This window comes from Arachis hypogaea, chromosome 12 (genome assembly GCF_003086295.3).
Source record: "Arachis hypogaea cultivar Tifrunner chromosome 12, arahy.Tifrunner.gnm2.J5K5, whole genome shotgun sequence".
Taxonomy (NCBI): Eukaryota; Viridiplantae; Streptophyta; class Magnoliopsida; order Fabales; family Fabaceae; genus Arachis; species Arachis hypogaea.
The window spans coordinates 45,906,708-45,978,796 of record NC_092047.1 but is presented as its reverse complement, the minus strand read 5'-3'; the positions used below and the strand labels follow the sequence as shown (position 1 = coordinate 45,978,796).

Sequence of the window (72,089 nt, the reverse complement as noted above, 5' to 3'; positions counted from 1 at the left end):
CCAAATACAATATGCACACCCAAACAATATCACATAGATGCAAATGATGAATGCCTGTCCTACTGGCTATGATATCACATTGTCGGTTCAATTGCCAACCCGACACATTCCCATGGGAATGTTGCCCTTCGGTCACGTATAAACGGGAACCCTCTGGGATAACGTGCCCGCCACACGGTCCAGGATGTCAGTGCCTGCACACTCCTGTGATCCGAAAGGATGTGAGCGGGATACTTTGCCTCCGACCTCACATCTACACGTAAGCGGGATTAACCACCATCCTTACGCGGGCGCCGCAACCTCGACAAGCGGGATTAACCACCGTCCTTGCCAGGCACAAGCGACCTATCAACAATCTCGTCAATTATCAAATCTCTCAGCATAAGCGGGACGAACCCGGGCCTTACGCCTACCAACCAATAACTCATCAATCTTGATGATATCCACAATCAATCAGGCTCAATAACTGATTTCAAATTCATTCTTGGCCCATTTTCTTTTAAATAACAAACTTATTCAATTCATATCTTGCCAAGAATCACTTTTCAAAATGGAGTCACTTCCCACCTCTTTCCAACACTTCCAAACAATCATGAAACCAGGCCAAACTCAAAATCTCTTTTGAAAGACTCAAAATCATTCATTTCTAAATTAAGATTTGGTCATAAAATTCCTCAGCAGAGTCTCAAGACTTTAGGGGAGATTAACCTAACTCATTCCCTAAATTCATTGAAAACTTCCGAAACTTTAACTTCTTGTTTTAACTAAATAAAATTGAATTTAAACCAAAACCAAGTCATGTGTCTAAATATTCCGAACCAATTTCAAAACCAATTTACTTAAACCAAAACCAAATCATTTAAACCGAAAACCAATTTCAGTTTCATTCTTAAATCCTTTTCCAAAGGCTCGGAAATTGTTTCAGTTTTACTAAGTCAAAGTTTCCTAAAATACTTCAAACTTTTCTTAAAACGTCGTAAAGTGAAATTGGTTAATCAAAATCCAAGTTCCTTTTAAATCCATTAAAACTTCTTCAAATTTACTTATTTAATCAACTTCCAAAATATAATTATTTTCATCTTCAAATTGACTTTAAAACCTAATCCTTTTCAAAAATAGTTTACATTCAAAGTATAAAGATTTTCTTAATAAAAGACTTCAAACATATTTCATATATCCGTAATTCAAGTCAAAGCATAATTCATTCTCTTTTTAAAAATTCGTTTTAAATAGAGTATCTGATTTTATAGAAATTTCGGCAGCATCTCCCCTAAAATTTGGACTTTGCCACCCTTTCCGGGTCCCAACAAAACCAATCATCAACTCTTTCCAATAGGTTCAAGACCAAATCAGTTTCCAATAAAACAAAAACTCAACTTTCGGATTGTCAAAATCATTCAAATCAACCAATCCAGAAATCTCCAATTTATCAAAACCAGACATTGTTTCAATCAAACAAGCAACCATATTCATTCAAGATAAAATCAGACAATTCATAAGACTCACATAACAACCAGAAATACATTTCGTACCACATATCCATTTATAACAATTTCTAATTTAAAATAAATCAGTTTGTATCGAAAGCCCATACCTCAAGACGCAAAACCATATCCCAAACGCCTCACTGAGTCCTTTTCAACTCAACTCGAAATCAACAGCAATCCACAATCTCAACCCCTGATCACTTTCGCAGCACTCACAGCAACTTAAAAGCGATATTCAACATACAGAACTCAAACCTACGTTACCAAACCTCGGAGTTTATAACCAAACATACTAGAATACTAACGCAAGACATTCCAAAACATAAATACTTACTGAACTGGCGAAACGAAGCAGTCGCGAACTCCGAGCACATGACTTAAGCAATCAATACACAACCCTACGAATGATAACGCCACAACACCTCAGCCTAAATTATCAGAACAATAATCTAAAGGGCTTTCAAATGGAAAACGCTTACCGAACGAAGAAGGAACGTCTGAACCAAAACAGCGGCAGTCTCCGAACCCGTTCGGCGGCAGCACCCGGTAACCACCTCGAGTGGCGGCGGCGACCAGACCTCCGACGATGATAACTGAAACTAATCATACAACAATGAAGCTTCCATAAACCCAAAGGAAATGAAGATCAACTTGAACCCTTACTGGCAGGATTTTCCGGCGACGGCGGTGAGGTTTTCTAGCGGCCAAAACTCCGGCGACGTAGCTCCCTTCTCCGGCAGCGACAACAGAAGCTCCAGCTAGGCACCGCAGAGCAGCAGATCGGCAGTACCGTCGCCAAGGTGCGGTGGTGGAGACGCCCTCAACCGCGGTGAAACATGGTGGCTATGGAAGCTCGACGGCGGCTGGATCCGTGACGAGGACAACGGCGACGCAGTGAGGGCGACGGCGGTGAACTCCTTCCCGTGGTGATTCCCTCACGAGTCCTCTCTCTCTCTTTGCCCGATCTCTCTCTCTCTCTCTTTCTCTCTCGCCGGCGAGCTCATGGCAGGCGCGACAGCGGCACAGGAACGGCGGCAGCAGCGCGGCCTCCTCTCTTGCCTGAGTCCTGACCCGCGGTGGCGTCGGCTTCACGGGTAGCAGCGGAAGCAAGGCTTCCTCCATGCCTATGAGGATGACGACGGCGAGGCGCTGACACGATGGTGGCGAGTGGCGAGCAGCTCGGCGGCGACGGCGAGGCCCACCGGCGCTGGCTCGGGCCTCTCTCTCGGATCCCCCTCTGCTCTCATCCCTTTCCTTATTTCCATTTCTTCTTCCTTTGAGTGTGTGCGTTGTGTTGTTGAAGGGGAAGGGGGGAAGAAGGGAACCGGGTCATGGGTTAGGGTTTTCAGGGTTAGGGTTGTGTGTGTTGAGTTTTAGGATTATGGTAAAATTAGGTACAAGGGTAATTTTGTAATTTCAAATAAAAGTAGAAATATTAAAGAAATTGAGACCCAATTTAAATCCAACACTAATGGTATATAGAAAATACTATTTGCTCATCAATTTTCCAATTTTTTTCAATAAAATGTCCAAATCAAATAATTAGAGATAATATACTTATTTTCTTCATTTTCCAAGATAGCAGTATTAATATTTAAAATATTATTTATTTATCCAAATCATATAAAATTTTTATTATTTCACAAATACCAACTCTATAATTTAAATATAGAAAATAATTCAATAATCATAAATTAGATGAAATTCTGATTTAAATAGCCAAATCTCATTATTTTCGAATTTCTAAAACTTTAAATTGTAAATAGTAAAATAATCCATAATTATAGAGTTGGGATAAAAATCTTAATTTATCTCAAATCTAATTAATCAAAACTGCCTTTAATTATTTTCAATAAAATAATTTCTTGAAAATAAAACTGTAAATAATGTATGATTTGAGATTAGTTTAAAATAGGACTTTTCAAAAGTCTTGGGTCTTACAACAACCCTCTTGGCAACAACCTCCACCAACTTACTATGAGGAACAACCATTCCATGATGCGTACCAAGACAATAGATATGGTGAACTCCCTTGTAGTTACTAACAAGCCCCACCATATACCTACAGAGCCCCTCCTCAATATAGCTTTGAACCACCATACTCACAAGCCACCTACAACCATTCACCTCCATGTAACCCTAACCCTTATCCCCCATACCAACCACCATATGAACCATATGAACCATACATAGAACCACCCCAATTCCAACACAATTACCCCCAAGAACCACCACCTCAATATACACCATCTCCATATCCTTATCAAGAAGAACTACCTTGGTATTATGAGCCCTTTCTCCCAACAAATAAACCCTCCTTTCCACCCCAAGCTCCCATAGATTATACCTTTAGTGTTATTCACCAAGGGTAACGAGAGCTTCAAACCACACTTACCTCTACTCTTACTGGTCTTACCTCTACTCTCCAAGCTCTTATACCCTATGTGGATCTACATTCTAACCCTAATACTCAATCCTCGAGCTCTAGTGCACTTCTTTTTCATCCGTATCCATCAATCCAAGAGCAATACGATCCTAATTATGCTGGTAACATGGAACAAGAGAGAAGGGATCGTCTTAGGGACTTAATGGATCGGATTCATGCATCCATACTTCAAGAGAAGCAAGAGGAAGCCCAAAAAGTGGAAGTAAGAGAGATCATTGAAGATGAAGGAATAGTTGAAGAATTAGGGGAGGTTGAACAAGAGGGATGTTCCATCATTGAAGACATCAAGGATGAGTTTGATTTTGTACTAGAGAAAGTGGAAAAGACCGAAATTATTGAAGAAGAGGAAGTGGTTGAAGATTTAGGAGATGCGAAACCTCCATGGGAATCTCAAGTCATAGAGCCTCCTTCTAAGATGTTTGAATTTGATGTTGAGGAGGGTGTGCAACCTGGTACAGAATTTGTAACCCACAAACTAACCGGCAAGTGCACCGAGTCGTACCAAGTAATACCTCAGGTGAGTAAGGGTCGATCCCACGAGGATTGAAGGACTAAGCAACCATGGTTAATTGATTTACTTAGTTAGGCAAACAGAAAATAGTGTTGAGAGTTCTTAAACAATAGCAAGAATATTAAAGAAAGGCAAGTAATAAGTTGGGAATAAAATTTGGAGAAACAGTTAAGGCTTCAGAGTTATCTATTTTCTGGATTGACTTTTCTTATTAATTTATTTTAATCATGTAAGATTTAATTCATGGCAACTATATGTAATTAGACCCTAATTCCTTAGACCTTTCTAGTCTCCTCTAAAATTCATCAACAGCCAATTCCTTGATCAATTAATTCCAATTAGGGGTTGAAGTTCAATTCTAGTTATATGCCGCAAAAATCCTAATTACCCAAATATAAAAGAATTATATGTCACGTATCCCATTAAATTCAGATAAACTAGAAATTTAGGAGAAGTTGTTTTCAAGCTGTTGTTCAAGTAAAGAGCTTTTCCAAGTTATACAAGAACTCAATTAGAAAAAGGGTCATACTTCCGTTCCACCCAAATTCATAAAATAAAGAATGAAAACAATTCTTAAATATAAATCAAGACATGAATTAAAATAGAAAAACAATAAAATCAATCCATACAATAGACAGAGCTCCTAACCTTAACAGTAGAGGTTTAGTTGCTCATGGTTCAGAGAGAAAAATAAGGATTCTGATAAAATATATTTTGGTAGTTTGAATGGAATAATGTTGTGTTGGAATCACCCTATTGAAATCCCCTTTTATATCTAATCCTAATTAATTTAAATTCTATCTTCTAAACCCAAAAATAATATCTTTTCCTATTTTTAAATAAAATAAAGTTTTAAATCAGAATTAATTAAAGCAATCAACATGTCTTCAATTGATGGATGGGGACCACTTACTTCATAGGGTCCACGCCTAACTTAGAGTGGGCATAATCATTCTTGTGTGAATCTCCCTTGAATCTCTGCTATCCCCTGGCTCTAGTCTGTGTTTCTGGGCAAAAAACTGGGTCAAAACTCGGCCTGAAATCGCCCCCAGCATTTTCTGCGAATTCTGCATGTTGCGCATGTCATGCGTACGCGTCAGTCACGCGTACGCATCGATGGTCTTTTTCGCGTGTCATGCGTACGCGTCAGGTACGCACACGCGTCGCTAAGCAACTTCGTTTTTCACGCGTACGCATCAATCACGCGCACGCGTCGCCATGGAAAGCTCCGAATCCCGTGTACGCGTCAGGCACGCGCACGCATCGCTCCTCGTCGGTCAGCTCCTTGGTTTCTTCTCTTTCTCTGCAGAAACTCCATCAACTCCATCCGAATGCTACCTAAAATAAACAGAAATGCACAAGACTCAAAGTAGCATCCATAGTGGCTAAAAGATAATTAATTCTTTATTAAACTCAACAATTTAAATGCAAATTCACTAGGAAAATATAGGAAAAATGCTCACGCATCACAACACCAAACTTGAATTGTTGCTTCTCCTCAAGCAACCAAAACTAATATAAGCTTAGAATGTGAATTTGTATGAGAGTGAGAGTTCAATTAAGCTCATGTCTCTTCTTATAGTGGGGTTTACAAATGCAATCCTGAATAGTTTTGGCATCTCACTCTCCTTTGAATCAGAAGGATGTCAGTGTCATTCGGAATTAGAATCCGGATAATATTATGAATTCTCTGATCTTTTGTAACTCAATTTAACCCTTGAACATAGCAATTTTTTCTTTTTTTTTCTTTAGTGCTTTGCACCTTGAGCCTAGCCGTGACTTAAAATATTTTGTCTCAAGCTTTACTTGACACAGAAACACCACAAGCACTTAACTGGAAAACTCTTTTTGGAGTTTTGATTTTTCTTTCAGCTACTCTCATACAGTGGTGCTCAAAGCCTTTGGCATACTCTTCTAATTGCAATTGATCTCGACTCTAAATGTTTTGTCTCAAAGCTTACTTGACACAAGAACACCACAAGCATATAACTAGGGAAACAACTCTTTGAGCTTTTAATCATGTCTGATCTCCCTAGTCATTAATGCTCAGAGCCTTGGACCTTGCTTCTCTTTTTTTTTTTCAATGCTGTTTCTTTTGCTTCAAGGATTAAATTTTTGTTTATTTCAGAGAAATCATAATAATTCTCTAAATTCCTATTCCTTGTACATCAACATTCTTTGATTCAAATTTAAATATGCACTGTTCATGTCATGCATTCAGAATCACATAAAATACCACCACATTTAAGTAAATAAGACTACTCTTCAATATAAACTCAATTTATCATGCAATATATCACTTCTTTTTTTTTTCTTTTTAGATTCAAGTTCATTGAGCGGTACATGAGACAACTAACAGAATGAAACTAATTCTAAGAACTAAAAATACTAATGATCATGCAGGCAAAACAACAAAAAACAGAAAACAACAAAATAAGAATGGAAGAGAAATAGAATGAAAGGAACTCAACCACCTTAGTTGTGCTGGTGGCCATCCCATTCCTCCATGAAGAATATTCATCTTCCTTTGGTGCTATTAAAGTAAATAGAGAAGCCATAAGCTAGCGACAACACCAAACTTAAAGGTTTGCTTATCCTCAAGCAAAGAAGAACTGAGAACAAAAATAAATAGTAAGATGAAAGAATAATAAAAGGATAAAAGAACGAGAGAGAATTAGGATTGGGGGGTGGATGATTTGAATTTAGGTGCTGAGGGGTTTAATTTGGGCGTCGCATGCGACCCGTACGCGTAAGGCACGCGTACGCACGGATCGCGCTAATTTCAAGTGACGCGTACACGTCGGGGACGTGTACGTGTGGATTTGGTTTGTGTGAATCGCACGAAGGCAGCCGTGCACACGCATAACTCTCTGTTCGCGTGTCTTGTGAATCAAAATTTTCATATGACGCGTGCGCGTCATGCACGCGCACGCGTGGATGGCCAATTGGGTAAAGGACGCGCACGCATTAGGGACGCGTACGCGTGATCAACTTTGTGCCTCTAGCACACTTCCAGCCCCAAGCTATCACAACTCTCTGCCCAAACACTCATTGACGCCAATTTTTAGGGTCACGCGTACGCGTCAGGGACGCACACGCGTGGGTGGCCATTTGCGCAAACGACGCGCACGCATCAGGGACGCGTATGCGTGATGCGACTTATGCACCCAGCATGGTTCCAACCCCACTCCTGCTCAACTCTCTGGCTAATTTTATTTTTCACGCATACACACATGATGCGTACGCGTCGTGTTCTCCTTTTTTTGTGTCGCCTGAAGTTTTCGGTTCCTGTTATAAAATAGCTGCATGATCAGAAAAACAGTAAAAACTCCACAAAAAATCAAATAAATAAGAAAACTGCTACTACGAGAAATAACTAAGGATACGAAATTATCGGGTTGCCTCCCGACAAGCACTTCTTTATCGTCACTAGCTTGACGGTCAGCTCCTCTAAGGAGGAGGATCATAGGGGCTCAGCTCTTCACCCTTTACTTTGAACTTCTTTCTTGTGTCTCCATAAATCATCTCAATATGCTCCAAAGAGAGGATTTTATTTACTGTATAAATCCACACTGGCTTGCTAGTCAACACCACTTTCATTCCCCGGGAGAAACCTTCAGTGGGTATCTTTTTGTTTCTCCATCCTCTGGGTACTTTCTTCGTTTTGGGAACCTCCTCCTTGGTGGATGATGCATTCCCAACACCAAACTTAGGTTTGATGTCAAGGGAAAGTTTGTTGACTTTCACCAAGGGAGGTTTGAGCTGCAAATTCTGCTGTGCGTCATCAGAGGGTTCTTGAAGGGTTGGATCAATAAGCTCAATCTGCATACAGCTCTCTTCTTTACCTGCTGAATGTATATCTTTGAAGACATGAAAGACCGGTTGCTCATTATGCACTCTGAGCACTAATTCACCCACTTCTACATCAATTAGAGCTCTCCCAGTGGCTAGGAAAGCTCTTCCTAGGATTATAGAGGCGTTCTCATCCTCCCCTGTGTCAAGAATCACAAAATCTGCTGGGAGGAAGAACTTACCCACTTTAACCAAGATATTCTTCACTAATCTGTGTGCAGGCTTCATAGATTTTTCTGGCATCTGTAATGCTATCTTTGTGGGTTGTGCCTCTTGGATTTTCAGCTTCTTCATCACAGATAAGGGCATTAGATTTATGCTTGCCCCCAGATCACATAGGGCTTTCTCAAAAATTGTGCTCCCAATGGTGCATGGAATTTGAAAGCTCCCTGGGTCTGGCATCTTCTTTGGTAAGTTATTCTGAATGATAGCACTGCATTCTTTAGTCAGGACCACTGTCTCATCTCCCCTTAAAGGCTTTTTCTTTGATAACAGCTCCTTCATGAACTTGACATAGATAGGCATTTGCTCCAAAACCTCAGCAAAAGGAATATTGATTTGCAACTTTCTGAAGATTTCCAAGAACTTTAAAAACTGCTTGTCCTTGGTCTCTTTTTGAAGTCTCTGAGGATATGGCATTTTAGGCTTGTACTCAGGAGCCTTTGGCAATGTAGGATAAGTGTCAAGAGAGTCAGGGAACGGGTTGTCTACACGCTTTAGAGGGACGTGCTCTACTTCTTCCTTCTTCTCTTCTGGAGCTTCTTTTTCAACTAACTCTTCATTGACCTTGGTCTCAGAGCCAGCTACTTTACCACTTCTCAATTGAATAACCTTGCAATCTTCTTTTTCAACTGGCTCCTCATCAACTTGTTCTTTAATACTTGTCACTTGTCCACTTATCAAAGTGATAGACTTGCATTCCTCTCTTGGATTTGGAATTGTGTTACTAGGAAGGATATTAGTGGTCCTCTGATCAATTTCATTAAATCTTGTGGCTATTTGATCCATCTGAATCTCCAAATTCTTGATTGATGCTCTAGTTTCCTTCATATAACTCCTCATCATCTCCCAATTAGAATCTTCTTGGGATTTAGAGTTTGCCTGCTGAGGTGGTTGTTGCTGCTGAGACTAAAATTGGCAGTTATTGTAGTTATTTTGTTGGAAGCCGCCCTGAGAATTATTGTTGAAATTCTGAGCTCTCTGAGATTGGTCCCTCCACCCAAAATTTGGGTGATGTCTCCACCCCTGATTGTAGGTATGAGAATAGAGATCATTATTGGGATTTTTAGGAGCACTCCCCATGTAATTGACTTGTCCAGAAGAGGATTGAGCATAATCATAATTATCATTTTGCACAAAATTACCTGTCATGTCATAAGGGACCGCTTGAGGTGGATTTTGGGTGTTGATAGCTGAGACTTGTATGCCACCAATCTGTTGAGTAAGTAGACTTATTTGCTGAGACATAAGCTTGTTCTGAGCAAGAATAGCATTAAGAGCTTCTACTTCCATAACACCCATCTTCTGAGGAGCCTCAGAGTTCACAGGATTCCTGTTAGATGAGTATAAATATTGGTTGTTAGTAACCAATTCAATAAGCTCAATAGCGTCCTTCATAAAAGATATCTAGTTGGGTCCATTTGGAGAACATGTCCGGAGCGCATTGCCTAGTCAGTAGCTTGTACCTCTCCCAAGCTTCATAAAGAGTTTCACCATCCTTTTGCCTGAAGGTCTGAACCTTCACCCTAAGCTTAGTCAGCTTCTTTGGTGGGAAAACTTAGTAAGAACTCAGTAACAACCTTGTCCCAAGTATCCAAACTCTCCTTGGGTTGAGAATCTAGCCATAGCTTTGCTCCATTCCTCAGAACAAACGGGAAGAGCATGAGTTTATACACCTCTAGGTTCACTCCATTTGTCTTCACAGTATCACAAATCTGCAGAAAATTAGAAATAAATTGATTTGGGTCTTCGTGGGAAAGACCATGATACTGGCAGTTTTGTTGCACCAGGGTGACCAATTGTGGCTTCAACTCAAAGTTGTTCGCAGTTATAGGAGGCACCACAATGCTTTTTCCATAAAGATCTACAGTAGGAGCAGAGTAAGAGCCAAGCACTCTCCTTTGTTGATCATTCCCATTCGGATTTACCACATTGGCATTAACAGCATTATTATGATCCATAGTGGATTCTGTAGCCTTGTAAAGTCTTGCTTGTTGTAAACGTCGCCTGAAAGTCTTTTCAGGTTCAGGATCAAAGTCTATGAGAGGTTTTTTGTCCCTGTTCCTGCGCATACACAGACAAAAGACAAGAAAAGATGGGATTCTCTATGTTAGAGTGTAGAGAATTCCCAGTGAGGTGTCCTGTGTAAAGAAATAAAATAAAAATACTAATCAATTAAAACAGAAAAATTTCAAAAATTAACAAGGAAAATAAAAAAAATTAAAATAAAATTAACTAGGTAACACCAAACTTAATTTCAGAAATTAAGAAAAAATATTAGTGCTATTTATTTATTTAAAATTTTTTTTAAAAATTAAAGAAAAAAATAAAACAAAACCAATAGAATATAAAAAAAAATAATAGAAGGAAACAAAAATGAAAATAAAAGAAAATGAAAATAAAATAAAAAAATAAAATAAAACAAAATAGAATAACAAGAATTAAAAACAGACGAGAGTTTTTAAAAAAAATAATAAAAGGAAGTAAAAAAAAAAGAAAACAGGGGACATGGGAATTTGAACGAAAAACAAGAAAAAAATTAAGGAAAAAAATGAAAAATAAAAATTAATAATACTAAGATAAAACTAATTAAAAAAATATCTAATTTAAGCAATCAAACAACGAGTAGTTGTCAATCACAATCAATCCCCGACAACGGCGCCAAAAACTTAGTGCAGAATTTATAACCCACAAATTAACTGGCAAGTGCACCGGGTCATACCAAGTAATACCTCAGGTGAGTGAGGGTCGATTCCACGAGGATTGAAGGACTAAGCAACAATGGTTAATTGATTTACTTAGTTAGGCAAACAGAAAATATTGTTGAGAGTTCAAAGACATTAAACAATAGCAAGAATATCAAAGAAAGGCAAGTAAATAAGTTGGAAATAAAATTTGGAGAAACAGTTAAGGCTTCAGAGTTATCTATTTTCCAGATTGACTTTTCTTATTAATTTATTTTAATCATGTAAGATTTAATTCATGGAAACTATATGTGACTAGACCCTAATTCCTTAGACCTTTCTAGTCTCCTCTAAAATTCATCAACAGTCAATTCCTTGGTCAATTAATTCTAATTAGGGGTTGAAGTTCAATTCTAGTTATATGCCACAGAAATCCTAATTACCCAAATATAAAAGAATTATATGTCACGTATCCCGTTAAATTCAGATAAACTAGAAATTTAGGAGAAGTTGTTTTCAAGCTGTTGTTCAAGTAAAGAGCTTTTCCAAGTTATCCAAGAACTCAATTAGAAAAAGGGTCATACTTCCGTTCCACCCAAATTCATAAAATAAAAAACGAAAACAATTCTTAAATATAAATTAAGACATGAATTAAAATAGAAAAACAATAAAATCAATCCATACAATAGACAGAGCTCCTAACCTTAACAGTGGAGGTTTAGTTGCTCATGGTTCAGAGAGAAAAATAAGGATTCTGATAAAATGTATTTTGGTAGTTTGAATGGAATAATGTTATGTTGGAATCACCCTATTGAAATTCTCTTTTATATCTAATCCTAATTAATTTAAATTCTATCTTCTAAACCCAAAAATAATATCTTTTCCTATTTTAAATAAAATAAAGTTTTAAATCAGAATTAATTAAAGCAATCAACATGTCTTCAATTGATGGATGGGGACCACTTGCTTCGTAGAGTCCATACCTAACTTGGAGTGGGCATAATCATTCTTGTGTGAATCTTCCTTGAATCTCTACTATCCCCTGGCTCTAGTCTGTGTTTCTGGGCCAAAAACTGGTCGAAACTCGGCCTGAAATCGCCCCCAGCGTTTTTTGTAAATTCTGCATGTCGTGCATGTCGCGCGTACGCGTCAGTCACGCGTACGCATCGATGGTCTTTTTCGCGTGTCACGCGTACGCGTCAGGTACGCACACGCATCGGTGAGCAACTTCGCTTTTCACGCGTACGCATCAGGCACGCGCACGCGTCGCTCCTCGCTGGTCGGCTCCTTGGTTTCTTCTCTTTCTCTGCAGAAACTCCATCAACTCCATCCGAATGCTACCTAAAATAAACAGAAATGCACAAGACTCAAAGTAGCATCCATAGTGGCTAAAAGATAATTAATTTTTTATTAACTCAACAATTTAAATACAAATTCACTAGAAAAAGATAGGAAAGATGCTCACGCATCACAACCTCCAAGGCATATCATGGTTGAAGACTTTGAGGAGGTTGATCATGAGATGGATTCAATAATTGATTAGTTTTTATCTATAATTGAATCCTCTCCCACTTGACTTGAAGAAGAGGTTAATGTTGAAGAAGCTTGTCAAGAGGTAGAGATCATCAAAGAGGAGCCCAATTGAGTGAAGCATACATTGGCAGGGCCGCCATTGGAGACACCTCTCCCGAAGCCATCACCATCCGTCCTTTCATTCAAGTGGGTAAATCTCTTCCCCTTAAGCTTTAATTTCTCTCTTGCATATGGTTTGCTTGAGACGGATGGACAACTTAGAGCTATTTGTGGTTTTAAGAGTAAAAGGGGGATGGTTAGTGGTTGGCAACACAATCCTAGGTTCGTTATGATTAGATGTTCAAGGTCTAAGTGCAATTGTTGGTATAGTTCTCAATTGATTGGGTCTAGAAAGTTGTTGGGATGCCTCATTGAGAATTCGCATTGCTTGCCACCTAGTCGGAACAATGATGATCAACTTAAAGACAGGTGTAAAAACAAGATTTGGGATCCCGGCATACAAGAGGATCAACTTTGGGAGCTCAAAGCTTGTAAGAAACTTCATCAAGGCTTGGTGAATGTGTTTGGAAATGTTGGAGATTATTGGAAGTCCAAGCATTGGTGGAAGTTTCAAGATGAGTTCAAGCACAAGCCACCATGACAAGGAGCTCACCAAATGTTTAACTTAAGGACTTTAACTAAAAGTGCTAGGTAGGAGACACCCCACCATGGTAAATTCTTTCTAATTTTCCTTTTGTTTAGATTAGTAATAAGTTATATTTTCATTTTTAGTTATGTTTATTTCGTTTAATTTATAGTTTAGTTGTTTATTAATTTCTGGAGTTGCTAAAAAAAGTGGCTGTCACGCGTGCGCGTGATCGACGCGTACGCTTCAACGCCCAAAAATGGACCATGCGAAAATAGTGCTGGGACGATGCGAGGGCGCGACCTGGACAGAGAGTTGTGCCAGGGCCGCGCTGGTGAGGTGCTAGGTGCATAGCCAACCCCACGCGTGCGTGTCACTGATGCGTACGCGTCACTTGCGTTTTTCACCAATCACGCGTAGGCGTCGACAACGCGCGCGCGTCTATTCAAAATTATGATTGTCCAGTAATTCAAACAGAGAGTTGTGCTGGAGGTTTGCCACAACAGTGCGTCTAGCACGCGAGTAGTCACGCGTCAGTTTTCGTTTTGGGGGCATCCATGCGTACGCGTGGACGACGCTCACGCGTCACCTGCCTGTTTCTGTTCTCATGCGTACACGTGACCTACGCGCGCGCGTCGCATTCGCGCCTTGTTTATGCCTTTCTTCTTCTTTCTTTCTCCTTTCTTCTTCTTTCTTCTTCCTTTCTTACATTCTTCTTCTCTCACTTTTCAAAAGTTTACTTATCATTTCTCCTATCCTTCATTCCCTTTTACAAATTGCATTTGCATACTATCATTCATTTCATTTTCACTTTGTGTATGTTTTTATTTTCTTTTCTAAGTTTGCTAATTTTCCATTGGTGTTAACTTTTCTTACTCAACTGTTGCATATTTCTTGCATTGTTTTGGGTGCTTCTCAACTTGTTTGCTATTTAGTTGACATGCCCCATATTATTTTCTCACTTTCATGTTGTAGCTACCATATAGTTGAAAACCTCATTATTCTTTGGCATTAGCCTACCCATATTTTATTTGTTTACATATCTTTGTTTTTGGGTTATTCTTCTTCCTTTTTCTCTTCTTTCAGGATGGCCACCAAGAAGGGGAATGGAAAACTTCTTATGGGTTGGACAAACAAGTTCCTAAGCACAATCTTTTGAGAAAGCGCATCAGTTGTAGCAACCTGTCCACTTGCACATCTCTGCATGTACCGAGGACGGTGAAAACTTTAAGTGTGGGGAGGTCGATACCGACTTTCGTGGGTTAGTTACTTTCTTTTCAATACCAATTCTTAGTTTTCTTTGTAGTTAGTTGTTGCATTGCATAATAGATTGCATGTGTAGTTAGTTGCTTGCATGTATGTACTGCTTGGTTGAAATGATGAATTATTTCCCAAGAAACTATTTTATAGCATTTCACTAATTTGAATTAAAATTTTTGTTAAACTTGCTTGAAGAAATTTATTTTGGAACATGGTCTTAGAGCTCGAACACACAAAACCAGTGAGCTTTTTGAACCTATTTGATTGGTTGCATTTTATCAACCAATACTTTGTTTTGGTGTGTGTTGTTCTCTCTAAAATTGTGATCTTTGTCTTGCTTGATTCTATATTTTCATTGTTTGATGTATGCTTGCACCTACGTGATTGAGGCCTTTGTTTCACTATAGCTTACATACCCATATGGCCTTATCATTTTCATTATCCTTTGCAAACCAATGTTGAGCCCTTTTAACCCCAATTGTTCTTTACTTTAGCTCATCACTAACTCTAAGTGAAAAACAATAATGTCCTTCATTTGAATCATTGGTTAGCTTAGACTAGTGAGTGTGCTCATGATCTAAGTGTGGAGAAATTGGTTTGGCAATATGTGGTTTGGGAATTGAGTATGTTAGACTTTTTTTGTGAAAATGTGAAAAGCATGTTGAGGGCATGTTCATGCATTCAATACCTTAATCATATGCATTGGAAAAAAAAACAAAAGAGGAAAATAAAAAAAAAGAAGAGAAAAAGAAAAGAAAAAAAAAGAGAGCAAATAATAAAAAGGGGACAAATGCCCCAAAGTAAATGGTGATAGCAATGCATATGTACTATACTCAGAATTGGGATGCATGAATATGTGGCAAAACATGGTTAATGGATAGTTAGGTTTTTGTATTTTGATGACATGGATTGTCTTAGGTTAGGTGGGAAGTTTGGGTTAATCAAGGATTCAGATTTTAGTCCACTGACCAAATACATTCCTACCTTGACCCTAACCCCATTACAATCCTTAAAAGATCTCTTGATATGTGTATTTGTGCATTAAATTTTTGTTGATTGGTAGAAGAAGAGCAAGCCTTAGAAAGCAAGGTTAGTAGAAAATTGAGAGAGTCGAACATTAAACACTTGAGTGATTAGAGTGTATACACTTCTAGTGAGGGTTCGATGCTCGATTCTTTATTCTCCGCTTTCACGAGCTTTCTTCTTACAAGTCTATTTGTATTTCTTTTTATGATTTGAATTAGTGAGATCCAGTTCATATTTGTTCTTGAAAGGTTTATTTATTTTTAGCCAAGTAGGTAAAAGTATTTTGCATTTAGTTGCATTCATATAGATAGGTTGCATTTAATAATTTCTACCATTCATCTTCACTCTTTTGGTTCTCTTGAGCTTAGCATGAGGACATGCTAATGTTTAAGTGTGGGGAGATTGATAAACCGCTATTTTACGGTTTATTTTGTATTGAATTGAGTGGATTTTATCCATTATTCTCACACTTATTGGTGCACGAAATTGTGATCTCCAGGCTCGAACAAATCCTGGTAATGGCTCCAAAGCTTGGTGCTCTGATCTTAATTCATAATTGTCACAACTTCGATACAACTAACCAGCAAGTGCACTGGGTCGTCCAAGTAATACCTTACGTGAGTAAGGGTCGAATCCCACGGAGATTGTTGGTATGAAGCAAGCTATGGTCACCTTGCAAATCTCAGTTAGGCAGATATAAATGGATAATGGTGTTTTCGAATTTAATATAATAAAATAGGGATAGAGATACTTATGTAAATCATTGGTAGGAATTTCAGATAAGCGAATGGAGATGCTTTTCGTTCCTTTGAACCTCTGCTTTCCTGCTATCTTCATCCAATCAGTCTTACTCCTTTCCATGGCTGGCTTTATGCAAGGGCATCACCGTTGTCAGTGGCTACATCCCCTCCTCTCAGTGAATAATATGCTCACGCACCCTGTCACGGCACGGCTATTCATCTGTCGGTTCTCGATCATGCTGGAATAGGATTCACCCTCCTTTTGCGTCTGTCACTAACGCGCAACAATCGCGAGTTTGAAGCTCGTCACAGTCATTCAATCATTGAATCCTACTCGAAATACCACAGACAAGGTTTAGACTTTCCGGATTCTCTTGAATGCCGCCATCATTCTAGCTTACGCCACGAAGATTCTGGTTAGGAGATCTAAGAGATATTCATTCTAGCTTATTTCATGTAGAACGGAAGTGTTTGTCAGGCACGCGTTCATAAGGGAGAAGGATGATGAGCGTCACACATAATCATCACCTTCATCACGTTCTTGGGTGCGAATGGATATCTTAGAAGTGAAATAAGAAGAATTGAATAGAAAACAGTAGTACTTTGCATTAATCTTTGAGGAACAGCAGAGCTCCACACCTTAATCTATGGAGTGTAGAAACTCTACCGTATGAAAATACATAAGTGAAGGTCCAGGCATGGCCGAGATGGCCAGCCCCCAAAACATGATCAAAGGATCATAAGGTAATCCAAAGATGCCTAATACAATAGTAAGAGGTCCTATTTATAATAAACTAGCTACTAGGGTTTACATGAGTAAGTATTTGATGTATAAATCCACTTCCGGGGCCCACTTGGTGTGTGTTTGGGCTGAGCTTAAGTGTTGCACGTGCAGAGGCCATTTGTGGAGTTGAACGCCAGTTTCTGTGCCAGTTTGGGCGTTCAACTCTGGTTTTGGATCCTTTTCTGGCGCTGGACGCCAGATTTGGGCAGAAGGCTGGCGTTGAACGCCAGTTTACGTCGTCAATTCTGGGCCAAAGTATAGACTATTATATATTGCTGGAAAGCCCTGGATGTCTAATTTCCAACGCAATTAGAAGCGCACCATTTCGAGTTCTGTAGCTCCAAAAAATCCACTTTGAGTGCAGGGAGGTCAGAATCCAACATCATCAGCAATCCTTCTTCAACCTCTGAATCTGATTTTTGCTCAAGTCCCTCAATTTCAGCCAGAAAATACCTGAAATCACAGAAAAACACACAAACTCATAGTAAAGTCCAGAAATGTGAATTTAACACAAAATCTATTAAAAACATCCCTAAAAGTAACTAGATCCTACTAAAAACATACTAAAAACAATGTCAAAAAGCGTATAAATTATCCGCTCATCACAACACCAAACTTAAATTGTTGCTTGTCCCCAAGCAACTGAAAATCAAAATAGGATAAAAAGAATAGAATATACTATAAATTCCAAACTATCAATGAAACAGAGCTTCAATCATATGAGCGGGACTTATAGCTTTTTGCCTCTTGAATAGTTTTGGCATCTCACTTTATCCATTGAGGTTCAGAATGATTGGCATCTATAAGAACTCAGAGTTCAGATAGTGTTATTGATTCTCCTAGTTCAGTATGATGATTCTTGAACACAGCTATTTTATGAGTCTTGGCCGTGACCCTAAGCACTTTGTTTTCCAGTATTACCACCGGATACATAAATGCCACAGACACATAATTGGGTGAACCTTTTCAGATTGTGACTCAACTTCGCTAAAGTCCCCAATTAGAGGTGTCCAGGGTTCTTAAGCACACTCTTTTTTTTTTTTTTTGCTTTGGACCTTGACTTTAACCGCTCAGTCTCAAGTTTTCACTTGACACCTACACGCCACAAGCACATGGTTAGGGACAGCTTGGTTTAGCCGCTTAGACCAGGATTTTATTCCTTTAGGCCCTCCTATCCACTGATGCTCAAAGCCTTGGGATCCTTTTTATTTGCCCTTGCCTTTTGGTTTTAAGGGTTATTGGCTTTTTGCTCTTGCCTCTTGGTTTTAAGAGCTTTGGCTTTTTCTGCTTGCTTTTTCTTTTTCTTTCTATATATTTTTTTTTTCGCCATTTTTTTTTCTGCAAGCTTTGTTCTTTGCTGCTTTTTCTTGCTTCAAGAATCATTTTTATGATTTTTCAGATTATCAAATAACATGTCTCCTAGTCATCATTCTTTCAAGAGCCAACATATTTAACATTCTTAAACAACAACTTCAAAAGACATATGCACTGTTCAAGCATACATTCAGAAAACAAGAAGCATTGTCACCACATCAATATAATTAAACTAAGTTCAAGGATAAATTCGAAACTCATGTACTTCTTGTTCTTTTGAATTAAAATATTTTTCATTTAAGAGAGGTGATGGATTCATAGGACATTTATAACTTTAAGACATAGTTACTAACTACTAATGATCATGTAATGAAGACACAAACACAGATAAGCACATAACATAGAAAACGAAAAACAGAAGAAATAAGAACAAGGAATGAATCCACCTTAGTAATGGTGGCGTTTCCTTCTTGAGGAACCAATGATGTCCTTGAGCTCTTCTATGTCTCTTCCTTGTCTTTGTTGCTCCTCCTTCATTGCTTTTAGATCTTCTCTGATTTCATGAAGGATGATGGAGTGCTCTTGATGTTCCACCCTTAGTTGCTTCCAATAATTGTGTGGAAGAAAATGTATCCCCTGAGGTATCTCAGGGATCTCTTGATTTGCAGTCAAATGTTCTACCACTGAGCTATAGACCCTTGATGGAAGCTTTTGTCTTCCCTTTCCTCTTTCTAGAGGTTTCTCTGGCCTTAGGTGCCATCAATGGTTATGGAAAAAATAAAAAAGCTATGCTTTTACCACACCAAACTTAGAATGTTGCTCGCCCTCGAGCAAAAGAAGAAAGAATAGAAGAATAAGAAGAAGATATGGAGGAGATGGAGGGAGATGTGTATTCGACCATATGGGTGGGATTGGGTGGGAAAGAGATGTTGAATTTTGAAGGAAAGTGGGTGTTTGGATGTGAGTGGTAAAGAGTTAATAGGGAAGAGTGTTTATTGGGAATAGAGGATGATTGAGAAGAGAGAAGAGAGTGAGTGGAGGTAGTGGGGATCCTGTGGGGTCCACAGATCCTGAGGTGATTCTGTGAGGTCCACAGATCTTGAGGTGTCAAGGCATTTACATCCCTGCACCAAGTTAGGCATGCAAAATGCCCTTGCACACAACTCTGGGCGTTCAGCGCCAGGTTGGTGCCCATTTTGGGCGTTCAATGCCCATTTGCTGCCATTTCTGGCGTTGAACGCCAGAACCATGCTTGTTCTGGGCGTTCAGCGCCAGAACTATGCTCTGTTCTGGCGTTTGAACGCCAGACAGATGCTCCTCCAGGGTGTGATTTTTCTTCTGCTGTTTTTGATTCCGTTTTTGAATTTTTTGTTTATTTTGTGACTCCACATGATCATGAACCTAAGAAAACATGAAAAACAATAAAAATAAGAATTAGATAAACATTGGGTTGCCTCCCAACAAGCGCTTCTTTAATGTCAATAGCTTGACAGTGGGCTCTCATGGAGCCTCACAGATGTGCAGAGCATTGTTGAAACTCTCCAACACCAAACTTAGAGTTTGGATATGGGAGTTCAACACCAAACTTAGAGTTTGGTTGTGGCCTCCCAACACCAAACTTAGAGTTTGACTATGGGGGCTCTGGTTGACTCTGCTTGGAGAGAAGCTTTTTCTGCTTCCTCCCCATGGTTGCAGAGGGAGATCCTTGAGTTTTAAACACAAGGGAGTTCTCATTCCATTGAAGGAATATTTCACCTCTGTCAACATCAATCACAGCTCTTGCTGTGGCCAGGAAAGGTCTTCCTAGGATGATGGATTCATCCTCTTCCTTTCCAGTATCCAGGACTATGAAATCAACAGGGATGTAAAGGCCTTCAACCTTTACTAACACGTCCTCTACTTGTCCATAAGCCTGTTTTCTAGAGCTGTCTGCCATCTCTAATGAGAATTTAGCAGCTTGCACCCCATAGATTCCCAGTTTCTCTATTATAGAGAGGGGTATGAGGTTTATTCCTGAACCAAGGTCACACAGAGCCTTAAAGATCATGGTGCCTATGGTACAGGGTATTATGAACTTTCCAGGATCCTGTCTCTTCTAAGGCAATGTCAGTTGATCCAGATCACTTAGTTCATTGATGAACAAGGGAGGTTCAACTTCCCAAGCATCAATGCCAAATAATTTGGCATTCAGCTTCATGATTGCACCAAGAAACTTGGCAGTTTGCTCTTCAGTGACATCCTCATTCTCTTCAGAAGAGGAATACTCATCAGAGCTCATGAAGGGTATAAGGAGGTTCAATGGAATCTCTATGGTCTCTAGATGAGCCTCAGAGTCCTTTGGTTCCTCAGAGGGAAGCTCCTTATTGATCACTGGATGTCCCAGGAGGTCTTCCTCCTTGGGATTCACGTCCTCTCCTCTCCTCACAGGTTCGGCCATGGTGCTTATGTCAATGGCCTTGCACTCTCCTTTTGGGTTCTCTTCTGTATTGCTTGGGAGAGTACTAGGAGGGATTTCAGTGATCCTTTTACTCAGCTGGCCCACTTGTGCTTCCAGATTTCTAATGGAAGACCTTGTTTCATTCATGAAACTTACAGTGGCCTTAGATAGATCAGAGACTAGATTTGCTAAATTAGAAGCATTTTGTTCAGAGTTCTCTGTCTGTTGCTGAGTTGATGATGGAAAAGGTTTGCTATTGCTAAACCTGTTTCTTCCACCATTATTAAAGCCTTGTTGGGGCTTTTGATCCTTCCATGAGAAATTTGGATGATTTCTCCATGTTGAGTTATAGGTGTTTCTATAAGGTTCACCTAAGTAGTTCACCTCTGCTATTGCAGGGTTCTCAGGATCATAGGCTTCTTCTTCAGAAGATGCCTCTTGAGTACTGTTGGATGCAGCTTGCATTCCATGCAGACTCTGAGAAATCATATTGACTTGCTGAGTCAATATTTTGTTCTGAGCCAATATGGCATTCAGAGTATCAACTTCAAGAACTCCCTTCTTCATAGGCGTCCCATTGCTTACAGGATTCCTTTCAGAAGTGTACATGAACTGGTTATTAGCAACCATGTCAATGAGTTCTTGAGCTTCTGCAGGCGTTTTCTTTAGGTGAATGGATCCACCTGCAGAGGTATCCAATGACATCTTAGATAACTCAGACAGACCATCATAGAATATATCCAGGACGGTCCATTCTGAGAGCATGTCAGAAGGACACTTTTTGGTCAACTGTTTGTATCTTTCCCAAGCTTCATAGAGGGATTCACCTTCTTTCTGTCTGAAAGTTTGAACATCAGCTCTAAGCTTGCTCAGCTTTTGAGGAGGAAAGTACTTGGCTAAGAAAGCCGTGACCAGCTTATCCCAAGAGTTCAGGCTGTCTTTGGGTTGAGAATCCAACCATAATCTAGCTCTGTCTCTTACAGCAAAAGGGAAAAGCATGAGCCTGTAGACTTCAGGATCTACTCCATTAGTCTTAACAGTATCACATATCTGCAAGAATTCAGTTAAGAACTGAAAAGGATCTTCAGATGGAAGTCCATGAAACTTGCAGTTCTGCTGCATCAGAGAAACTAATTGAGGTTTTAACTCAAAGTTGTTTGCTCCAATGGCAGGAATGGAGATGCTTCTTCCATGTAAATTGGAATTAGGTGCAGTAAAGTCACCAAGCATCTTCCTTACATTATTATTATTTTCGGCTGCCATCTCTTCTGCCTGTTCGAAAATTTCTGAAAGGTTATCTCTGGATTGTTGTATTTTAGCTTCTCTTAATTTTCTCTTCAGAGTCCTTTCAGGTTCTGGATCTGCTTCCACAAGAATGTTCTTATCCTTGCTCCTGCTCATATGACAAAGAAGAAGGCACAGAAAAATAATAATAATAATGGAGATCCTTTATACCACAGTATAGGGATTCCTGTGTGAGTGGAAGAAGAGGGGGAGACAAAGAATGTAATGTAATGGAAGAAACACATCTGTGAGGAGGGTTGAGATGCGAGATAAGATGTTAGGATATGAATGAATAAATAGAATAAGATGGGAGAGAGAGAATTTTCGAAAATATTTTTGAAAAAGAGTTAGTGATTTTCGAAAATAGTTTTTGAAAAATGTTAGTAATTTTCGAAAATTTTTGAAATCAAAAATAAAAAATAAAAATAATTAGTTAATTAAAAAGAAATTTTTGAAAAAGAGGGAGATATTTTCGAAAATTAGAGAGAGAGAGTTAGTTAGGTAGTTTTGAAAAAGTTAAGAAACAAACAAAAAGTTAGTTAGTTAGTTGAAACAAATTTTGAAAAGATAAGAAGATAGGAAGTTAGAGAGGATATTTTGAAACCAACTTTTTGAAAAAGATAAGATAAGAAGATATTTTTGAAAAGATATGATAGAAATTAGTTTTGAAAAAGATTTGATTTTTAAAATCACAATTAATGACTTGATTCACAAGAAATCATAAGATATGATTCTAGAACTTAAAGTTTGAATCTTTCTTAACAAGCAAGTAACAAACTTGAAATTTTTGAATCAAAACATTAATTGTTATTGTTATTTTCGAAAATTTGGTATAAAAATAAGAAAAAGATTTTTGAAAAATATTTTTGAAATTTTCGAAAATAACTAAGAATTTTGAAAAAGATTTGATTTTTGAAAAAGATTTTGAAAAAGATAAGATTTTCAAATTGAAAATTTGATTTGACTCATGAGAAACAACTTGATTTTAAAAATTTTTTAAAAAGTCAACTCAAATTTTCGAATTTGATGAGAGAAAAAGGGAAAGATATTTTTTTTATTTTTTGAATTTTTATGAAAACATGAAAAATATGCAATGCATGAAATTTTTAGATCAAAACAATGAATGCATGCAAGAATGCTATGAATGTCAAGATAAACACCAAGAACACTTTGAATGTCATGATGAACATCAAGAACATATTTTTGAAAAATTTTTAATGCAAAGAAAACATGCAAGACACCAAACTTAGAATTCTTTAATGCTTAGACACTAAGAATTCAAGAATGCATATGATAAACATGAAAAGACACAAAACAAAAATTCATCAAGATCAAACAAGAAGACTTACCAAGAATAACTTGAAGATCATGAAGAACTCTATGAATGCATGATATTTTCGAAAAAATGCAAGATGCATATGCAAGTGACACCAAACTTATAACATGACTCAAGACTCAAACAAGAAACACAAAAATATTTTTTATTTTTATGATTTTCTAATTTTTTTGGATTTTTATTTTATATTTTTCGAAAAAATCTTTTGAAAAAGAAAATAAGGATTCCAAAATTTTTAATATGAATTCCAGGAATCTTGCCATGTTAGTCTTAAAGCTCCAATCAAAGGGTCTGGCATGGCTTAACAGCCAGCCAAGCTTTAGCATATAATTACATGGGCTGGAGTGATTAGTTGAATACCAATCCCAAAGTAGTTTGGGTATGGCTTTACAGCCAGATATGATTCAACATATTTCATGAAACACTAGAATTCATTCTTAAAAATTTTGAAGCCATAGAATAATTTATTTTTGAAAACATTTTAATTTTTTTTTCGAAAACAGATGAGAAGTTTTTAGAAATATTTTTGAAAAATTTTTGGAAATAAAATAAAAAGAAAATTACCTAATCTGAGCAACAAGATAAACCGTTAGTTGTCCAAACTCGAACAATCCCCGGCAACGGCGCCAAAAACTTGGTGCACGAAATTGTGATCTCCAGGCTCGAACAAATCCTGGTAATGGCTCCAAAGCTTGGTGCTCTGATCTTAATTCATAATTGTCACAACTTCGATACAACTAACCAGCAAGTGCACTGGGTCGTCCAAGTAATACCTTACGTGAGTAAGGGTCGAATCCCACGGAGATTGTTGGTATGAAGCAAGCTATGGTCACCTTGCAAATCTCAGTTAGGCAGATATAAATGGATAATGGTGTTTTCGAATTTAATATAATAAAATAGGGATAGAGATACTTATGTAAATCATTGGTAGGAATTTCAGATAAGCGAATGGAGATGTTTTTCGTTCCTCTGAACCTCTGCTTTCCTACTATCTTCATCCAATCAGTCTTACTCCTTTCCATGGCTGGCTTTATGCAAGGGCATCACCGTTGTCAGTGGCTACATCCCCTCCTCTCAGTGAATAATATGCTCACGCACCCTGTCACGGCACGGCTATTCATCTGTCGGTTCTCGATCATGCTGGAATAGGATTCACCCTCCTTTTGCGTCTGTCACTAACGCCCAACAATCGCGAGTTTGAAGCTCGTCACAGTCATTCAATCATTGAATCCTACTCGGAATACCACAGACAAGGTTTAGACTTTCCGGATTCTCTTGAATGCCGCCATCATTCTAGCTTACGCCACGAAGATTCTGGTTAGGAGATCTAAGAGATATTCATTCTAGCTTATTTCATGTAGAACGGAAGTGTTTGTCAGGCACGCGTTCATAAGGGAGAAGGATGATGAGCGTCACACATAATCATCACCTTCATCACGTTCTTGGGTGCGAATGGATATCTTAGAAGCGAAATAAGAAGAATTGAATAGAAAACAGTAGTACTTTGCATTAATCTTTGAGGAACAGCAGAGCTCCACACCTTAATCTATGGAGTGTAGAAACTCTACCGTATGAAAATACATAAGTGAAGGTCCAGGCATGGCCGAGATGGCCAGCCCCCAAAACGTGATCAAAGGATCATAAGGTAATCCAAAGATGCCTAATACAATAGTAAGAGGTCCTATTTATAATAAACTAGCTACTAGGGTTTACATGAGTAAGTATTTGATGTATAAATCCACTTCCGGGGCCCACTTGGTGTGTGTTTGGGCTGAGCTTAAGTGTTGCACGTGCAGAGGCCATTTGTGGAGTTGAACGCCAGTTTCTGTGCCAGTTTGGGCGTTCAACTCTGGTTTTGGATCCTTTTCTGGCGCTGGACGCCAGATTTGGGCAGAAGGCTGGCGTTGAACGCCAGTTTACGTCGTCAATTCTGGGCCAAAGTATGGACTATTATATATTGCTGGAAAGCCCTGGATGTCTACTTTCCAACGCAATTAGAAGCGCGCCATTTCGAGTTCTGTAGCTCCAGAAAATCTACTTTGAATGCAGGGAGGTCAGAATCCAACAGCATCAGCAATCCTTCTTCAACCTCTGAATCTGATTTTTGCTCAAGTCCCTCAATTTCAGCCAGAAAATACCTGAAATCACAGAAAAACACACAAACTCATAGTAAAGTCCAGAAATGTGAATTTAACACAAAATCTATTAAAAACATCCCTAAAAGTAACTAGATCCTACTAAAAACATACTAAAAACAATGTCAAAAAGCGTATAAATTATCCGCTCATCACTTATGCATATAATTCACATGTTTTACATTTTTCTTCCTAATTTTGTGCTATGATTGAAAACATGCTTCTTTGGCCTTAAATTACTAATTTTTAATCCTCTCTTATTACCATTGAATACCGTGATACGTGTGTTAAGTATTTTCAGGTTTTATAGGGAATGAATGGCTTAGAGGATGGAAAGGAAGCATGCAAAAGTGGAAGGAACAGAAGAAATTGATGTTTTGAGAAGTTAGCAGCGACGCGTACGCATAGACGACGCGTACACATGACTGGTGCAGTAGACATACGACGCGCATGCGTTGATGATGCGTACGCATGACCAGGAATTTGTTCAGCGACGTGTACGCGTGGCTGACGTACGCGTGACAGAGCGTCACGTGCTACAATTTACAGAAAATGTTGGGGGCGATTTCTGGGCTGCTTTGGACCCAGTTTCAGGCCCGAAAATACTGAATAGAGGCTGCAGAGTGGAGCTGGAAGGTAGGTAATCATTCATTCATTTTTCATTCACACACTTTAGGTTTAGATGTAGGTTTCTAGAGAGAGGCTCTCTCCTCTCTCTAGGTTTAGGGTTTCTACTCTAATTTCTACTTAGATTTTGATTTAATTTCTGCTTTTATTTACAATTCCTTGCAATTTATTGTTCTAGCACCTTTGTTCTTCAATTCTACTTATTGATTCCTTTATTTTGCTAATTCAGTTTATGAGTTCATGTGTTACTCTCAATTTTCATTATTGCAATTCATGTTTCATGTTTCTTATTGTTCAATTGCTTTGTTATGGTTATTTCTTTGCTTTGGTTAGTCTTAGAATTTCCTATGTCTTGTCAATTTTCTATACTTTTATTTTGTGCCTTCTAAGTGTTTGATAAAATGCATGGTTGGATTTTAAATTAGATTTTTATGTTCTTAACTTGGATTGATCAATTAGAGACTCTTGAGGTATCAAAGTTTTTTTTGGTGATTGGTGATTGAAAATTTCTAGTTGGCTTAGGCTTTACCAAATCTAGTCTTTGATTAAGACTTGTAAACTTAAGTTGAATTGCTCACTTAACTTACCTTCAATTGTTAGAGGTTAATTAAGTGAGAGCAAAAGGCAATTACCATCACAAGTGACTATGATAATGGAGATAGAAATTCCAATTATCAATCCCTACTAGGATTTTTCTTAGTTGTTATTTTATTTCCTTGTTATTTACATTACTTGTCTCTTATCACAAAAACCCCAAAAATACTTTTCCATAACCAATTGTAAGTACACTTTCCTGCAATTCCTTGAGAGACGATCCGAGGTTTAAATACTTCGGTTATTTTTATTGGGTTTATATTGTGACAAACAATTTAGACATTGACTGAGGATAATTTGTTGGTTTAGAACTATACTTGCAACGCGATAATTTTTGTAAAAATCTTTACCGACATTTTTCCTCCGTCAGTCACTCTCTAGTATTTTATACTGCACAACTCTCCTGATGTCGTACCTCTTAACTGCCAACAAGACTTCCTCCTTGTTCTCAAATTGTTATCCAACCTCGAACTCATTGCTTGGATCCTCTCGGGGCCTCCATGGATAAACGACCAATCCGAAGTCATTGCATCGAGATTCAACCTGGAGAAGTGATTCGACCGGTCATATGGTCGAGAAATGGCAGGTTGTATCAGAACGATTTGTGTGTCACCGTAGTAGTTTATCTCTTCTTCCTCGTCACCATCATCAGGAATTTCCATTGGTTCATCATCAGCATCGTCTCCGTCATCGGGGTTAACTTCATACAAATCCATCATTGGATCCCTGATAGCAGAACCCTCATGACTTTCAACATTATCTTTTATAATGTCAGCATTACCAAGTTCAACGTTTGAGCCCTCTTGAGTACCTTCAGGTCGCATATTTAGATCAACCATCGTCCTTTTGATATTTCGTCTAACAGATCCACTTAACGGACTATCATCAACAATATCCGCAGATGATTCTCGTCCACCTAACTTAACGAGAAACATGACTACTTCCAACAGATGAACATTTGTCCATCGGTTGTGCCACGACCTTATAAGACGTACGTCCTCGTCGTCACGTAACCGATACTTAATTCAAAATAACAAAAATATTTCTCAAAACCGTGGACTAATAAACATAATAACAACAAAGCAAAGACAACTATAACATACCTTTTATAAAACAAATTGTCATCTACTTCGCTTGGATATCTGTAGGAAATTTTTTTCACTTTTTTCGTGTGTTGCTGTCCAATGGAATGCAACATCAATTTCTTTAGCGCTTTTAGACGGTTGACTTCTGGTGTCATGTACATAATTATTGGTTGCTTAGACTTAAAAATAATAGAACCTTCTTTATCATACACTATTTCACCATCATAATGAATGGATAACAATGGATTTATTGATATTGTAGAGAAAAAATACAAAGATGAGAACAAAAAAAAAAAGAATGAAATTGTGATTTTGAGCTCTGTTCTCCAGCATCCAAGCTTTTATTTTAGAAACTCCCCTTGAAGTTTGCCGGGTAGTCAGGCGAACTTCGGCGGAGGTGTGGCCGAACTTACCCTAAATATATAAAAAAAAAACATATCTAAAAGAATTAGATTTTAAGTTTGTGGAAATAAATATTTTTTTTTAATTTATTTCAAAAAGAAATCCATTAGACTGCCACTACTTTAGGCGGACGCGTCTAAGTTGACCGTTTCTCTTTCAAGAGGGCAATTGTAATTAAATCATCGTCATTTCATGATGGAATAGTGGGTTTAGAATTTGGACTTTGGAGGAACCTAATTCCCAAAATAGAGTGACACACACAACACAATACAACACAAGAAGAGATGGCATCCATTGCGACCCATTTCTCAGCCTTTCTGTTACTCTTCCCAGTGGGCCTCCGCCGCTTGCATTCCTCCTCCTCCCTCTACCTCCACAGCCCTTCCCAATTCAGATCCAAGCTATGGTACCTCTCAGATCCCAAATGGAAGAATCTCGATCTCTACGCTCTCCTCATTACACTCCCAATCGCCTCATTCTCGGAGCTTTTCCTCTTCCTCTCCTTCTCCGGCCACCCTTCTTACAGGTTCTCATTCTTCCAACAGTCTTTTGCGCTTCTCGCTTTCTGGTTTTTGATTCTCTTGATCATAGTCCACGAGTACAACGCCACGTCATCACTCATCAGTGAAACCCTTGTGTACGTTCTCGGCGGTGTTGTTTTCTTCATGGAGTATTCTGTTATGGAAACCGGCGTTTCAGGTCTCGCTGCTGACGTGTACGGATTCATAGGTTGGCTGGCTTTGCTTTGTGCCGGTTCTTGCATTTACTTGTCGTTTAAACCGTCTGCTTTTTTTGCGGAGTTCTTGTTGTGTTGCGGATTGGTCTTCAAGGGAACATGGTTGTTGCAAGGAGGGTTTTTGCTTTACACTGATGCTCTTGGATTGAAAGGGTGTAAGAAGATTTCCTCTTTGTTATTAATGTCAACTCAGGACGACGTAGTTGATGTGCATTGTGAGCTTGAGCAGGATAAGGCTAGGGGTTTTGCATTGGTGAATTTCCTGTTCACTCTTCATGCTCTTGTGGTGATGGTATTGGCTGTTGGGTTGGTTGTGGTTTTGGGAAGGAATAGGAGCTTGAGAACTGGTGGTGGGGAGGGGAAGGGGCCATTGCTATCTGAGATTGAAGCTACGAACATTCGGATGCGTGCCCTTCCCGAACTGGAGATCGAGTGAGAGTTATTAATTTCTTGTGGTTTTGATGGAATGTGTTCAATGTGTCTCTCGTTAGGTACGCTGTGATTCCCACCCCCTTTTAGTTTGTTGCTCATCTTTCACATCAAGATTCGAAAAATATAGTATTTATTTATTGTAAATTGAAGTTATAGCATTGATAAGAGCTTGATTTCATGCATACATTGCAACTTCTTTTACAATGAGATATTATTTATGATTAGCAAAACTTGAGAGGCAGATCCATAGGAAAAACTACAAACAAACTTTAGGTGTTAGTCAAAGATGTTCTCAATGTTTTACTTGATCCAGAGTTTCGGGTGGCCAGGGTGTTTTCTTTTGTCACAGATCTGATGATTCATGATTTCTGAGTTATAGTCAATTCTCAATAGCATAGCATTCTTTATAGACTTCTACTTATATAAAGTTTTATTTTTTTAAATACAATTGTATTGCTGATAAATTTGAGGTATGATTCTACTCAAGAAACACATCGGGAGTTAGTGATCTTACACTTATAGCATCATCAATAAGAACATGATTTGGTCAGCTATTAGATTTTAATCCTTATAGGAACAATACAGGTTGTTTCTGTTTTACTTAATAATTATATACTTTGGATGTGCTTCTAGCAATTGTCTTAGGAAGGATCAGTATTTGTATGCTTAAATCAGTTACTTTGTTGTAATTAAAAGTTCTAATACAAAGTGAAGATAAAACAATTTCCTATTCTTTTATCTTGTTTATGTGAGTATTCTCAATAATTAGTTATATATAAAATCTATCGAAAGCAAAAGCAAGTAATTTTGGTTCCAGACCTCTGTTTTGACTGTTGTTAAACTCTATAGTTATATTTAATTGTGTTGGTTCTGTTTTATCTATGGAAAAAAAGGCAACAGAGAATGCATTTTTTTTCATTTTTCAAATTATTTTATTTGGAGATATTTCATTGTATTTTGGTGTGACTTATGACTAATATTTAATTCGTTTAGAGAACAAAAAGTGCCTGATTGTGTGTCATAGAAGAAGAATGACTTAATTTTAACATGCAACTGATACATGTCTATAATTTACTATAACTTTTTTAATCCCATAAAATATAGTGGTCAACAAATCTAAACAAAAATTTGTTTTTTAGTTATAGTTCTGTTATGGAATTTGAAGCTTATGTTCTATACTCCTATTCCTGTTTTTATATCAGATTGGAACATTTGATGGCCTGGATTAGAATGTACTAATAACTGCATTGTAGTACAGCATCCATATGGTTTATCTCCTTTGGTAGGAAAGTAACCAGAGTTGCATGTCATCATTTGGTAGTGCATTCTAATATAATAGCTAAACTAAGCCTTGTATTCAGTGGGATCAGCTATATAGATAGCACGATGCCATTGTACTTTGTATAAAATTATATCTGTGTTTACCTATTTATATTTAAACATTTTTCAGTAATTTCATTTAAGGTTTTCTTGGATACAAAATAACAGCAGCACTGGATAAAGAGATCTGATAGTGCAATGATAAATGTTTAATGTGTTTGGACTTTGGAAAAAGATGAAAGATTAAACTTTTTATTTATCGCTTTTCATATAATTAATTATGCGATAATTAATTTATCATTTATGTTTGGATTGCTTAGCAATAGTGATTTTCAAATAATCTGATTTGTTTGGTTTGTATTAAAAAGAACAAAGAACTATTTTTGTGTGATAGAATTACTCGGTGTGTTTGTTTTGGCGCTGGGGAGGTGAAAAGCACGTTCAAGTTGCTTGAATGCTTCAATTTTTGGTTTGGATACTTTTTGCTTCCTGTGAACACAGATGAAACTTTGCTCTCAAACCCACGTTTACAGGAAGCAAAGATTCTTAGCGTTCACAAACCAGCATTCAACCATTAACTCTAAACCTGTAATTTCTTTCTATCAATCGTATCCTTTATACATGTTATTGTTTTATTTATGAAATTTTTATTGTTTCTCTTTATGTGAGTTCTCTTTTTTTAATTATTTATTATTTTTATTTTTCATTAATTTTTATTTGGTTTGATATTTTACACTTATTGAGAATCTTGTGTATTATATTTATTATTATCTTTTTTTAATATGATTTATTGATCCCATTAGATAAAATAAATTAAACAAAAGATAATTATAAATAATAATAATAGTAAATATTATAGCGTATTAAAAAAGAATATCAAGAGTATTAGAAAAAAAAATACTATATAAAAAACATATAAAAAAAATATCAAAAAATTAAACATGGTTAAAAAATTACATTATAATTTAATGTTATGTCTTTTTTAGTAATTATCTATTTAAAAGTGATTTTAAGTAATATTATGTTACATACCCTGGAGAGAGAGAGAGAATGCTGAGTCAGCAGCAAAGGCAGCCAAAAAAGGAAAGAAAATAATCCCTTTACCTTATCATTATTCTAGAAAAAGCAATAAAGAAAAAGGAGGAATAATAGGACAGGAGAAATGTGTAATCATAAGTGACAATAATTGATGATTGGATTAGTCAGATGAGAGAATCAGGGAGGCGTAATCGTAGGAGTTGAATGCTAATTATGATAATTAATTTGAGGGAAGGCAATAAAAGGAGGAGCTGATTAGGTGAGAGGTAGGAAAAGATTTGGAAAGGCCTAGGCTAGGAGAGAAGAGGACTCTCGAAATTCCTCTGTTATCTTTTACGTTTCTATTATATTTCTGTATTTCCATTAAAATAAATACCAGTGTAACAACTGGTATCAGAGCACCGGTTCTGGGTGTTCTGTGCATGGTGTCCACGCGAGCTGCCATGGAGTCAAGGTTGGAGGCGGTGGAGAAACGGATTGAGGAGTTACAGGAAGCTCAACAACTATCCTTGGAGGCTGATAGGACTAGCAATAGCAGAATGATCAAGCTTTATTGATACACCGGGAGAGCCAATTAGCTCACCCTAGAAGGTTCTACACAGCTGGAACTACCAGCTCAGAGAGAGAGATTCTCTCAAACTTCTAACAGAATTCACAACAGAAAAATTATCCTCTCTCAACTAACTATAACCTAGCTATTTATAACAACCTATCAGCCAGCTGGATATCCTAACAACTCCTAAAACACCTCTACTTGACCTCTACTTACCTCTCTTTTTGTAACACAGTCCAAACCTGTTAGTAGTAGGCGCATCTCTATCAATACTCCCCCCTCGGACAACCACCTTGTCCTCAAGGTGGAGCTCCGGAAAGGTGGCCTGCAATGTCGCCGCTCGTTCCCAGCTGTCCTCACAAGGAGATAGGCCCACTCAGCGCACCAAATACTCCAAGGCCCCATCCTCTGCAGTTCGCGATGCCACAATCTGGGATGGCTGCATCACCAGCTCACCATCCTCAGCCAGCCCTAGTGGAAGCGTCTGTACCTGCTGCTGCGGCGGGACAGCCTTTTTCAACTTGCTAACATGGAAGACTGGGTGAAGTTTGCACTCTTGAGGCATGGCTAACCTGTATGCCACTACTCCTATCCTCTCAACCACTTCAAACGCTCCATAGTACCGAGGGCTTAGCTTCTCATTGACCCTCCGCGCTAGTGTCCGCATCCGATAAGGTTGCATTTTCAAATAAACCCACTCACCCGGTTTGAACTCGACATCCCTTCGATGCCTATCCGCTGCTTGTTTCATCCGCTGCTGAGCCTGTACCAAGTGCATCTTCAACTCTGCCAACACCGCATCCCTGGCTGCGGTCAATGCTGCCACCTCCTCAACATGGGAGGGAAACGTCTCTCCCCGGAAAAGAATAGGTGCCGGCACCCCATAAAGTGCTTGAAATGGAGTTGTTTGGGCTGAGGCATTGTAGGACGTATTAAACCAAAACTCCGCCCATGGGAGCCACTCCAACCATTTCTTCGGGTAGCCCCCCACAAAGCACCGCAAATAAGTCTCCAAACAGCGATTCACCACCTCGGTTTGGCCATCGGTTTGCGGATGAAATGCCGTGCTGTACTTCAATTTTGTCCCTGCTGCTTGGAACAGTTCGGACCAAAACTTACTCATGAACACCCTATCCCTATCCGATATGATTGACTTGGGGAACCTGTGTAGTTTAACCACCTCTTTAATAAAGGCTAGTGCCACCTCCTTGGCTGAAAATGGATGAGCTAAGGGGATAAAGTGAGCATATTTAGTCAATCGATCGACCACAACTAGGATAGTGTCCATGCCTTTGGATTTTGGCAATGCCGCCACAAAATCCATCGTAACGTGCTCCCAAACTCGCTCCGGAACTGGTAGTGGCTACAACAGCCCCGCCGGTTTCATCACTGCATGCTTGTTTTGCTGGCAAGTGTGGCAGCTCGCAACATAATCCTTGATCCATTGCCTCATGCCGCGCCAATGAACCGCTGCTGCCAGCCGCTTATAGGTTCGAAAGAAACCTGAATGTCCACCCGCCCCGCTGTCATGGGACTCGGCCAGCAAAAGTGGGATCTGAGAAGAATTTGCAGGCAACACTGCTCTCCCTTGATAAAACAGCCGACCCTTGTGGAGGGAATACCCTGGATAGTCATCCAGCCCCTGCTGCAGGGCGATCACAATCTTTTGTAGCTCTTGGTCGTGAGCCACCTCCTCTTCCACTGTTTCCCAGAGGTTCATATGTACTACTGAAATCACCCTTGCCATCATTTGCCGTGACAATGCATCTGCTGCCTTATTCTCAAGGCCTGGCCGGTATCGGATCTCAAAATCCAAGCCTAACAATTTAGTGGTCCACTTCAAGTAAGTTGGGTCCATGAGTCGCTGGTCCGTGAGGAACTTCAGACTTCTCTGATCTGTGAGAACAATAAAATGGCGACCCAACAAGTAATGCCGCCACTTTTGGACAGCGAAGACAATGGCCATCAACTCCCTCTCATATGCAGATTTTTGTCGGGCCCTTGGAGATAGTGCTTGGCTTAGGAATGCTATTGGCCTGCCTTGCTGGGACAGCACCGCACCCAACCCCTCACTCGATGCATCCGTTTCCAAAACAAAGTCTTGATTGAAATCCGGAACTGCTAGAGTCGGTAGGTCTGCCATCAGCCTCTTCAATCTCTCGAAAGCCTCTTGTGCATTGTCATTCCATTCAAACGCATTTCGCTTTGTCAACTCCGTTAACGGCTTGGCGATTACCCCATATCCCTGCACAAACCGCCTATAATAGCCGGTAAGGCCCAAGAATCCCCGTAAAGCTCGCTGGTCCGTAGGCACCGGCCACTCTAGCATCGCTGTGGTTTTGTTAGGATCCGCTGAGACCCCTTGTGCCGAGATAATGTGGCCCAAGTACTCCACCGAGTTCACTGCGAACGTGCATTTCTTCTCATTCAACACCAGCTGGTTCTCCACTAAAATCTGGAAAACTTGTTGGAGATGAAGGGCATGGCTATCCATATCCTGACTGTAGATGAGGATATCATCAAAAAAAACTAAGACAAATTTCCGCAATAGAGGCTTAAGAATGTCATTCATCAAGGCTTGGAAGGAGCTAGGGGCGTTGGTCAAGCCGAAGGGCATGACTAGAAACTCATAATGGCCTTCATGAGTGCGGAAGGCGGTCTTGTGGATGTCTTGATCCCTCATCCGAATTTGGTGGTACCCCGATTTTAAATCCAGCTTAGAGAAGACTGCAGCTCCCGCCAATTCATCGAGTAGCTCATCAATGACGGGAATAGGAAATTTATCCGGCACCGTAATACCATTTAACGCCCTATAATCGACACAAAATCTCCAGCTGCCGTCCTTTTTCTTCACCAGCAATATCGGACTCGCGTAGGGGCTGGAGCTTGGCCGAATTATCCCTGAGGCTAGCATTTCTCGTACCATTAGTTCAATTACTGCTTTCTGATGGTGCGGGTAACGATAAGGTCTTATATTCGGAACCGAAGCTCCTTCTATCAATGGAATGGCATGATCATGGCAACGATGTGGTGGCAGCCCTGGTAGTGTCTGAAACACCTTAGCATGAGAAGCTAACACCGATTCGATTACCTGCGGCACCTGCGATACTGTAGCCGCTTGCAAAGTCATGGGCCACAGCTGGACCATAAATCCTTCTCCCCTTTCTTGAATGGACAAAACTGTAGATTGAAGGTGCATACCTCCATAGCACAACTCCGGGTCCCCCTGCAATGTAACCATGCTGTCCCCATTCCGAAATCGAAGGCGTGATTTTCTGAAGTTTGCGAGAACGTCTCCCAACTTATCTAGCCACGCCAGTCCCAGGACAAATTCTGCTTCGTCAGTTGGGAAGATGAAGAAGTCTTCCTTGATTGCCACTTCCTTGAATTGGAGCGTGACACCCAAACACCTTCCCTGTCCCCCTTTATTGGTACTGTCCGCTACCCTGACCTGGAACTTAGGGGTGTTGTCAATTCTCAGGCCCAACTCGGCGATAATCTCTGGTGTCGCGAAGTTGTCCGAAGCTCCACAAACTATGAGAACGCGTACACGGCGGCCATTTACCTCTGCCCAGGCTTTGATTGACTTGTGATGTCCACTCAAGCTCATGAATTTGAGCTCCAATTGTCCCTGTTCCCCTGTTTCCGGAACTGCCTCATGCTGTAACCAATCCGCTTCAAAGTCTGGCTCCATGATTAAAAGCTTGAATTCTCTATTCTTGCAATTGTGATTTGCAGTGTATGGTTCGTCATAGAGGAAGCATTCCCCCTTGGCCTGCTTAGCTCTATACTCCTCGTTGCTGAGATGTCTCAATCCGCGCCGTTGCAAGGGATCCGTCGTCGACTCCACACTGTTGCTCGCTGCAGAGTTGGACGCTGTAGCAGGGTGCACCGCTTTGGTGGCGGTTGAATTGGCAACGGCGAAGTTGGGAGCCAGTGATTTACCGCGTCCCGATACCCCCCGCAAGGCAACGTTGCGGTTTTCGACCTTCTGTGCCAGTTCCATTAACTCGTCCACTGACTGGTATGGGAACAGTTTACATTCTTCCCCCACCTCTGGTTTCAGCCCATTCAAGAAGAGATCCATCAGCAATTCTGGCGCAATTCCGCGAAGGGGCCGCGCGTGAAGCACGAACTGGTCAACGTAGCCCCGCACTGAGTTCGTCTGTTTCAGCTTCAGCAGCGCTTGATAAGGGCTCTGTAGCCGTTCCGGTTGAAAATGGCGTAGCAGCGCCGCACTAAAAAACCGCCACTGCAGCACCGGCGCCGTCGCCGCCCACCACCTGAACCACGTGAATGCCCTTCCTTCCTTCCATTGCAAAGGTAGCGACCGTGAGCCATTCCTCCTCTGGCACTGTGCGCAGCAAGAAGAATTGCTCCATGCGTTCAACCCAAACCACCGCGTCGTCTCCGCGGAAGATTGGGAGTTCCAGCTTTCGCCATTGCTCCGGCGTGCCGCGGCTTCCGGCCGATGAGCCTGCTGCCAGGTGCGATCCCGGTGAACCACGCTCATTCCGTTTAGGCGCGCGATTTTCGAACGCATCTATTCGGGAATCGAAGCGCTGTAGCGTCTCCTGCACCGATCGGAACATCTCCATGCGCGATTCAATTGTGTCAAATCGTGACTCCATTTTCCTCAATCTCGATTGCACCATTCAGCGTTGGGATCCTCAAGCTCTTGATACCAGTTGATAGGACTAGCAATAGCAGAATGATCAAGCTTTATTGATATACCGGGAGAGCCAATTAGCTCACCCTAGAAGGTTCTACACAGCTGGAACTACCAGCTCAGAGAGAGAGAGATTCTCTCCAACTTCTAACAGAATTCACAACAGAAAAACTATCCTCTCTCAACTAACTATAACCTAGCTATTTATAACAACCTATCAGCCAGCTGGATATCCTAACAACTCCTAAAACACCTCTACTTGACCTCTACTTACCTCTCCTTTTGTAACACAGTCCAAACCTGTTAGTAGTAGGCGCATCTCTATCAGAGGCCTTCTCAGCAAATATGTTGAGACAAATGAGGGAGTTGCTACCTCAACAGCACCAAGGTGGAGGTGCTAGTGCTAACGACACCGGAGGAGGAAATGACGGTGGAAGGAACGAGCAAGATGACGAGAGGGTAGAAGGGAACGGTGCAGGAGATGAAAGGCAGAGGAGATTCGAACCAATTCGAAAGCTTGACTTACCGGTATTCTCGGGGGAGGATCCGAATGGCTGGTTGGTGAGAATGGAACGCTACTTCAGGGTAATCGGAGTAGTTCCGGCGCAGAGGCTGGATTTTGCAACAATGGCTTTGGAAGGGGAGGCCCTCACCTGGTTCGAATGGTGGGAAGAATACACACCATTTCAGACATGGAGACGATTCAAGGAGGACTTATTGAAACGTTTTCAACCTGGAGCTGCTCTCAACCCCATGGCTCCGTTACTAGAGGTGAAACAGGTGGAGGACGTCGCTCAGTATAGGCGAGAGTTTGAGGCTGCAGCACGAACGCAGAGAAACCTGGGAATAGAGGCTCTCATGTGCATCTTTGTCAATGGACTCAAAAAGGAAATTCAGGCAGAATTGGAGGTGGCTCAGTTCGATAATTTACCAGCTCTAATGGATAGAGCCATGGCTATTGAATGGAGAAATCAAGCATGGAAGGAGACCGGAGTTGACCCTAACGGCAAGAGGGTGGAGTGGTTGCCGGAAGGGAGCGGATCTGGTTCGGTGGGAGCTAGATTTGGATTTTTCAAAAATTCTAGTTCAGCGAAGTACAACACCCACGACGGCAGCGAATCGAGGGGCGAGATTGGATCCAACACAAACAGAGGCACCCCTACTCGTACAGGCCTTACCACCAGTTCAAACGGAGGCAGCAGCGCTTCTCATTTGCAGACAACTCGTAGCAGCGGCACACAGCGACTCTCAAACGAAGAGTGGGCAGAGTGACAGAGGAAAGGGTTGTGCTTCAGATGTGGAGAGAAGTGGGGACCTGATCATAGGTGCTCCATGAAGCACTATCAAATCATACTCCTAGGAGAAGATGCAGAAGAGGAGGCAGAAGGAGACGTAGGGATGAATCCAAACAATATTTATTTTATTAAAATCAATTTTGGTATAGAATTGCCAAACATAAATTATGTTGACACAAACTCACTCCTACCCAAAATCAATTCTATAATATCACTTTCATTCAAACTCCAGTTTAACAAATACCAATTCAAACACACACTAAGACTAAATGGTCAACTAACTGTGTAGGGTCAACTTAATAAAATTATAGCATTTTGGGTAAATGCTTTTTTACAACCATGCTCAAACAATATCCTTCACTTGTTTCTCAAGAAATAGCTGAAATTATTTGAAATTAAATGCTTTTATGGCATACAAATGCAAAAATTTAAAAACTGAAAAAAAAAAGAATTTCACTCTTATACACATGCACTCCTCCCCTCCCATAACCACCTCCTCCCCCACTCAGTTGCCATTCTCTCTGTCACACCTGCTACCATCTTCGTCTTCGCGCTACGTATTTGCCACTAAACTATAATCAAACAAAACTTCGTTGTCTTCCCTGCTTTTGCATTTTGGCAAAGTGCAACTCGATGAGGTTCTGTTCCTTGTTTCATTTGTTATTCTCCCAAATACTCGATTTCGAGTCTGCTTTAGGTCTTGTGTTTGATTATAATTGTGTTTGATTATACATACCTCGGATTCGCGATTTTTCTGGACGCATCAAGTGTCATGTCACTCGTCATGGTCGGTAACCAATTTCTCATCACTGGAGAGGTAATTCCTTGCTCCTAATTTGTTGTTCACTGGAGAATTTTGTTTTTCATTTTTGGTGTTTCTGTTTGTTTTTGGTGTTTTTCCTTATCATCATCTCTGACTAACGATTTTGTTGGACCATTCTGGCTATTGGTGCTTGGAAACGGAAGGATTTTGGTTAATCCATGTTTCGTGGGTCTACAATTTTCATGAGTCATCACTTTTTCATTTGGATATAAAAAATTATTTTAATGGAACAATTTGACCGATTTTTACTTCAAAGGAGATGCTACTCTTCAAAGCAACCTTCTCGTTTGGATTATCTAGTAACCATTTTTTGATAAATTTGACAAAGATAGCACATTTTATTGATTTTCATGTTGTTGCTATCATAAATATATACAATAATTGACTACTTGTTTAGTTGGTTTGTTGAATGCCATATTACAAGAAAGCTTCATGTTTATTCTCGGTACTTGGAAGTTTGTGTTTGATTATCATTATAATGGTGTTTGATTATAAGATGGGTTTGAGTTTTGATTTAGGTCTTGTGTTTGATTAATTGGGTATAGGATCTCTATATTTAATTAAGGGAAGATGAATATCTCTGGTTTAATCACACTTTGTTAACTTTCTTTTTCTTTTTGTTTTTGTTTTTTTGTTTTTTGGAATTTCATGCATGCTCTTCCTGTGTAGGCCATTGCTAGACTTTGTGTACATGAACAAGCTTTTCTGGATTTATGTTCTTGACTTGATTATAGCATTATTAAATTTTTATTTGAAGAAAAACGCGGAAGAAGATTGCACCAAAAATAATACCAAGGGAGCTATTAAAAATGGATCAAAGAGATTAGTAAGGAAAGATGGAAAAAAAAATACCCGATAAAATTTCGAAGGGGATGGAGAGGAGAAAGCTATTTTGCCTTTAGTTTTTCTGTTTTTTTGTTTCTGTTTTATTATTTTTCATCTTTATTTTGATTATGTTGTTTACTGTATTGACAAAATTTGTTTTCATCCATGTAGTGCTATGTTGACACCAAATGCGCACCAAACTCGTAGACTTTCTGCAAAATTTGTAAGTAATGTGCAACGCAAAGAGTTGCGAGCAATGGGGTTTGGATCCCTCTTGGATATTCCCAAGGGGAATTTAAACCATAATCTGATTTTGGCACTTGCATAAGCATATAATCCTTTAAAATTTTAGCTCATAACCTCAATAGGAAGAGTAGATATTACTTTGGAGTTTGTTGGAGCTGTGTTAGGATTGCCTTCACATGTTACTGAAGAGCATGAACCCATGGTTTCAGAACTCAAAGGGAATAAAAATTCCAAATCAATTGAGTGATATCATAGTATAAAATCCAAGAGTTTGTCCAAGGTTTAGGCAAGCTTTCTTTTTGTAGCATTAACATTTTTATTGCCAATAAATACAACTATTCGGGAGAAAATCTTGCCGTTTATAATTGATGTTGATAATCCACTTGAGTATAATTGGATTAGATGTATGTTGATTGCCTTGTTGGTAAGATTAAAAAGTTCAGAGAAGGGTTGATCTCAAATTTGAATGGATGGTTAATTGAAGAAACTGTTGAAGTGTTTTTTGTAACGATCCAATTTCTGGTAAGTTTATATCACTGTCGTTCATTAGATGTTACTTCCTAGTAACCCTTAAACACCCTAGACTCTCTACTATTATTTACATATAAGCTTGTATTAGCAAAATTGCATAAGTTAGTCAGGTTTATACATATTATCGCCGTTAAGTTAGAATCACTTACAGACCTCAGCAGATATATAAAACTGACAGTATAAACTAAGGCGATAATAATAAAAATAATTAATAACATAGCCAAAGAATACAAATAACACAGTAATCATCAAGGTTCTGAAAATCGGATTGGACTGGCTGGTGTGGCTGGTTTAACAGGGTTAACCGAGAATTGGTCAGCTGGTCGGTCCGGTTGATGTACAAAACCATCTTGCAAAAATTAGTTAAAAAACTGGCCAAATTGGTGGTTAATCGGTGAATCGGCCAAACCGGCCGGGTTTTTTAAAGGTCCGGTTTGTTTTCTTGCTAAAAAACGGCGTTGTTTTGATGCCGAAAAGAAAAAAAAAAAAGAACAAAACGCACTTGTACTGACCCAGTTCTAAATCAGCCATAACGCGTAGCCCACTAACCCTCTTCCTTTTGATATCATTTTCTTCCTCTCCCAGCCGTTTCCTACTCAGCACCGCAATCTCCCTCTCCGTCGTCGTCCCCACCCCACCCCTTTCTCTTTGACTCTCTGTGTGACGCCAACCTAACCCTAAATCTCTTTTCACCTGCCGCTTGCTCTGGTGGCTGAAAACCCATTACCCCTCTCTTTCAGCCAGCAGTAGCAGTAGCCAAAAGCCGTCGCCGAACTCTTCTCCTCCGCCAGAGGGTAGGTGCCATCGCTGCCGGCAGTTGAGTTTCGTTCCTTTCTCGTCGCCTGTTTCGTTCCTCCGTCGTCTGGTCGTCTGAACTCCGAAGCTTCCGTGGTCGGCATCGTCTGCTCGTTTGTTCGTTAGAAGTTTCTCTGTCAATGTTGTCTGCTCGTCTGTTTTGCACTTCTGCCACCGTGACCTAGACGCCTTCTCTGCTCTCTGCTGTGGTGAGTTTTAATGGTTTTTCAATTAATTTTTTTATTTTGTTAATTAACTATATGAATTGCTGGTTGTTGGAGTGAGGAATTTAGTCCTCTGATTTGAATTCAGTTAATGTTTTGTATTTGGTTAATTATATGAATTGATGCAGTTCTTCTGCTTTTCAGTAATCTGTTTTTATGAGTTTAGTCTACTGATTTGAATTGAGTTGATTTTTTTATTTGATTAATCATTCTGTAATTCTGAATTTTACTGAATATAATTTGGATATAAGTTCAAGTTTGGATTCTGGATTTTGAATACTATATAGAATTTTGATATAATTTTGGATTCTGGACAGAATTGATATAATTTGGATTCTAAATTGCTGTAATTATTGTAATGAGTGATGTATGTAATTCTACAATTAAAGGTGCATTAGTAACAATAACATGCATTGTTGAAGTATTAGGATGGAATGGTGTTCTAGATAAAATGCGTACATTGTATTCTTGCATTACTCTAAGTGTTATTAAATAATAATAACTAAAGAAAGTAGATAATTTGAATTTGTTGAAATCTGAAAAAACAATTTGTTGTGCGTTTTGATTTTTTTTAGTTGTAAAATTTTATATTTGAAATTGTTTATGAATTTTTATTTTAATGATAAATTATGGATAATTTATTGTGTAAAATTCTTAAATTTTGAATTTTATTAGTTTAGAAATTATTGAATTTAAATATTTAAAATTATATATTAATTTTTTTATAATTTTACGGTATATTTAATTAAACCAGTTTAATTATGGTTCGACTTCGGTTGAACATTGAACCATTAAACCAATTATTCAACTGGTTTAATGACTGGTCCGGTTCTCGCAACCTTGATAATCCTAAATATACCTCCAAGAGTTAGTACATATAGACTCGATATAGATATAGATATATATACATAATTATACATACAGATTGTCTAAACTAGCGACTTTTCGGACACCTGCCCCTGTAGCAAACCCCTAAGCACCATCTAGGCTAGCAAAAGAAAATATCAAGTGCTAATCCGTCAAAGAGTACTACAAGAATGAGGGAAAACAAAATCTAAAGAATAAAAGCGGACGGTCAACAAACATCACGTCGTCGAGGGCGCAGTCAGCGAACACGTGCTCTTCTGGCAGCTCGACGAATAGCATCTCGTGGGCTGACCATATCCAAATGCTCCATCTGTAGGGGAAAATGTAGAAGGAAAGGGGGTGAGAACCGATATGGTTCCAACGTGTCACCGCGAACACTGAACATTCGTGAATCCTAGAGTTCTTGATTCTAGCATGGTAGCTTAGGTGTATTCTTAATTACCGTAGGTCTTGTTATATATGCTAACTCTCTTCTCTCCTTTCCATAATTGCGATACGGGTATCACTCTTTCTTGGCATCTTTTTTTGGGTTCTATACCAATCTTATTTTATCTTAAGCTCTCACTCTCCAATGGACACAGTTTGAAAAGAAAACAGATAAACATATAAATCACAGAAAATAGATAGCATACACACAAAGAAGATAAATAATAAACAAGCATAAGCAAATGCAAATGCACAAATAGGATAGTGCATGTTTGTCCTTAGCGCATGTCATAAACTAATGCAACACCCAATATTATTTAGGACAAATTCTAAATATGGTTTTTCTACTAAATCAGTTAGCATAGGTATCACATGGGTGTCCCCATATCAGTTAGATACCAAAAGCACGCAAATTTATCCGTGTCAGCCAGGCTAAAATTATAATAAGAATATTTCTATAGCGAATGTGCATTTAGTGAGAAATAGGGTACCATATGAACAAATTCATATTAATGAGATACCACTCTCCTTTAAAGTGGGTGTTTCTACCTAACAACTCTACCTAACTAGTATGTTTTTTCTAGCTAAAGTCTTTGTCCGGTCTGTATCTTTTCTCAACGGAGTTTTTCTACCCAGTCAATATGTATGTTTGATTGGGGGTATAAACCATCTTAGGACTAGCTCTTATGTCTGTTAAATCTTTTAATCTATATCTTTTTTTTTTTGTAAGGGATCATTACTTTTAATATTTTTTCAAATATTTAGATTTTTTTATACTTTTTTCTGAATTTTTACTCTAAATCGACCATGATGTTTCAATTGTTTTTCTATACTAAAAATATCAACTAATCTCTGAATTATGCAAAATTTATATCCACGTGACCGTGGTAGACTAAGGTCACAAAAAATTAAAAATGATTTTTCTGATTCCTAATAATCCATTTAGGCAGATAAAACCGGAGTGAACACCCAATCCGGTTCCTGTCCTTTTTCTCGATGGACATCACGGACCTTGTCCAAAAAAAAGGGACATATCGGTCCCTGTCCCATACTTTTATGAGACTTCCCGGTCCTTCCGTCATCTCCCCTGACCAAAACAGACGAAACTTGCCTACGTGTCAGTTAACGTTGCTGAGTTGGAGGTTAATAGTCTGTTAAGTTCCACGTGGCTATTAGGAAATGGACATGGATCGATTTGTCCCCTTTGGTGATCTAAAATTACGTCGTTTTAGTGGTCTGAGACGTCGCTATTAGGAAATGGACAGGGGTCGATTTGTCCCCCTTTGTTAAATTTATGTCATGACATATATGTCATTATCTATCAATATAGGGATGAGATTTAACATATTCATCACAGGCCATGGTTCAAATTTTACAAATTCAACACAATAATTCCTGCTTCATTCATCATCAAAAGTGTTGTTCACAACTCAACTCAGTGAAATAACAAAATTCAGCTATCAAATTCCTATACACTTGTTCTAAACAAGCTTGCAATTACAACCCCACCCAAAAATGCTAACAAATTAAACCCATACCTAATACATCTACTTTCACCCATTTTCAGTTTGCAGTAATCTAACTGATCCTCCAAACCAATTAATCTTTCCTCCAACTCATTAACTTTGTTATCCACCACATAACCATGGCCTTCCAATCGATTCTGCTTCTGCTTTGATGCCCCAAATGAGACAGCCTTGTTAGCATCCTCACCACATGAAGATACATAATCATCTAACCATGCAAAGAAGTTGCAATGCCATTTTCCAGTCTACAAAAAAGTTTAACATTTGTTATCATCTGTGGAATAGAAATTGAAAACAAAAAATTAGCTAAACTCTCAAAAACTACCTTGAATTTTGGGCAGCGAAAGAATAATCTGTCTGGATTTTTCACCGTCCCTAACATGAACAATATTGCATGAGAACCACAATAACAAATTGGGGCAACCCATTTCTTCTTCCTCGGAGCTCCAGCACTCCCACCAGAATTTAGGCCCCAGCCTGAATCATCTCTGCTTCGTGGGTTTGATGATGAACAATGCTCTCCATTACCAATCATGGTCTCCTAGGGTTCGTATTTGGGTTGGGAGAAGAGTGAGAGATTAGCAACGTCGAATCACTTTCAAACCATTGTGTTTCAGTGAAGACTAAAAACAAAGTCGTTTTTGGTTTCTAGAATGGGACAGAACGACCCCTTACCATTCCCTAATAGCAACGTCTCAGACCACTAAAACGACATAGTTTTAGGTCACCAAAGGGGGACAAATCGACCCCTATCCATTTCTTAATAGCCACGTGGAACTTAACAGACTATTAACCTCCAACTCAGCAACGTTAACTGACACGTAGGCATGTTTCGTCTGTTTTGGTCAGGAGAGATGACGGAAGGACCGGAAAGTCTCACAAAAGTATGGGACAGGGATCGATATGTCCCTTTTTTTTGGACAAGGTCCGTGATGTCCATCGAGAAAAAGGACAGAGACCGGATTGGGTGTTCACTCGATAAAACCGTGGCTTTCTTGTGAGTTTTTTTACTTAGCACCTTACTCCCTAGCAACATGGATATACGTTGTGAAATATTCGCGCACGAGTGTTTTTCCTTAATAAGATTATTTTAGAAACTCTTAATTTTCGTTTCAATTTTGGTTCTACTACATTTGGATTAAAATTGAGTTTTATATTATTTTTCAAACTTCTGCTACCTTTTCAATAAAATCTAGAAAACAGCAAGTAGTAGTTATTTTAAAAAACATGAAAACTCCACTTTTAATAAAATACTTCTTAAATTTGGTATGGTCATATTAGATTGGTCTAAGTTTTATTTAAATTTGGTTTCAGGACAATATCATTTCATATGAATAAGTTATGCAACTTTAAAGTCGGCGGCTCTGTTTTAGGTAATGCTGTTCTGATAGTTCAGTGAGCTTGTCACCTTTCAAATTGCATAATTTATTCTTTAAAATTTATATTAATCTGAAATTTGGATTAATTATTTCAGTCATGCAAATATTTGATTTGCCTTTGGTTGCAACGCAAAAAATTGTCAGAATTAAAAGATATGTAGGTTGGGAGTTGCTCCTCTAATAACTCGAAAACAGATTTTGCCATAGAAACCGCTTAACTTCAAAAATTTATATCTTCCAATCTATACATCCAAAAATTCTGAATTATTTGGGGATGATATATACTCTCCAAAGTATTATAGAAAATTAACTTTTCTCAGAACGAGTGTCTAGATTATTCCAAGAATTTCGAGCAAGTTGCTGCCAAATTCTGCAGCAAAAGATTTGGACTTCACATATCAGGTTTAGTTTCCTAAGCTTTTAACTCCCTTTAATTCATGGTTCTAACTGAAAGAGCCTAACAGTGGAAACAACACAAATATCTAACACAAAAACAATATGGAAGCACTCATAACATAATATAGTAGCAACTATGAACAAGCAAATATAGTAAGTAAAGCAATAAAAAGAACACACCGAGATTTTAACGTGGAAAACCCCCTCAATGTGAGAGGTAAAAACCACGGGTCGTCCAGACTAATGAAATAGCTCCACTATAATCAAATGAGGTACAAGAGAGTCTCAAACAAAGCACAAAAACGTGCATATAACCAGCCAAAACATCAAAGCACCAAAGCTCATAAATGTGAAGCAAGAAGATGAAAAATACCCAAAAAATAGAGCTGCTGTCGAAGCCAATTTCTCCCTCTGCAGATTTTCAATCAAAATCTTCACCATTCAGAATGAAGAACGAAATGTGAAAAATCTACAGTTCAAATTTCATGTCGATCCAATGGTGAAATAATGAGAAACTGCTGTTCAAAGAATGCTGCTCTGTGTAAAATCGGAAAACCTATTTTCTCTCTTGCGAAGCCAATTTCTCCCATTGCAGACTTCCAATCAACATCTCCACCAACCAGAATGAAGAACAAGATGAATGGAACACACAGTTCAAATTTCAAGCCGATCCAACGGTGAATGAATGAGAAACTGCCATTTGAAATTTACTTCTTTGCATAAAAACGGGAATCTTATTTTCCCTCTTTCTCTCTTACTTGGTAGCTACACTCTCTCACTCTCAAAAGCATAGTTGTCAAAACCGAACCAGTGATCAAACCGGTCAGGTCACTGGATCATTGGTTCAACTGGTAGGTCACTGGTTAAACCGATTGACCCGGTCCTATGTAAATAAAAACAAAATAAATCAAAAATTTAAAATTAAAATTTAAAATACATATTTTCACTATCATTTTAAAAATATCTAGCTATTCTAAAATAATATGAAACAGGAACAATAAGTATTTTGTTAATTTTACTCTATCATAAATATTTTTATTTTATTTTTATATTAAAATAACTATTATTTTTTAATTTCAATAATTTATTAATTAGTTTATATCTATTATAAAAAAATATGTGAGTTTATAATTATTGTTAAATAAAAATATAATTAATTTAAAAATGAATGAGTTTATAACTAAAATTAAAATAAATTAAATAGAAGAAAATTATTTGCTGAAAGATATATATATATATTAATAACAAGCTTAACAGCCTTGTGAGTATCATTTTTCTCCTTGATGAGGGGGTTCGAACCCCATTTTCCATATTTTGGGAAAATTTTGAAACTCAAGCGGTTTGGTCGAACCGGTCTTACCGAGTTTGATTGGTTTTGATCGGTTCACTTCGGGTTTAACCGGTTCGTTGCCTTATGCGGTCTGATTATCGGACCATACTGGTCTAGGGTTCGATTTACCGATTTTTTGGTCGAACCGGTTGGTCCGGTCCGGTTTTAATAACAATGCTCAAAAGACCCCAAAATCTGATTAGGGTTGTGGCATAATGGGTGCAAAGAGACGCCCTCAAAATGTTGGGCTTGGACCTCACTAAGGAGAGAAAAAACCCAATAAGTCTCCCCCTTCTCGACTAGGTGGAGGCCCTCGCCATTCCGGCGATCAACAACATGTTTCAAGCTTTTCTTTTGACAATGCTTTTGTCATCATATCAGCACCATTGTCATCAGTGTGAACTTTCTCAAGGTCCAACAACTTTTAATCTAACACATCCCGTATCCAGTGATACCTAACATTAATATGTTTAGATCTTGCATGAAAAGTAGAATTTTTGGCAAGATGTATAGCACTTTGACTATCACACAACAACACATAATGGTCTTACTTGAAACCAAGTGCTACAAGAAACTTCTTCATCCACAACAACTCTTTAGACGCTTCAGTTGCTGCAATAAACTCTGCTTATATGGTAGAAAGTGCAACACACTTTTGTAGCTTTGACTACCATGAAATAGCTCCCCCTGCAAACTTGACCAAATAACCTGAAGTAGACTTTCGAGAATTAATATCTCCTGCCATGTCTGCATCAATAAAGCCAACTAGCAAAGGTTTCTCACCACCAAAACTCAAACTCAAGTTAGTTGTGCCTTTGAGATATCTTATAATCCATTTAACAGCATTCTAATGTTCTTTACCTGGATTAGAGAGAAAACGACTCACAGTACCAACCGCATGAGCAATGTCTGGTCTAGTACACACCATAGCATACATCAAGCTTCCAACAATTGAGGCATAAGAAATTTCATCCATTGCTTGTTTCTCCTCATCAGTGGTTGGACACTGCTTGGTACTCAACTTAAAATGAGGAGCAAAAGAACTAGCAACACATTTGGCATCATTCATGCCAAACCTTTGAAGCACCTTATTTATGTACTTCTCCTGTGGCAAATAAAGCTTCTTGAAATCTCTATAACGAGTAATAGTCATGTCCAAAATCTGTTTGGTAGGACCCAAGTCCTTCATAGCAAAAAACTTGCTTAACTGTTTCTTCAACTCATTAATCCTCAAAGCATTCTTGCCCACAATCAAAATATCATCAACATAAAGCAAAAGAATGATAAAATCACCATCAGAAAATTTTTGCACAAATACACAATTATTTGAAGTTGTCTTACAGTAACTATGCTCCCCCATAACAGATTTAAACTTCTTGTATCTTGGAGCTTGCTTCAACCCATAAAGACTCTTCTTAAGCTTGCACACAAAATCTTCCTTTCCTTTAACAACAAAGCCCTCCGGTTGCTCCATGTAGATCTCCTTGTCTAAATCACCATGAAAAAAAGCTGTTTCACATCCATTTGCTCAATCTCCAGATTAAGAGATGCTGCTAATCCAAGCATAGCACGAATGGATGACATCCTCACAACAAGAGAAAAAATCTCCTCATAATCAACACCTTTTCTTTGGCTAAAGCCTCTAACAACCAATCTAGCTTTATACCGAGGCTTAGAATTGTGTTCTTCATTCTTGATTCTGAATACCCATTTGTTCTTCAAAACTCGTATACCCTTCGGTAGCTTCACCAACTCATAGGTATCATTCTCAAGTAAGGACTTCATTTCTTCTTGCATAGCTTCAAGCCATTAAGCTTTGCTTTCATCTTCAACAGCCTCTCCAAAGCATTCAGGTTCTCCCCCATCAGTCAACAAAACAAACTTATGTGGAGAATACCTTGATGAAGGCTTCCTCTCTCTTGTAGACCTTCTGAGTGCATTTACAGGAATTTCCAAAGCTGGTTCTTTATCTTGATAATCATAACCAACTTCATCAAGTATCAGATCAACTGTCCATCTTCACCTGCACTTGTATCATGCTCATTATTTTGAGCTTCAACTCTACCATCTTCCACCATAGGCATAGAGGGAGTAATATCCAAATCAGAAAAATCATCATTAGGATGAACCATTAGCTTCTCCGCATTATCAACATCCTTCGATATTTGGTCTTCAACAAAGACAACATCTCTACTCCGAATCACCTTCTTGCTAACAGGATCATAAAACCTGTAACCAAACTCATCCATGCCATAGCCAATAAAAATACACTACCTAGTCTGTACATCAAGCTTAGGTCTCTCATCTTTGGGAATATGAATAAAAGCTTTACATCCAAAGACTCTTAAATAATCATAAGAAACATCTTTACCTGACCATACCTTCTCTGGCACTTCAAATTGCAAGGGAACACATGGTGTCCGGTTTAAGACATGAACAACAGTGCTCAAATTTTCAACCCAAAAGGATTTTGCCAATCCAAATTGCGACAATAAGCACCTAACTCTTTCAACTAATGTTATGTTCATCCTTTCAGCCAAGCCATTCAACTGAAGAGTTTTGGAGGAGTCTTCTGATGTCTTATACCATGCTCTTTACAATAAGTATCAAATGGACTTGGGTACTCACCACCATTGTTAGTACGAATGCATTTCAACTTCTTCCCAGTTTTTTTTTTTAAACAGAAGCTTGAAATTGCTTGAACACATTCAAAACTTGATCTTTGGTCTTCAAAGTGTAAACCCATAGTTTCCTAGAATGATCATCAATAAAGGTTACAAAATAGATAGACCCTCCAAGTGTTCTTGTCTTCATCGGCCCACATACATCAAAATGCACCAAGTCAAGTATCTCCGGCTTCCTTGAAGGTGGATGGCTCTTAAAAAAAAATACTGTTTTGTTTCCCAGCAAAGCAATGGTTGCACTTTTGTAAAGCAACCTTACAACCAGATAAAAGATTCCTCTTGGATAATATATTCATACCTTTCTCACTCATATGACATAATCTCTTATGCCATAAATCAGTTTCATCAACAAACTCAGCAGCATTAACAACATCTTTCACAATCTTTGCTTGTGTTAAATAAAGAGTAGAGTGTCATGTACCTCTAGCAACAACCATGGAACCCTTGGTGATCTTCCAACTATCACGAGAGAATGAACTATCCAAGTCTTCATCACACAACTTACCAACAGAAAGTAAGTTCAACCGAATATTTGGAACATGCTTCACATGCTTCAAAGTCAACTTGGTACCATTGAAGGTTTCTAAGCAAACTTGTCTAACACCGGCACATTTTGCAACACCTTGATTGGTCATTTTCACAACACCAAAATCACCAGGAGAATAAGATGTAAATAAATTCCTCCTAGATGTAACATGAATAGAAGCACCGCTATCAATCACCCAACTAGTGCTACTATCAACAAGGTTAATAGATTCAAACTCCTCAACAAAAAAAAAATCATCATGAGTTACATTAACCTTGTCTTCATTACTACCATCATCTTTATTTGTGCTCTTGCCTTTACTTGCCTTGACTTTCTCCTTCTTTAGCTGCCAACAAAATTTCTTCACATGTCCCTTTTGACCACAATGATGACATTCAATATTTTTATACTTTCCTCGAGAATTGCTTCTGCTTTGATCTCTACTTTTATGACCTCGACTTTTGTTTCTCCCCCTAGACTCAGAAACAAGAACATCTGAATGCGTAGTCGATGTACCTTGTGACTTTCTTCTCATTTCTTCATTCAAAACACTGCTCTTGGCAAGATCCATAGAGATTACACCATCAAGAACAGAATTGGACAATGACATTCTGAGAATTTTTCACGAGTCTGGTAAGGAGTCAAGAAGTAACAATTCTTGAACCTCTTTATCAAACTTGATACCCATGGAAGATAACTGATTCATTATTCGTTGGAAGTTATTCAAGTGATCTGTCATTGATGTCCCATCTATATATTTCAAAGCCAATAAATGCTTGATAAAAAACATCTTGTTATTCCCAGTTTTCCGAACATATAACTGTTCAAGCTTAATCCAAAGGATCTGAACACGTGCCTCTCCAATAATATGGTTCAACACATTATCATCAACCCACTGCCTAATATATCCACAAACTTGTCTATGCAATAAAGTCCAATCATCATCAGATTTATCATTAGGCTTCTCTGTACCAAAAATTGGTTGATAAAAATTTTTAATATAAAGCAAATCTTCCATCTTTGACTTCCACAAATCATAATTAGGACCATTAAGAGTAATCATCCTACTAGTGTTAGTATTAGCTTCCATTGTTCACAGAATCACAATCCCAGAAAAATACCAACAAGCTATGATGCTAGTATGAAAGAGCCTAGCAGCGAAAATAACACAAATATCCAACACAAGAATAATATGGAAGCACTCACAACATAATATGGCAGCAACTATGAACAAGCAAATATAGCAAATAAAGCAATAACAAGAACACACCGAGATTTTAACGCGGAAAATCCCCTCAATGTGAGAGGTAAAAACCACGGGTCGTCCAGACCAATGAAATAGCTTCACTATAATCAAATGAGGTACAAGAGAGTCTCAAATAAAGCAAAAAAAAAAAACGTGCATATAACCAGTCAAAACATCAAAGCACCAAAGCTCATAAATGTGAAGCAAGAAGAAGAAAAATATAAAAAAAAATAGAGCTGCTGGCGAAGCCACTTTATCCCTCTGCAGACCTCCAATCAAAATCTTCACTGTTCAGAATGAAGAAAAAAATGTAATGAATCTACAGTTTAAATTTCATGTCGATCCAACGGTGAAATAATGAGAAACTGCTGTTCAAAGAATGCTGCTCTATGTAAAATCGGAAAACCTATTTTCTCTCTTGCGAAGCCAATTTCTCCCACTGCAGACTTCTAATTAACATCTTCACCGATCAGAATGAAGAACAAGACGAGTGGAACACGCAGTTCAAGTTTCAAGCCGATCCAACGGTAAATGAATGAGAAACTACTATTTGAAATTTACTTCTCTACATAAAAACAAGAATTCTATTTTTCCTTTTCTCTCTCACTTGATAGCTACACTTTCTCACTCTCAAAAGACCCCAAAATCTGATTAGAGTTGTGGCACAATAGGTGTAAAGAGACACTCTTGAGCTTGGGCCTCACAAAGAAGAGAAAAAAACCAATACTAACTTCCTTCAAAGTCATTAAAACTTGTTATACTTGTTGTCATAGTCCCAAGAGCTTAGCTCACTTTTCTCATAATTCACCTGCCACATACACATACATATTCATATATAAAATCTGCATAATAAAATAGAAATTTAGCAACTTCATCATTATCAAACAAGCACATATCTCATCATCAAAATTCACCATCCATCAGAGTCACAAACATGGCCTCTATCTAGTCTAACCTTTATCTCTTTGAAGTTCACTCTTTCTAACACTTTCTCTTCACTCCCTTTTCTGCTAGAACTCCTAGTCCATCATCAAAATCAGTTTCTCACCAACAAGGACATAAGGACGAATTCCTAGTCCATCACAAGAAGGAGGTGCTCATCCTCTCAAGTTGTAAGTTTCGGTTAGTTGAGCTAGGAAGAATCAAGTAAGACATCAAGAAGAAGGCTTATGACCGAAGCAATGAGAGGGAAGTTATGAGATTCGAAGGCATGAAAAGAGAAGACGGTGGAAGGGAACTTATCTCCTCAAGCTTCCATGAAGGATGCTGAAATGGAGTTGATGTTGTTGGAGGTGGAGAAGAGAATTGTGCATGGTGATGGTGGTGAAGTAGGTTTGGTTGGCTCTCTCACTCACCCTCACTAACTCTCGGCTCTTCCCTCCCTTTCTTGCTCTCTTCTTTTTGTTCTTCCTAGCTGAACTAATGAAGAAAGGTGAAGAGTATATGAAGGGAAGAATGGATAAGTAAAGTTAGAGTGCTACGTTGCACTTGAGGTGAGGAGTGATTAATACCTAGGCTTGACATTTAATGCAAGTTGCTCACAACGCAACTAATCAAGAGGTATGACTATGGTTGGTGATGAATGGTTCGGTTATACAGTGGCTGGAAGAAGAGAATAATAGTGTTAATCATGGTTAGTCACTCATCTTCCATGCTTAACCAAGGTTTAATGTATTGGAATAAAGCATGGTTCGATCACCACATGAGAAGGAAAGAGAAAGGCTTAATCATAGTTAGCTTATCATCACATGATCCATTTACTTGATGATTAGTATGGTTTGGTTTCAAAGTAGGGGGCTGTTTCGGTGGAACAAGGGAGGAGAGAAGAGTGTTGTCAAGGTCTTGATCATGGTTAAATAAGGAGGGGCATTTTGGTTCAAACAGGAAAAGAGTGATTAAAAAGTGTGATAATGTGTTAACTTGTTTTGATAACATATTGGGGCTTTTCTTTAATTAATTGATCACTTGATAAATTAATTATACGATGATTAATCTAGACAAGTGATTAAATTTGTCTAGAAATTAATCCAGAGAGAGATTAACTAATCATGGTTAAAATTTTAATATGACTCTCGCCATCAAAATTTTAAACAAAGAAAATTACCGACGCCGTGAAAAACATCGTCACAAAATATTTCGGTTCTAACCATATCTAACTGATATATACATTTAGGTTTAATTAATTTATTGGTCCTTTGAATTTTTATTTTAATAAATAAATTAATTATAATAATTACTAAAATAAATAATTTAAAAAATATTTATCAAAATAAATATTTTTTTCTTATCTCGTTTACACTGCAAACGAGATAAGATGTTCAAATCCAAACCGATCCAAATTAAATCGTTCATCCAATCCAATTCAAGCTAAAATCCGATTAAAATCGCATTAATTCGGATTTAATTAGATTCTATTTTTTGCAAACTGGATTGGATCGGATTTCGAATCTACTTTCCATAACCGATCCAATCTAATCCAAACCGCACAATGTGCTATAATATTATTATTTTATTATTATATTTACAATTATACTTATAACATGTTCAATTTGTTATCCAATTTTATATTATTCATGTATTATTATTATTATTTAATAAATATTTTGTATCTAAAATGTTATTTATTTATTTATTTATTTATTTATTTTAACTAACTTATAATTTTATTTCTATTGTTATGTTATTGTTGGCTTCTTAAAATATTGTTGAGATTTGCTATGTTATCGTTGATTATTTAAAATTTAATGTTGCGACTTGTTATATGTATTTGATTTTTTTAATTTACAAAACCGCAAATTCAATCCAATCCAAACCGCTTGAAATTGGATCGGATCGGATCGAATTTTTTTTCTAAAAGTCATCTAATCCAAACCGCACCGCAAGTACAATTAGTGTTCGGATCGGATGAGTTTTTGACTCAAAATCGATCCAAACCGCACCGCGAACACCCCTAAAGACAGGTGGACGCGACACGTGTATATCTCATTTACACAGTAAACGAAATACGTGTATTTGTAAAAAAAATATTTTTTTAAAAATAATAAAAAATATTAATAATATCAATAATATCAATTATCCAAACTTTTAGCATTCAATTAGTACATAAAAAGGTTGGTAAAAGAGATTAAAATGAATATATTTGATTAATTAGTACTAAAAAAGAGTACATAGAAAATACGTAATAAGAGAGTGATGGACGATAAATAAAACAGATAAAGAATGGGAGAGTGGGAGATAACTGTCTGTTTGCCAAGAAGAGGTTGATGGAGATAGTAGGAGATAACGTGGGAAATAATCGTTTCATCTTACAACTTGAACACGTACGAATTTTTATTTTTCAAATTTAAATCAATCCAATTGTATCATATTTTAATCTAAAATTTTTTATGTTTGATCATATTTAAAGGTATTTGACCGTCTAAAATATGATCCAATTAGATTGATTTAAATTTAAAAAATAAAAAATGGTTTTCTTCCACTATTCCCATCAACCTCTCCTAACAAACGGTTATGTCGCATTCTCCCATTCTTTTTCGTTATCTCGCATTCTTCCATTCTTTTTCTATTTCGTCCATCACTCTTCCATTCTTTCATGGAATTTGAACACGTACGGATTTTTTATTTTTCAAAATGAATCATAATTTAATCTAAAATTTTTTATGTCCTCTTTTTGAGTACTAATTGATTAAACATATCAATTTTAATCTCTTCTACCAATCTTTTTATGTACTAATTGTATGCTAAAAGTTTGGATTATTGATATTATTAATATTTTTTATTATTTTCAGAGAAAATAGTTTTTTTTTTACAAATACACGTGTCTCGTTTATCTCGTTTAAAGTGTAAACGATACCGTGTAAACGAGATAATTATAAATGAGATATACACGTGTCGCGTCCACCTATCTTATCTCGTTTACAGTGTAAACGAAATAAGAGAGAAGTATTTATTTTGGTAAATATTTTTTAAATTATTTATTTTAGTAATTATTATAATTAATTTATTTATTAAAATAAAAAATTCATTGGTCTCTATAGTTTCACAAAATTTTCAAATAGGTTCTGTGTAAGGACCCAATTAAAAAAAATTAGTACAAAACTCAATTAAAAAGAAAAAAAATATAGAAATTTAATTAAAAATTTCGCAAAAATATATGAACTAACAGAATAATTAAATTTATTATGATATAACTTTTTGCTTTAAGAATTACATAGATTATTTTATAACAAATTTTAACATAAAAATTCATCTATTATTTTTAATTATTTAAAAGATTGTGTACAAAAAATCTATAATAATAATTTTTCGTGCATGCATGGCATAGATCTAAATCTAATTACACTATAATAGAAAATGTATCTTCTAGGTTATTTTTAATTATTTAAAAGATTGTGTACAAAAAATCTATAATAATAATTTTTCTTGCATGCATGGCATGAATCTAAATCTAATTACACTATAATAGAAAATGTATCTTCTAGGTTTTTGTTTTATGTCGTGTGAATTTTTTATCATATAATATCTATTTCGAGAATTACCTGAAATAATACTTTGGATTTGTCCGACTACCTTATGAGGAGGTGGGGTGTTACCTGTAAAAGACTCTAATACTTAAGTTAGGAAGAGTTTTGAACAGATTTTTAGTAGATTGTGACGTGAATATACCTGAGAGTACTAGTGTATTTATAGCAGAATAGATAACTACCTTTTGAATAGTTCCACCTTTATTGGTAGATATTAATTTCCTGTACTCTTAAAAATTTGTTGAGATCTATCTTTTAGGAGAAATAGAAATAATACGAGAAATTTAAGGAAATAGTTATTTAATTGGATATTTGAAACTGATTCTCCTTGCCGTGTCCGACTTATTAAGAAACCGGATGAGTAGAAAATGCTACTTTTGAAGAGCCTTTATCCTTAATGGATCTAGCTGCATTTGGGTCAGTATGAACAATATTTTTTTCACATTTTTTTTTATTTGAGAAAAAATTAACGAGTGAATTCATTTTTTATCAAAATGTTCTAATTCCAATTCCATAAGTAGAGAGACAAATAAAATAAAAAAAAGAGCAATAGAGATATACTAATAATTATGTAATGATTTGTAATTAATTGAGTCATTATTATTATTAAAACAAGAATTCAGTATATACCCCCCATTCTATAATAGAAACAAGTAAATAATATGTTGTTCTCGTTTTATTTTATTTTTTTTGGAAAGGGGGTAATAATTGGGTGTGGAAAATCGAAGCATATGCAATATTTGGCATATTTGTGAGTTGTTTATGGCCTCATCAGGGAAGGGCATAACTTGTTATGGGTATGAGGCCTCATCCTTAGGTCGTCCGAAAGTTGTGCCACCAAAATCTGAGCCATTTGAAAACGGAAAACAGCAACATCCTAAACACACAGGCATTATCGCATCATGCAAAAATACGAGAGTGAAAGTTGTTGCAGGAGGCTCGTTGATGATGAGTTAGTTACATCACAATCAGTCTGGTGCATGTTACGTTGATTGCAGCAGGTTGGAGGACTCAAGATCATATATAATACAATGCATGCAGCATGTTCAAAAAGACGAAGTAGCCATTGAATGTCGTATTTTTACGCTGCTTATTCGAATTCTACTTGTACCATATCAAATGATAATAATTCTGAAATGACCAAAGTCAACGATCCTTCCATCAGCCCCATCAGGCAAATCTCTGCATCCTCTTCTCCTGACATTACTAGCAACAAGAATGACAAGAAAAAGAAGGTTCTATATATATTCCTGCATTATGCCTTCCTTCAATTATAATTGCTTATCTTTATATTTATTTTTATTCTTTTATTTTTTTGTTTGGTTCAAGTCTCTCCTTCCCAAGATTTTCGGTTCAAAGAGAACTGGGAGAGGCTCAGACGATGATGCTTTCACCAAGCCACACGAGGAAGGAGATCAAGGAGTTACTCTTGGTAATTTCTCTTTCACTTCCACCCCTCTTCTTTGTCATTGTTGCTTTAATTTTCTTTTGATGAATGTTCTTTTTCATGTCCAAAGATTTGGAGAAGAAGATTGAATCCAGAAGAAAAGCTTTAATGGAAGTGTCTCCCTTCATGAGAAAAAGCTTCTCAGGTATACATACATATTATTGTTGCATGGAATTAATTTTTTTTTACATTCTCTGAAATTATTTTTCATATCCAATTTCGCGGCTTGAATTTACATTGAGAAACATTTGGGTCAATGCTACGTTCTGGATCATCCAACTCGTACATTTGTTGGTAGCTTACCTAACAACAAAAAATCTTGCCTATCCGGAAGGATGTTTTTGATCAAGGGGAAAAGGAAATCTTTTATTTGTTGTTTAGGTATTTATTTTCGACAGCAATACCTAATAAAGCCACATATATAGCTACCAACTGTGTTAGGCGTCATGGTTAGAAGGAGTGTCTTTGTATACCCATTGCAATTACGTACTAGTCAAGATAATAGGATAAAGCATGACCTTAGTTACTTATATGTGCTAACAGAAAGGGAGACTAGCCCAGGAATCGAAGGCCTAAATTTGTCAACTTTTGAACGACCTGTGGGTCCAGAAACTGAAAGACAGGGTTTCAGGTTTGGTATTTTTCTTCGATTGTTGTAGTGAGATTAAAAACTCGTGTTAGTAAGACATCGGTTTATAATAAATTAATAATATCTGGGAATGCATGTAGGATATTTGTTGCCACTTGGAATGTAGGAGGAAAATCGCCAAACTATGATCTGAACCTTCAAGATTTCTTGCTAGTGGAGGGCTCTGCAGATGTATATGTATTGGGGTGAGTTTACAATTACATGATGCATGGTGGCAAGGCAAGAAGCTAATAAGTAAACTTTGAGTTGAGTTGGCTGACATATATATATATATTTGTGTCTGTGTTTGATTAAGGTTTCAAGAAATAGTTCCCCTAAGCGCTGGGAATGTATTGGTAATAGAAGACAACGAGCCTGCAACAAAGTGGTTAACATTGATAAGTCAGGCACTAAACAGGCCAAGAAACGAGTACAACGATCCGTATGATTTGAACTTGAAGAACTCGAGGGAGTTGAAAGGGCCTACAAGTCTAAACTTCTTTCAGAAGTCGTCTCTGAAAATTGTGAGCAAAAGCTTGAGAGCAGAGGGCAGCAGCCTCCTTAAGGCATGCAATTGTCCAGTGGAATCTCCAACCAGCAGAGACAGAAGGAGGGTGAGAAAGTTTAGTGACCCTGTTAGTAAGATAGATAATGAGATTCGTGGTGAGATTAGCATGGAAGAGTTGCTCTCCATTGCAGAGATACCAATGACTTCCCAAAACAAGTACTCCCTTATATCAAGTAAGCAAATGGTTGGCATTTTTCTCACTGTATGGACTAGGAAGGAGTTGGTACCTCACATTGGCCATCTTAGAGTAGATACTGTTGGAACGGGAATCATGGGTTGCCTAGGTAACAAGGTACATATCTGTGTGTATTCATAATCATAATCATATTGCGGTTTCCAAGACTAATAAATAAATAATAGTAGTGCATGTGAAATGATAATTGGTTTGCAGGGGTGTATATCAATGAGCATGACAATACATCAAACAAGCTTTTGTTTCATCTGTAGTCACTTGGCTTCTGGGGAGAAAGAAGGTGATGAGATAAAGAGGAATGCTGATGTAGCTGAGATCCTCAAAGGGATACAGTTCCCTAGGATTTGCAAGAACCCTTGTGCCAAAGCCCCTGAAAAGATTGTTGACCACGAGTAAGTCGTATTTTTTTTATTATACCAAGTTTCTTAATTGTAAATTCCCTTGTTTAATGTCTGCATCTTTTGCAGACGAATAATATGGCTAGGTGATTTGAACTATCGGGTGGCTTTGAGTTATGAAGAAACAAGGGTCCTCTTGGAGGATAATGACTGGGACACTTTGTTAGAAAAAGATCAAGTGAGTGTTTTATGCTTTCTAGTTCTCACATAACATTATTATTACTTTTGATTGTATTGACTTGTATACATGTTTTTCACAGTTGAACATTGAAAGAGAGGCAGGAAGGGTGTTCAATGGATTCCAAGAAGGAAGGATCTTATTTGCCCCAACTTACAAGTATTCTCAAAATTCAGACTCCTATGCCGGGGAGACTGCCAAATCCAAGAAGAAACGCAGAACCCCAGCATGGTACTACTATATATATAGAGAGAGAGATGAATGAAGAAATCCATTCCAATAACCAATTATGTTGAATAATTTTCAGGTGTGATAGAATACTATGGCGTGGCAAAGGCATTGAACAACTATCATATATACGAGGAGAGTCAAGGTTCTCTGACCACAGGCCCGTTTGTGCTGTCTTCTCTGTGGATGTGGAAGTTAGAAACAGAAACAACAGGTTCAGGAAGGGTTACTCGTATGCTCACCCAAGACTTGAATTCGAAGATGTAATACCTCAAAGACATAGTTTCTATGATTAATTCAATCTAATATCCTCCCAATTAACCAAACTTGTATATTTCCTTAGGATCTATAGAACAACGATATTTCATTTCAACATTATTCTTTAATTCATTACTTCTCTCCTTCTCCAATGTGTTCATATATAACAGCAGAGCAAAACCACAAAGCAATGCAATCCTGTTGTGCAAGCAAAACATATAACTTTTTTGTACTTTCTTCTTATTATATTAATTACTAGATCGATAAGAATATAGGGAAATAGATCCTCTCCAATTTTTTTAACACTTGAGAGAATAAAGTGTGATGTCTCACTTTTAATTTTACAAGTGAGACCAAAATTAAAGAGGAGAGAGAGAACAATGAAAGGTGAGATTAAACATTGGATACCATCCAGTTTTTATTTTCTAGGTCTTGTGTGATCTGTTATGGGTTGGATTTAGATTAAGTTCAAGCAAGTTATTGTTAACTCCTTTTTTCTTCCCATTGGAGTTATGATGCTGCATGCAATCCAAGATCTTCATGAATGTTGGCACTCAAGCAGCAGAGTCCATAATCTTGTGGTGTGGTGTTACCCGAATCTCAGCCAACTCATCGAGCTGAGAAATAAGGTCCTCGTTCCGAAATGATTATTATTTAAATATATCTCAGCCAACTCATCGAGTTGTATTATTTTATTTTTGGTAATTGCTACAGTGTCTAAAAGTGTTTGTCTAACTTACTAAAAAGGGTTAAAAATTAATATTTAATTTTAAAAGTATAAAAATAAATAATTATTAAATATTCAAAAGTTGTCATAGAAAGTAAATTAGGCATAAATTAAGCATCAAGTTATAGATACCATAGAATTCACCTTTATTTTTTTTGTACAGTATTTGTTAGTTCACTTTAATTAATTTATTATCTATTATATCTTAGTAGAAATTCACCTGCATTCAACTTCACATAAAGCTATTTTTGGATGGTCGATACATGTTATTATTTGGTTTGAAAAAATCGGTTTATTTTATACGAATGGTTTCATTAATAAAACCAATTTAAATTGAACCAAACAATTATTTTTACTCTTTTCTTTTTTTACGCTCTTGAAATTGGTATGTTCGTCTTATTTGTATTTTTTAATCAAATTTCTTATTTCAAATGTATTTCTTAATTTATGTTTTTATTTACTTCTCTATGAATGATGAAAATCATTTAATAAATACATAACTGTTTATGTCATCACACCATTTGATATTCAAGATGAAATTGGTTGGATGTTAGACAATAATTTTAAAAGTTGTACTATTCACATCTTTATCTAGAGTCAACACAGAGATTGATTGGGTTACTGTTACTTGTTAGATTCAAGTCGTTATAGGTAAAATTTGTACCTTTATCCTAAAAGTATTGTTTCATGAGTTATGTTTTTTTTTATATATAAATAATTTGTGAAATATAATTGTGGTAAGCACTGATTTGATATCAACAATATCTAAAAATTAACATTGTTTGTGTTGTTCACACAAATACCCAATTAGACATAATAGGCAACTGTATGAGAATTAATTCTATCATAAAAATAGAGATAATTTTTTGAATAGAACCACATCAATTGAACTATATATACATTTAAACTCAATATTTAAAGATGTGATGTACTCTTTGTATTCTTATTTAAACTTAATTAGTTTTGTTGAATGCATCCTATACTAACAAAAATGTGATCTAATCATGTATTATATATATTTTAAGAAATATATTAATTCCAAAGAGGATATTGAACTAGGGAGTAATAAATTATGTATTCTAATTTAATATTTATATTTGATTAAAGAATAATAAATTTTTTTTTTCAATTGAATACCTAACTAATTGAATATAACCTATCTAGTTCTCTTTATTTAATTTGGTTATGCTTTAAGATGTTCAAGGAATAGGTAAATTAATTTTGAAAAGTTAATTATTTAAAGAACAAATAGTCACTTGAATTTGAATGAAAAATATATATATAAATTTGAAGTTGGTATGATTAAAAATTTTAGTACCAACCAAGAATACTAGAATAAAAAAAATATGTAGTCACAAAAAAATATGTATAACTGAAAATACTCTAAATATAACTATAGTATAGTACTAAGTCTGAGTATTTTTTAATCTTGCCATAGTAATATTTGTAAAGAATAAAAGAGTATTTTGCTATTTAAATTTTTATCTTAGTATAGGTTTAACTTGTGTATATTTTTTCTTGAAAAGATGCATGTGAAGCAAAGTATTAAATTTATAGAAACGTATTTTAAATTATTAACAACTTATTAAAAGTAATTTAAACTTTAACATTGATCATGAAAAAACTTTGGCCTATATAATATTATTAAGGTATATGACTAAAAAGATGTTTAGAACTAAATTTTATATATTTTCTCATTTATTTTTCTAGTCTATTTGTTAAAAAAATTATGTCACTAATAAGATAGGTGAACAATAGAAAATAAACTATGAGATTACATTGTTATAATTCGTCAATTTTATAAGTTATTTTATTTTAATACTGATGTAGGGTAAAAAAAAATATTGAGAATATGACACATTCTGAATACGATAAATGTTATATAGAGGAAGAGAAAAATGAAAGGGCAATGGTAAAATTACTGATGGTAAAGAGGCAGCTGTTTTGAGTGCAAATGATTTTTTGAATCGACAATTTATAAGTTATGAATAAGCGTACCAATGTTATGTAAGGTATGCCAAGTGTGTGGGGTTTGGAGTTCGAAAGGGGGATTCGACTCTTGATAGAACTAGCAGTTATGTTCGACGTAAATTCTTGTGCAACAGAGCAGGTGTGAGAGAATAAATGCTACGCAACTACTAGTAAAATAAGAATGCAGAAGCCTGAGACCAGAACAAATTGTAATGCAATATTGTCATATCTTGACAAGAGTGGTTCAATGTGGAAAGTGAGAAAGATTGTGAAGGATCATAACCATTCTTTGATACCGCTTAAATTAGTTTACCAAATTCCAAATCATCGTACACTGACAGACGCAGGCAAAGTGCAAGTGGATAGCATGCATAGACATGGCCTCCCACCTTCGAAGATCATGGGTCTTATTGCTGGACAAGCTGGTGGTTATGAATTTGTCGGTTTTACAAAAAAAATTTGGATAACTAAATTGAAAGAAATCTACGTTCAAAGATCATTGAAGGAGATGTAAATGAAACTCTTAATTATTTATGTGGAAAACCAGAGGATGAACCTATGATGATTGTGAGACATAGTTTAACAAATGACGATAAATTGGAGCATTTATTTTGGGCAGATGACTTAGGTCGATTTGGCTACCAATATTTTGGTGATGTTCTAGCCTTTGATTCTACCTATAGAAAAAATAAGTATAATAGGCTGCTAGTTGTAACATCCTACCACACAGAGCTTTATGCTTAAGTCGTAAAACAGAGGTGGTGTGGTATTATGACATCTAAAATAAAATATATACATATAATAGTAGAAAGAATATAATATACGAGGAGCCTTGAAAAACAGGTAAAACAAAAATTGCAAAATAAAAAGCGCAACGCTCAAGAATAAGGATTACTTGCGTACGAAGAAAGCTATGGTTATTAAGCATAAGTAAACAGAAAGTAGGAATAGATGGCCAAAAGTACAGTATAACAAGCTCCTAACTCAGCCTGCGAAGCTAAGGCTGGCTGGAGAATATTTACATGCATATATACATAACCCGATGTCCAAAATACAAGCATAAAACCGTAGTTCTCCATAATCCTCTAAGAGGAACAAAATAAAACAAGTTGTTTGGAGAGTTAAGTACATATATATAGATAAACTATACATCAAAACAAAGTCCCAAAGTCTACTTCGCTGCAGAACTCCAGACGCCTAGCGAGGAGCCTCTCGACTTGCATATGAAAAACAACAATATCGTATAGAATGAGAACCGGGAATTCTCAGCATGGTAAAGGTGCCATGTACATAAGACATAAGGTCTTGGGAATGCCAGAGGCAATCATAGAATGCCAACACTCAGATATAAAGCTTAAGAACTAACATAGAAACCATAAACGGGTGGTTTTCTAAGAATTCCTAAACCTAACTAAAACTTAACTTGAACACTAAATCTTTCCACCTTTTCTCCGTCCCTCCGTCTCCGATGAATTTGCACAGACAAACAAGTAGACAATGACAAACACAAGTAGATTACAAGTAATACAGATAGCAAGTATAACAATTAACATAATAAATTCACTTAGGCAATCCTAATTAATGCACAAACAAGCAAAGAAAACAATATGCACATGATGTATGCATGTCCTATGGCTGATGAGTCTCATCTGTTGGTTATTGATGAGCGGATAATTTATACGCTTTTTGGCATTGTTTTTAGTATGTTTTTAGTAGAATCTAGTTATTTTAGGGATGTTTTCATTAGTTTTTATGTTAAATTCACATTTCTGAACTTTACTATGAGTTTGTGTGTTTTTCTGTGATTTCAGGTATTTTCTGGCTGAAATTGAGGGACTTGAGCAAAAATCAGATTCAGAGGTTGAAGAAGGACTGCTGATGCTGTTGGATTCTGACCTCCCTACACTCAAAATGGATTTTCTGGAGCTACAAAAATCAAAATGGGGCGCTTCTAATTGCGTTGGAAAGTAGACATCTAGGGCTTTTCAGAAATATATAATAGTTGATACTTTGCCCAAGTTTAGACGATGCAAACTGGCGTTCAACGCCAGTTCTCTGCCCAATTCTGGCGTCCAGCGCCAGAAACAAGTTGCAAAGTGGAGTTCAATGCCCAAACTGGCACAAAAGCTGGCGTTCAACTCCAAGAAGGACCTCTACACGTGCAACACTCAAGCTCAGCCCAAGCACACACCAAGTGGGCCCTGGAAGTGGATTTATTCATCAATTACTTACTTTTGTAAACCCTAGTAGCTAGTTTATTATAAATAGGACTTTTTACTATTGTATTAGAGATCTTTGGAATCATCTTTGGATTATCTTTTGATCTTTGGATTATCTTTGGACGCCTGGTTCTTAGATCAGAGGGGCTGGCCATTCGGCCATGCGTGGACCTTTCACTTATGTATTTTCAAACGGTAGAGTTTCTGCACTCCATAGATTAAGGTGTGGAGCTCTGCTGTTCCTCAAAGATTAATGCAAAGTACTACTGTTTTTCTATTCAATTCATCTTATTTCGCTTCTAAGACATTCATTCGCAATTCAAACTGAATGTGATGAATGTGACAATCATCATCATTCCCTATGAACGTGTGCCTGACAACCACTTCCGTTCTACCTTAGATTGAATGAGTATCTCTTAGATCTCTTAACCAGAATCTTCGTGGTGTAAGCTAGATTGATGGCGGCATTCATGAGAATCCGGAAAGTCTAAACCTTGTCTGTGGTATTCCGAGTAGGATTCTGGGATTGAATGACTCTGACGAGCTTCAAACTCGCGATTGCTGGGCGTAGTGACAGACGCAAAAGGAGGGTGAATCCTATTCCAGCATGATCGGGAACCTCAGATGATTAGCCGTGCTGTGACAGAGCATTTGGACCATTTTCACAAGAGGAGGGGATGTAGCCATTGACAACGGTGATGCCCTTCCATAAAGCCAGCCATGGAAAGGAGTAAGACTGATTGGATGAAGACAGCAGGAAAGCACAGATTCAGAGGAACGAAAGCATCTCTACACGCTTATCTGAAATTCTCACCAATGAATTACATAAGTGTTTCTATCCTTATTTTATTATATTATTTTCGAAAACTCCATAACTATTTTATATCTGCCTGACTGAGATTTACAAGGTGACCATAGCTTGCTTCATACCAACAATCTCCGTGGGATTCCCTTATTCATGTAAGGTATTACTTGGACGACCCAGTGCACTTGCTGGTTAGTTATGCGAAGTTGTGAAGATATGTTTAGACCATGGTTCTGTGCATCCGTTTTTGGTGCCATTGCCAGGGAATCAATTTCGAACAACAATTCACAACATGAGTACTTTGCATTAATCTTTGAGGAACAGCAGAGCTCCACACCTCAATCTATGGAGTGCAGAAACTCTACAGTTTGAAAATACATAAGTGAAAGGTCCAGGCATGGCCGAATGGCCAGCCCCTCTGATCTAAGAACCAGGCGTCCAAAGATGATCCAAAGATCAAAAGATAATCCAAAGATGTTTCCAAAGGTGTCTAATACAATAGTAAAAGGTCCTATTTATAATAAACTAGCTACTAGGGTTTACAGAAGTAAGTAATTGATGCATAAATCCACTTCCGGGGCCCACTTGGTGTGTTCTTGGGCTGAGCTTGAAGTCTACACGTGGAGAGGTCATTCTTGGAGTTGAACGCCAGCTTTTGTGCCAGTTTGGGCGTTGATCTCCACTTTGCAACTTGTTTCTGGCGCTGGACGCCAGAATTGGGCAGAGAACTGGCATTGAACGCCAGTTTGCGTCATCTAAACTTGAGCAAAGTATGGACTATTATATATTTCTGGAAAGCCCTGGATGTTTACTTTCCAACGCAATTGAAAGCGCGCTATTTTGAGTTCTGTAGCTCCAGAAAATCCATTTTGAGTGCAGGGAGGTCAGAATCCAACAGCATCAGCAGTCCTTCTTCAACCTCTGAATCTGATTTTTGCTCAAGTCCCTCAATTTCAGCCAGAAAATACCTGAAATCACAGAAAAACACACAAACTCATAGTAAAGTCCAGAAATGTGAATTTAACATAAAAACTAATGAAAACATCCCTAAAAGTAACTAGATTCTACTAAAAACATACTAAAAACAATGCCAAAAAGCGTATAAATTATCCGCTCATCACAACACCAAACTTAAATTGTTGCTTGTCCCCAAGCAACTAAAAATCAAATAGGATAAAAAGAAGAGAATATACTATAAATTCCAAACTATCAATGAAACATAGCTCCAATCAAATGAGCGGGACTTATAGCTTTTTGCCTCTTGAATAGTTCTGGCATCTCACTTTATCCATTGAAATTCAGAATGATTGGCTTCTATAGGAATTTAGAGTTCAGATAGTGTTATTGACTCTCCTAGTTCAGTATGATGCTTCTTGAACACAGCTTCTTTATGAGTCTTGGCCGTGGCCCTAATCACTTTGTTTTCCAGTATTACCACCGGATACATGATGAACGGATTTTTGATGGTATAGAATTTCACAAATGAATTCTCGTTGCAAGTATAGTTTCTAAACCAATCACTAATCCTTTCATACAAAAAGTTGTTTGTCACTAAAACAAACCCCTAAAATTAATAACCGAAGTATTCAAACCTCGGGTCGTTCTCCCTAGGAATTACAATAAAGTGTCTTGTTATTGGTTATGAGTTATTTTGGGGTTTTGGATAAGAAGCATGAAAAGTAAATGGCAATAAAAATAAACTAACAACTATAAAAGGCTCTTGGCAAGGTATGAAAATTAGAAGTCCTATCCTAGTTATCCTTCTCAATTGCGATGAGAATTGTTCGTTGCTACCACTTAGTTAACCCTTACTAATTAAAGGAAAGTCAAGTGGATGAATTGACTTGAGCCACAAGTCCTAGCCAACTCCCAAGGAAAGACTAGCTTTAGTGCACTCCAAACCAATTAGCAATCTCTCCAATTATCAATCAACAAAGGGATTAGATAACTCAAGTGTCACTAATTACTCTACCTAGGCCAAGCGGAACAAAATCTACACTATATCTAGAAGAGGCATTTCAACAAACACATAGAGTGCAATAGAAGTAAACATTATTAATTGCAAGAATTAAAGGAATCTACAACTACAAAGGCAAGAGATCAACAATAGAAAAGTAAAGAAGAACAATTATTATGAGTTACCTCTTATTGAATTGGAAGAATGTAGAAGGAACAATACTAGATCTACAACAAAATATAAGAACAACATAAAGAAAATTATAACAAAAGAATAGAAGAAGATGAATGTAGCAACAAAGAATTGAGAGATAGAAGTGGAGAAAAGCAAAGATTAAAACCTAGATCTAAGAACTAAACCTAATCCTAATCCTAATTCTAGAGAGAAGAGAGAGCTTCTCTCTCTAGAAACTAACTCTAAACTAATCCTAATGAGTGTGTATGATTGGAATCCCCCTTGCTCTTCAATCCTTGGCTTTAAATAGCATCTTTGGCGCCAAAGTTGGTTGGGATTGGGCCCCACAACCCTTGAGAATTCGTTGGTCACGTTTTCATTAAAAAATCATAAACCAGCACCGACGCGTACACGCACAACATGCGTACGCGTCCATGGGGTGATTTGCAGGTGCGCGTGCGCGTCCATGGGCGAGTTCAACTTCTTTGACTTTTCATGATTTCTCCACTTTGCATGCTTTCCTCTTCACTCCTTTGATCCATTCCTAGCCCTTTTCAATCTGAAATCACTAACAAACATATCAAGGCATCTAGTGGAATCAAAGGGAGATTAAAACCATCAAATTAAGGGTCTAAAAGCATATTTTCATATCTAAGCACAAATAAGGAGACAATCACAAAACCATGCTATTTCATTGAATAAATGTGGGTAAAAAGTGATAAAATCTCTTAAAATCAATACAGGATAAACCGTCAAAACGGGGTTTATCAACCTCCCCACACTTAAACCAAGCATGTCCTCATGCTTAAACCAAGAATGAAGCAAAGGGCATGGCATTTATTCAATGGAAACTAATTAAATGCAATCTACCTATATGCAACTATCTAAATAAATGCAATTGCTTGGTCAAAATAAATCAATTCCCAAGTATATATGCACAAGGGCTAAGGACTAGCAAGCCTAATCCACAATTGAATTGAGTTATTAAATATTTTTACAAACTTGCATGAAAAGAGATGATCATAGGTGAAAACATGTAATTGAGCATCAAACCCTCACCGGTAGTGTTTGCACTCTATTCGCTCAAGTGTTTAGGGTCGATTCTCTCAATTCTCCCCTAATCATGCTGTCCAAGATTTGTTTTTCTTCTAACAATCGACATACATTTCATGCATGCATACAAGTATCATGAGGTCTTTTCTTTAGGTTGTAATGGGGTTAGGGTCAAGGTAGGATGCATATATGGTCAAGTGAGCTTGAAGTTTGAATCTTTGATAAGCTTAGACTTCCCACCTAACCTATGACATCCTATACAATTAAGTTCTAACCTAACTACCCATTCTTCACTTTTTCACATACTCATGCATTTTCTTTTTCATTTCGCAACACTTATGCATTGATTTTATTGGACCTTGCTTTGGGGCATTTTATCCCCTTTTTATTATATTTTTTTTCTTCTTTTTTTTCTTTTTCTATTTTTTTTCTTTTCCATATTATTTTTCTTTTCTTTTTCTTTTGTTTTTCTTATTTTTTTTCTTTTTATATACAAGAACCTCAATGCATAAGGTTTTACATTTGATCAATACATGAGTATGTACCCAATTCCCAATATTTCCAATAACATTACAAAACTACCCTTTTATTCACCCAATGTCCAAAGGTTCCCACACTTGAATGATACTCACACACACTAGCCTAAGCTAATCAAAGATCCAAATAAGGACAATTATTATTTTTCGCTTTAAGGCTAGTAATGTGCTAAATTAAAGAATAAGTGGGTTAAGCGTAGGCTCAAATTTAGCTAACAAAGGAAGATAAAAGGTAAGGCCATTTGGGTAAGTGAGCTAATGAAATGATGGCCTCAATCATATAAATGCATGAATACACAAAATAATGGACATAAAGGATCAAACAAATCAAAGATTACAATCATAGAAAGAGAATAATGCACACAAGAAGGAAAAATAAATGGTTATAAGATGTAACCACGCTATTAGGCTCAAGTCTCATTTGCTTATGTTCTTAGCTCAAAAACATGATCCACAATATATATAATTCAAGCAAGTTCTATGAAAAGTTTTCACTCAAATCAATTGAGATGCCCTATAGATAGAAATCTTGAAAAATTTCATTATTTGAAAAATTTCATTATTTTGACTAAGCTTATTGTGTATACATATGCAAAAATAAGAAAATGAAAGTAAAAATCCTAAGAACCTAAAATGAAATGCAAAAGTGTTGGGATTAGAAATTTGTCACCCAAAATCGCCGACCGGTCGGACGACCTCCCCATACTTAAAAGTTTGCACCGTCCTCGGTGCACTCAAAGATGAGCAAGGGGGTACGGCGAGTCTCTGGATTGCTGCGTGTTCTTAGTCTTGCTTCCATGTTTGCTTGTGGTGCATTTATCATGAAAAACAAAAATACAACACCATAAGATGAGAAGATATAAAAACAAGGAAGCATACATTGTTGGAATGAGGTAAATCACTAGAATTGAGTGAGTGAATTAGTGTGACATTAAGAAATATTAGGTGTGTGAATTCTAAATTGCGCGGTTTAGAATACACATTAGCATAAAGAGCTATGTCACAAAAGAAGCATGCACGTCACTTATCCTAGTATGCTTGAGATGCTTTAAGTAAGCTTGTAAGGTAAGACAAGCATTAGAGAAGCATGAAAGCATTCAAGTCAAACATATGGATGGATATAATCATGAAATACAATGCATTAAGGTAAATGCTCAACATCATCCATCAAGAGATTGCCTAATCAAAGAATACGGTTCAAATCACATGGTGGCCAAATCATGCAATTCAAAGGAATTACAAGTTCGAAGGCAATTCTCATCACTTGGTAGTTTTCAAAAGGTAAGCATGAAAAACTCAAAACCAAGTAGCAAAATATAACCTCAATCATAGAATCCAACAAAGATTATCTAAAAACATTAATGCTAAATTAGCATTTAGGCAACAAGGGCAGCAACGTATAATAAACAAAGTCAATAATCCAACACGTATAATGAAAAGAGAGAAAATAAAATGAAAGCTAAACTAAAACTAACTAATTAACTAACCAACTAACTAATTAACTAACTAAAATAAATGGTTATCTATGGTGTTTGGAAGTGTTGGATGAGGGGTAGGAGAAGGGAAGAAGAAAGGAGAAGGAAAGAATTGGAAAGAGGAGAAGAAAAGAAAAGTGGATGGGAGAAAGAAATCCGCGCGTACGCACACATGGCCCGCGCGCGTCGTTGGCTTATTTCGACAGTGGCGCGTACGCGTCATGTGCGCGTGTGCGCAAGTGGGGTTTGTGCCAGAGGCACAACGTTGGCGCGGCGCAGGCACAACTCTCTGGAAAATGTATGGAGGTTGGAACTTCTCAATCCGCGCGTACGCACGCATGGCGCACGCGCGCGCATGGATGGTCGAAAATGCTGGAAGTGCGCGTACGTGCCATGTACGCGTACACATGGATGGTGCTCTGTTTTTCAAAAATTTTTTCTATGTTTTTGCACCAATCCAAGCATTCCAAACCTCCAAACAGCTACCAAAACACCATAAAACC

General features: G+C 37.4%; 3 protein-coding genes and 1 non-coding gene across 4 annotated transcripts; all 4 read left to right on the top strand.

Moving 5' to 3' along the window:
• Window positions 1–21,681: 21,681 nt before the first annotated feature.
• LOC112730820 (small nucleolar RNA R71) lies at window positions 21,682–21,785 on the top strand. Its single transcript, XR_003166628.1, has one exon. It is a non-coding gene; the product is annotated as a small nucleolar RNA R71 (small nucleolar RNA).
• A 6,763-nt stretch (window positions 21,786–28,548) lies between these two features.
• On the top strand, window positions 28,549–31,031 carry LOC112727368 (uncharacterized). The gene is made up of 2 exons (XM_072209240.1): window positions 28,549–29,608; window positions 30,752–31,031. Exon 1 carries the CDS (start codon window positions 28,666–28,668, stop codon window positions 29,551–29,553), a length of 888 nt encoding a protein of 295 aa, XP_072065341.1. The 5' UTR covers window positions 28,549–28,665; the 3' UTR covers window positions 29,554–29,608; window positions 30,752–31,031.
• Window positions 31,032–33,719: 2,688 nt separating this feature from the next.
• Window positions 33,720–40,668, top strand: LOC140177031 (uncharacterized). The gene is made up of 2 exons (XM_072209239.1): window positions 33,720–39,241; window positions 40,244–40,668. Exon 1 carries the CDS (start codon window positions 37,475–37,477, stop codon window positions 38,399–38,401), a length of 927 nt encoding a protein of 308 aa, XP_072065340.1. The 5' UTR covers window positions 33,720–37,474; the 3' UTR covers window positions 38,402–39,241; window positions 40,244–40,668.
• A 16,796-nt stretch (window positions 40,669–57,464) lies between these two features.
• LOC112727367 (type I inositol polyphosphate 5-phosphatase 5-like) lies at window positions 57,465–60,816 on the top strand. The gene is made up of 10 exons (XM_025777085.3): window positions 57,465–58,006; window positions 58,101–58,203; window positions 58,289–58,363; window positions 58,762–58,849; window positions 58,948–59,052; window positions 59,163–59,706; window positions 59,806–59,999; window positions 60,075–60,183; window positions 60,266–60,414; window positions 60,491–60,816. The coding sequence occupies exons 1-10, from the start codon at window positions 57,842–57,844 to the stop codon at window positions 60,705–60,707; spliced, it is 1,749 nt and encodes a 582-aa protein (XP_025632870.1). The 5' UTR covers window positions 57,465–57,841; the 3' UTR covers window positions 60,708–60,816.
• Window positions 60,817–72,089: the final 11,273 nt, after the last annotated feature.

Bases quoted from the DNA above. Each gene is read 5' to 3' on its own strand.
- LOC112727368 (XM_072209240.1), top strand. From the start codon at position 28,666: ATGGCATCCATTGCGACCCATTTCTCAGCCTTTCTGTTACTCTTCCCA.
- LOC140177031 (XM_072209239.1), top strand. From the start codon at position 37,475: ATGTTGAGACAAATGAGGGAGTTGCTACCTCAACAGCACCAAGGTGGA.
- LOC112727367 (XM_025777085.3), top strand. From the start codon at position 57,842: ATGTCGTATTTTTACGCTGCTTATTCGAATTCTACTTGTACCATATCA. The intron at 58,007-58,100 runs GTTCTATATATA...GTTTGGTTCAAG, and splicing joins AGAATGACAAGAAAAAGAAG to TCTCTCCTTCCCAAGATTTT. The intron at 60,415-60,490 runs GTACTACTATAT...AATAATTTTCAG, and splicing joins AAACGCAGAACCCCAGCATG to GTGTGATAGAATACTATGGC.